The 71,487-nt window shown below is 40.2% G+C and overlaps 4 protein-coding genes across 4 annotated transcripts; 1 reads left to right on the plus strand and 3 right to left on the minus strand.

Annotated features, from left to right (window-relative positions):
• Positions 1-637: 637 nt before the first annotated feature.
• On the minus strand, positions 638-15,807 carry plb1 (phospholipase B1). Its single transcript, XM_023277359.3, has 43 exons — positions 15,495-15,807; positions 14,218-14,273; positions 14,017-14,080; positions 13,811-13,874; positions 13,623-13,657; positions 12,744-12,810; positions 12,558-12,606; positions 11,889-11,954; positions 11,722-11,787; positions 11,564-11,616; positions 11,336-11,405; positions 11,130-11,237; positions 10,931-10,984; positions 10,330-10,398; positions 10,116-10,184; positions 9,952-10,012; positions 9,810-9,868; positions 9,374-9,447; positions 9,219-9,262; positions 8,525-8,633; positions 8,361-8,412; positions 8,167-8,247; positions 7,564-7,629; positions 7,353-7,453; positions 7,185-7,266; positions 6,128-6,232; positions 5,942-6,037; positions 5,769-5,840; positions 5,593-5,670; positions 5,404-5,464; positions 5,267-5,325; positions 4,524-4,591; positions 4,391-4,434; positions 4,168-4,267; positions 4,027-4,078; positions 3,822-3,902; positions 2,915-2,980; positions 2,710-2,804; positions 2,344-2,425; positions 2,133-2,237; positions 1,931-2,026; positions 1,712-1,786; positions 638-1,613 (listed from the first exon to the last, which is right to left on the minus strand). Exons 1-43 carry the CDS (start codon positions 15,553-15,555, stop codon positions 1,317-1,319), a joined length of 3,312 nt encoding a protein of 1,103 aa, XP_023133127.2. The 5' UTR covers positions 15,556-15,807; the 3' UTR covers positions 638-1,316.
• A 3,815-nt stretch (positions 15,808-19,622) lies between these two features.
• LOC111573300 (protein yippee-like 5) lies at positions 19,623-23,683 on the plus strand. The gene is made up of 3 exons (XM_023277395.3): positions 19,623-19,783; positions 21,161-21,332; positions 21,460-23,683. The coding sequence occupies exons 2-3, from the start codon at positions 21,192-21,194 to the stop codon at positions 21,682-21,684; spliced, it is 366 nt and encodes a 121-aa protein (XP_023133163.1). The 5' UTR covers positions 19,623-19,783; positions 21,161-21,191; the 3' UTR covers positions 21,685-23,683.
• Positions 23,684-26,031: 2,348 nt separating this feature from the next.
• lclat1 (lysocardiolipin acyltransferase 1) lies at positions 26,032-38,270 on the minus strand. Its single transcript, XM_023277393.3, has 6 exons — positions 37,948-38,270; positions 32,239-32,406; positions 31,593-31,791; positions 31,022-31,168; positions 29,508-29,624; positions 26,032-28,449 (listed from the first exon to the last, which is right to left on the minus strand). The coding sequence occupies exons 2-6, from the start codon at positions 32,404-32,406 to the stop codon at positions 27,926-27,928; spliced, it is 1,155 nt and encodes a 384-aa protein (XP_023133161.1). The 5' UTR covers positions 37,948-38,270; the 3' UTR covers positions 26,032-27,925.
• A 6,162-nt stretch (positions 38,271-44,432) lies between these two features.
• lbh (LBH regulator of WNT signaling pathway) lies at positions 44,433-54,870 on the minus strand. Its single transcript, XM_023277392.3, has 3 exons — positions 54,653-54,870; positions 49,746-49,848; positions 44,433-46,428 (listed from the first exon to the last, which is right to left on the minus strand). Exons 1-3 carry the CDS (start codon positions 54,679-54,681, stop codon positions 46,201-46,203), a joined length of 360 nt encoding a protein of 119 aa, XP_023133160.1. The 5' UTR covers positions 54,682-54,870; the 3' UTR covers positions 44,433-46,200.
• Positions 54,871-71,487: the final 16,617 nt, after the last annotated feature.

The following is a 71,487-nucleotide window of genomic DNA, read 5'->3' on the forward strand; positions in this document are numbered from 1 at the left end:
CAGAATATACTAGAATTTTGAAAACGTCATACTTGCATTGCTGGGAGAATAATAATAACTATTGATAGCCATATAATAATGTAAAAATACTCATTTACATTTAAACTTCATGTATTATTAGTCTTAAATAAGTAAAAGTATTAAGGGATTATCTGAATATGTATTTAAAGTGTGACAAATACAGTAACTGAGTTACTATGTGAGCCTGTTTATTTACTGGATAGTAATTACTGATGCATATACATTTAAAGAATGAGTGCATCATGTGTGTAAAATAAATCCATTACATATGCTGCCAAAAAAAATATTAGGAGTTAGGTGTGATATTTTAACCTGAAACCTGTGGTGAAGTAAAATGATAAAATAGCAGGAAAAGAAAATACAAATAGGTCAGAATTGCATTTCAGCACTTCAGTAACTGTACTTTTCACCACTATAAGTTTGTGACATAATTAACAGAAGTCGTGGATGCTTTCATCACTATAAGCAGGTCATAAATATGCATACTTTGTCAGACGGCCATACTACGTCAGGTCTGGACTGAGCAGTCACACTAGATAACTTTCTGATGTATGAATTATTGCAAATGATTTATTTCAAATGAACCCTCTCCTCCTCCCAAACAATTTCATTACAGTCAAAGGCAATTGTATTTTATTTCAACAGACCAAAACAAAAGCAAAGATACATAATTACATTGTCTTTCCCAGTACCACACGTACAATTTTTAGATACAGAAAGAGTAACTTCATTCAGTTATGAGGCAAGTACACTGCATTTGCATCACATTTATTTCACAATGTTGGCTAAAAGCATCTCAGTGCATTTAAACATATTTTCACTTTAATCAAAGTAAATATACAAAGCAGCAATAACATAATACATAGTCAGTGAGTGTATTCTATATTTTTGCACAAGAAATCCACTCATTTGTAGTGGTTAATGATTTTATTGTTTCATTAAATTAGTTGTTAGACCAGCTACAACATTTAAATACACACCTCACTATAAACATTTTCATTTTTAATGCAGGACTTACAGCAGACTCTCATTCAAATGTCTGAATTATTGCTTTCTTTAAGTACAGGCTGGTGTATATTTTCTAACGTTGCACCCAGTAATATTTTTGAAAGTTAAAGGACAAAAAAAAATTAATTGTAGTAGTCATAGAAGACCAAGCCATCATATATTCATCAGGATGTTTTATGAAAAACTGCCTCACCAGCAACATTCATTTTAAATGTTGTGAATGCTGTTTTGTCTTTCTTCATTTTTTTCCTTCAATAGTCCCATACAAAAACACAATAAATAGCACTTTAAAACTCTGTGGCCTTCATCTCCACTGTAGCCAACTTCATCTTCTTACTCTTTCTCTTGGCTATGCAGGAGAGGAGGAGCCAGGTGGCAGCGCAGCCTATCAGGAGGCCGACAACAGCCAGCACAGCAGCGAGCCACGCTGGCACTGTGTTCGAGCAATCTGGGGGGAGAAGTTTGGCGGTGGTGGCCACTGAGGGCCTTGTAGTGGAGGTGAGAGGCGGCACTGTTTTGCCGGGTTTGGGTGTTGTGGTCGATTCGGGCAAGCTGTTCACCCTTGTGAAGATGTAAGGATGCTCCTGGAACGCACAAATAAGAAAACCGAGTCAAATTCACATCCACATACTAAGATATACACAACTAGGTCAGCTGTAGCATGTGAGAAATGCTTTCTCACCTCAGTTGGACACTTGATGCGATCTCTGGCATTTGTGAAAATGTTGTATGACTGTTTTTCACCCACTGGTTCCAGCTAGAAATTGAAAACAGAGATATATCTTTGTTTATTTCATGACCAAATTGCAGTGAGATGTGGTCGTTTTAAAAAGGCTTCATCTAAAACCCTGCTCCTGTCAAACATGGTTAGCCCTATTACATTTTGGGTTGCCAAACTCACCATGTTATTCCACAGATGTATGGCCATTTCAGCATGTCCTCGTTCGCTGAAGTGGAAACAGTCCTGGGAGAAGTAGCTGTCGTCAGGCTTGCCATCCTTTGGGAACAAAACATCACTGTTAGTAGCTATAATGTGCTCCAAAGAGAAGGATTTCATGCTGTCCTCAAGGTAAATGTTTATATATGTAGAAGTGGAGACTTACAGCGGTCAAAGGGACGATGGTGTTTCTAAAATAAGGCTGGACCACTGCAGCAAAATCCTCTCTGCCATCATAGCGGCCTGAGTACACCAGTCTTTCAGTCTTGACCTGACAGAAATAAATGCTGATGTTGTCACACCTAATGCAATGACCCAGTTTCACCCACACGTTTTAGAAAGCACACATTTCAGTGCCACTGTTCCTGTCTGCTAACCTGTAGATCCCGATTAACCCGTTTTATTTCAGCCAGTTCTGGTGAATCCTCTCCTGGTGACAGGAAGCATGTGCAGACAAACCTGTGGATGAAAAGCAACATCAAAAATGGATTCTGGAAAATAAAATGCTTTTATAAATGTTAAGTCATCCCTGCTTACAACATGACATATTATAAATTGGAGAAAAATGTATCTTTATTATTGAGCCAATCATTAGATAGTCCTTTATAAAATACCAAATCATGTTTTTCTTTGCTGGTTTGAGTAGATGTTAAATTAGAATAAAGAGAAGTGATTTGAACTTGCATTCAGCGGTCCTGATTTAATGAAGAATTGATTTAGCATAAGTGGAAGGGTGAGCTTACGGTTGCACCACATTGCACCCGAGACTGTCTCTTTTAATCCTGCGAAGGCCTTCAATTTCCAGGATCTCCAACACATTGACAATCACTCTGGGAACCTACAGTCAGAAAACAGGTTTAAAATCAGAATTGATCTTTTCAGGGATGGTAATTTAACATATAAATAGAACGTCAGGTAAAGGATCTTATGATATTATTGTATAATCACCTCTTGGTACAGGAGATCCAAGCTTGCCATCATATGATTGCTGTAGTTCTGAGCTGACAAGGTGGCCTGTGGTTTTGAGAGACAATTTAAAAAGATATTCATTCATTCATTGTGAACATGTGTACACAAGCTTACTGCCGTGGCCGGAGAAAAGCAGCATAATTAAGTCACGTTTGAGAGAGACTGGCCAAGTTTGGATCCAAGCGCGAATCAACCAAAAAGAGCCATGCAACATGTAACAGCACAGTAGCAACAACTAACCCTAAGCTGTCACTACCACAGTCTCAGAGCTCATCTTAAATTGATGCTGCGCTTTCATATTCTGCTTCAAAGCACAAACATTAAAAGAGAGACTACCCTGGCGGTGGAGCATGAGGAGAGTAATGGAGAGAGAAGAAAAAAAAATGAGAAAGGAAAAACAGAAAGAGAGAAGGAGGGAGCGAGATGGAGACAGGATGAAGAGAGTCTGGGTTGACTTCTGTGTTGTTTATGCCTCTTAGAGAACAAGGCCTGTCACTGTGCCTCGTGAGCTTGTTTAATGCAGACAGAGGCTGAGATCGAGGAGGGAGGTTGAAGGGGGGGAGGTCGATCTGTGTTGGAGGGGCAAAGTGACAGAATGTGCTCATTGAAAAGAAACCACGTCTGCTCTCATCTCACTCTGACACAATAAAACAATTAGGGGAGGGCCGCTCACAAAGCTTGATTATTCTGCTCCAGTGCTTAGTTCCATTTGGGGAGTGATATCATGAGACAGCTCAACACGGGGTATCGCACAACAGCACAGGGGATGTTTAGCCACTCTACTACAGCAGGAGATTCTCTTTCTTCGGGGGGGAATGCTTTGAAAATGTCGTTCATCCATTGGATCAACCTGCGCTTCCTGTGACGACTTCTTAAAGCAACTCACCCGGTCGTTGCAGTACTGACACAGGTCATTGCCTCCGATGAAGATGGTCACAAGCTTCCAGTCATTCTGAAAATCCACCGTCTATTTCCATTGCATACATGGTGAAAGATTCAGAGAGACACACAGTGCGAAGATTAAATTACCTTCTTTTTCTTGGATATGACTATAAAATATTGAATCAGTCGTTAATGAATATCAAACTCACAGCGTCATTTTTCATGGTATCAATCATGTGTCGAATTTGCCCTGGGATTCCCCTGTATGTAATGATACAATGAGTGTCCATGAGTGTACAAGATGCTTACAAAATAACACAAAACCTGACAGCTAAAACGTTAGAACTTACGATATTTTAGCACCCGATACAGCCATGTTGAAGCCAGTCTCTGCTTTCCCTGTTCCCTTTGACGTTCCTTTGATGCCAGGGTTGAACTTCTTAAGGATATCTGATGTAAAAGAACAAAACAAGTGAAGGATTTTACTGCATAAAAAGACAAAATTCTAGCTTTGAGTCAAATCTGCCATCATGTGGTGCGAATGTGCATTACACCTCAACAGACAAGACTTACTGGGTAACGTTGTGACAATTTCAAGACTGTCATCCCCACCGATGCTAGTTAATAGAAAATAGACAACCAGTGAATGAAATGCTCACAGTGCAATATACATGAACGTTTATAAAGTTTTTGTTCAGTCTCTCACCTCCATGACACTCCTCTGTACTCAGTTAGTAGCTGCAGCAGATTTGTAGCTCTGGCACCAAAGGCGGCCTACATGCAGAAAAAGCCGGTTACAGCATCGAATCACTTCCAGACACATTTTTCTCTTTCACCCTCAAGCTCATTAAATTGACATTGCTCTCTCGGCTTATACAGTAGCTGACTTATAGCTTCCTATTGGGAAATAGAATTGGGTAACTGTATTGATCTACTGGTGGTACCATTATTACTAACACCTGATGCATTAACTGGCATTATTCAAAATGACAGACTGTTACTAGCTCTAGTGTACATCCCAAAGATATGAAATATGACAGGAAGAATTTTGCATAAAGATAGAAAACAATCCATAAGACAAGAAAATGTAGTAGTGCTGTCATTTGTCAATATTATTATATCAGTGGTGATAATATTTATGAAATACTGAAGATTAGGTCATGAATTAATGGGATGTTATTACGTTCTATGGCATCTAATTTAGTAGACTGGCAAGCGAGCAGTTTTGATTTATTTTTCATAGGACAAAGAAGAAAAGAGAAAGAAATTAAAATATATGAATGAAGGATATATAACTTCACAAAAATATCAAATTAAGAGAAATGTGAGAGCAGCCAAAAGCTCAGGGGCAAAGTTAGTATGTGGGTAATAATCTTTATTTAGCAAAACATTTACAGGATTTATTCCATTAAATCAAATCTTTGGTCATATTCTTGTGCACAAACTTACCGTCAAAGAGTCTCCTACAGCACCCACTACCTTGATGTCTGCTGGTCGAACCCTATGAGCTAATGAAAGGTCAACATGAGTATATTTCACATTCAACCCTTACATTTCATTTAACTGAGTATCGTCTGCTTGTTTACCTGAAGTGGGCACAGAGTTGGACGGAGCTGTGTTAACGCAGAAGAAGTCACTGCCCCAGTTCTACAGAATAGCAGAGACACATCGCAGGCATTTCTAATTATAATCTGTTTCTTGGCATCATGCATAAATAATAAACACTTGAATGTCTAAAGTGATGCAGCGTGTGAAAGACAGAAACTATAACTTACTGCAAATGGAGGAGGAGTGGGTGGAGGACCAGGAAAAGTGTAGTTACTATTGACAGAAGTCCTGAGGAATGGGTTGGCCTAGTAACGAAATAATGTTAAAAAAAGAAAAAAAACATTGATATACAAAAGTAATAAAAACAGCAATGTGTAATTTACAGTGCCTCATAAAGTGCTACCTCGGAAGGACATTTCAGATCAACGCCAGCTGTGAAGTCTTGTTGAAAAGTTTTGTTGCCGACTGGCTCCAGCTAAGAGATAGTAAAAATCAGAGATTTATTATGGGACCATTTTAAGAGAAATTGCCAAAAAAACAAATACGGGAAATGTCTTTTAATAAAGCAAATCCCACCATGTTATTCCAAAGAGCACGAGCCATGAGAGTGTGAGCTTTCTGGCTGAGATGGAAACAGTCAGGTGTGAAATACGAACGATCAGGCCGTCCGTCCTTTAAAAACAGAGGAGGAAGAATTAAAAAAAAAAAAAAAAAAAAACGCTAAATGAAAACCCTAATGTTTCAGATCTGCTAGTTTTTTACCTCTGCCATGGGGAGGAAAACTTCTCTGAAGAAGGGCTGCAATACTACAGTGAAGTTGTCATGTGTGTCATATATCCCAGAATCAATTAGCTGTCTCATGGCAAGCTGGGAGGAAAGACAGACACAACATGAGGATCAAAATAGAAGCAGAAAGAAGTCTTTATACTTTACAGTGACAGTTATTTTGATATGACAATGGAGTGACAGAAGATCTACTTTCTTTACCCTTTAAAATGTGAATGATCCTTTGATTTTAGTTGATCTTAGCCAGTTGTTTGTATGGTATAGTTTTTGCAGCACAAACTCAACTTTTTCCAATTTAATTTTTGTGTATAAAGCAAGAAAAATGACAAGGGTGCTTTTAAAAATGTACAAATCTTAAGTGGTAGTCATTTAAATTTACAACATGGTTGGTTAATGGTTGTAAAACGTTCTTTCACCTCATAAAAATACTGATAAAGGAAAGAATAAAAATACAGTTAACAGTAGTACATTCTTTTGAATATAAAATGATGTTTATCTTATTTAATTTGCTTGTTTTTTTAATGCCTGTGACTAACCAAAAATAAACAAATAAATAAATATTTCTTTCCACAAGTTTTTAAGATTTACAGACCGAATGTGAGGCTATGCAAAAACCCCAGATTAGCTTTTTCAGCTTGTTTTCTCAGTTTTTTCTCTGTATGATAGATAAATGTATATATATATATATGTATGTATGTATGTATGTATGTATGTATGTATGTGTATGTATGTATGTGTATATATATATACATATATATATATATATATATATATATATATATATATATATAAATAAATAAATAAATATATATATATATATATATATATATATATATATATATATATATATATATATATATATATATATATATATATATATATATATATATGTATATAAAAAAAATTAAATATCTGCTTACGGAATTGACAGAACAGACAGGTTCCACTTACTTTAAAGCCCTTATATAACGCAACTGCGGGAATTTGCAATGCACAAAAGAAAACAGTCAAAAAAGGTTTTAAAATTTTGTACCTGATACGCTCTGTTGAAGCGACTAGCCTGCTGGAGTTCAAATGATCCCTCTTTAGGCTTCAGAATGCAGGGGCAGATTAAACTGAAATATAAACATCAAAACTATCAAATTATGACAACATTTTTGGGTCAAACTGTTTGTTTTAAATGACCAAAGAAATCACTGACCTTACAAACCAGGTGGGACAGCCGAGAGTTTTATCACTGTGCAAGTCACGAAGTGGTAAAATGTTCAACATGTCGACCAGATTCACAATAGCACGAGGCACCTGGAAGATACAGACAGTTTATCTGCACCCTGTAATCTGGATTATTATTTTGACATTGCAACGTATAGTGAGGTTGCATGTTTATGTCGTGTAAGAAGATGAAAACATACCTCCTTATGGAGTATGTCAAGAGCTTCTTGGATACGAATGGCCACATTCCTGGCTGAGAAAAACACCTGTGGAGAAAAATATGTCCCACTCATAAAAAAGATGGAAGCATAAAATGCAACCTTTGTATACATCCATATGTAAAAACTGAAAATTATTCAGCTACTATTTTGAGAATTACTGAATCATTTGTGTTGGTGAGTCTTTTTTTTTTTTTTTTTTTTTTTTTTAAACAAAACTGCCAAATATTTGATAAATTCTGGAATTTATTGGGTTTCCTAGTTTTTTTTTTTAATTCTGATCTTTGGTTGAAATAAACAAGCAGTTTTGTCCTGTTTTTTAAAAGTGTGATGATCATGTTGGCCATTATTAGTTGCCATAAAACAAAGAGATCATCACATTTTGGATTATCATGGCATTAAGGTATTCAACATGAAAATGAAACTATAAAGCAGGTTTGATCTTGAAAAAATATAGACTTAAAGCTAACAGATTGAAATTCGGACACATACAACTGTTGTGTAAAAATAATCGAAACGTAAATCCAAAGTAAGTACAAAATAGGACACTACTGTAAAAATCTGTGGAAAAAAACTAGTACTCACACTGTCTGTGCAGTAGTCACATATGTCATTACCACCAATAAACATGGTGATCACTTTCCAGTCGTTGTGGAAATCAATGCGCTTAAGGAGACAAGGGGTAAACGTTCTGTTGTTAATTTGCTAAGTGTGGACGTAAAATGGAAACACTTTTCACATGAGATCATGTCTAAATGTGTCTGCATTCGCTGTCTTACCGAATCTGTTTTCATTTTGTCCACCAGGACGCGCACCTGTTGGACCATATTACTGAAAAATAGCAAATTCTTTGTTATTCTGTGTCATAAGTTTGTTTAACTTCCAAAGGTAAGGTAGTTTACAAAGTAAGTAAAGCTAAAACAAAGCAAAAAATGCGACTGACCCACTCTTTGCTCCTGGCACAGCCTGATTGAGAAAAGCTGCAGGATTGTCTTCGCCACAGACTCCCGTTGAGAATCCAGTCACGGAGGGATTAAACTCCCTCAGGATGTCTGCAAAGAATCATTGGAAAGCTCAGAAATTTATAACAGAGGTTTGATTGGTACAGTTTGTAGCAGATCTGCTCCTTTAAATAATAGCATTTTTATTTCTAAGTATAAGAAAGCAAGCGATTAAGTCCATTCATTTGCTTTTTGTGTGGTTGGAAGCTTTGGAAAGAGCTAGTAAGTGAATCTAGAGTTCACTTCAGTTCAGTTTAACTAGTAGTACTCAGTCTAGGTTGGAAAAAATGGCCCATCGTGCCATGTCCTATGATTGATTTCATATCTGCAGCACAATTTAAGAAATAAACCCAGATTATGAATCATTTGTGCATTTTATCTTATATTTGTAATATGTTTTGACAGTTTAGCATTAGGAACCAACAACATTTATCTGATTCACGTCAATAGATGGCATCAAAGGCAGGACTTATACGGGGTCTGGTGGTGATAAGACGCTGTAATTTAGACATTATCAGTGATTCAATTGGCAAATGATGAGCATCTGTTATCTAATATAACACACTAGAACAAAGCCTTTGCATGTTATGGAATTTTTAAAAATGAAAAAAAAAAAAACAAAGGTGGCAAACATACTTGGCAATGTGGTCACAGTGGTTATGTTTTTATCACCACCAATGCTGAAAATAGTAGAAATACACTTTAGTTAGTTTTAAATTACAGTTCACAAGCTTACAAAATGAACTCTCAAAGCATTTTTTGCTAAATGTGTTCTTTAACTTATTACGTACCTCCATGACAGCCCTCTGTACTCATTCATCACCAGCAGAAGGTTGTCAACCTTTGCACCTACACCATTGGCTGCCTGCATAACATCAGATGTGAGATGGTAAGACCAGAAGCAGCTTTACTGCATAATAGATTATTAATTAAAGATTTACTGCAAGGTCATATACAAATAGCCACAAACAATAGCAGGTTATATCTAACCTGATAAAGGCTTTTAAATCCTAAAATCTACCTTAACTCCAACCTCACTAGTAAATCATGGCTTCACATGTTTCCATGTTCACACAAAAACAGTGCAAACACAATAGGTCCATGTTTCTACATCTTTATACATACTGAAAATCTTATGCTCATTGTGACAAGTGGATATTTTCAGAAGCATTTTTAAATATGAATCCAACAGCTAGCAAACACAGTAGTGGGAATTTAAACACTCACTGTCAGAGAATCCCCTACTGCTGCCACAACCTTGATATCTCCAGGTCTGAGTTCATGGACTACACAGGAGAAAGAACAATGTGTTTAAGCTTGATTAAAATGAACAACATTTCGCAGAGTATAAAAATATATGTATTTTCACCTGAAGTGGGTATAGTAGGAGATGGACTGCGGTCTGCGCAAGGTATCTCAGTACCCATAATCTAAAAAAAAAAAAAAAAAAAAAACAGTATACATATCACTACATTGAACTTCATAGTCTGTCATATTACAATCTAGCTGAAATTGCTAAAATATGAATCTTACAGGATCAGTTGGCGCAGAGACCTCTTTCTCAGCGGGGGAATTTATCTGTGTCCGCAGGAAAGGTCGCTCCTGGGATGAGAATTGACAGTTTTGACAATTAAAGAATTAGATAAATCTTAAATTGACTGAAAGTTTGCTCTGTCAGTTGGAGAGCAGCAACACATAAGATCAGTTTGTGGGAAACTTTTGAACAGACAGAGTCGGCCTGTCTCACCTGAGTAGGGCAAGGAATAAGGAAGACACTGCCCTCCATGACCTCGACTTGGTCTTGCGATGGCTGAAGCTGTAGCCGGAAGAGAGCAGAAAAGGTTGTTACTGGTTCAGCTATTAGGGTCAGGTGGAGCCATTCTGCACAGCCAATAACCATACAGTGTCGACCAGTATTGATTACACAGTTGTTCTCCTCATATGTGCTTGCAATGTGAACGGTGCTGGAAAAAATGATCTCGTAGATAATCTCATGTAGTCCATCTTTTATCTAATCTCTCGTCGGACATGGAACGTTCACTGTGATCATTGTTCCATGTTCTTACTTTTGCTGTTTTCCTGGCACATTTTACAACACATGGGCATTATCAGAACAACATATATGACAGGGCATAATGTGATATGCTTTATAGTCTCCTTGCAAAAAAAATTTTTCAAGCTAGTGTTGCTGCATTTAATGACATTTTGTAGTTTAAGCAACATATTGCACAACTTAATATTGGACAAATATTAAGTTGTGAATACTACTGCTTTGTAAAATACACTATTGTATACATGCAAACTGTCCCTTTAACTGTAATGTGTGATTCTGATTTTAAAATACTCACCAGGTTTGTCCATAGCTGATTAGCTAATTGGTCAAGGTCAGACAACGGGTTTTCCTTCAAAGAAACAAATGATAGATCCAAGTTACACATTAGCCAGATTCCTTTGTGTACTATTACTGGAAGCCAGGTTGTATAACTAACAGTTCATAGTAATATTACAGGTCATTATGAAATTTAGGAAGAGCTTTTCTTCACTTACAGAGTCTGACTTAGGTTCAAGGATAACTGGCTCAGGCTGCAGGACAACAGTGAAGTCTACACCTTCGCTGTGCCACTTTGGATTGTGCAAGACCTGACTTAGAGAGTCCTGAAAATGAAGATGGATAATTGTCAGGTGAGCAGTAAATTATGGCTCATACGCAAGAAAAGAAAGACACAAATATCATGTATTTAGAAGTACTTTACCTGCAGTGCTTTCAGAAGAGTTGCTTTATATAGACCGGGGTTTATGTTTTTGTTTTTCATACACTCGCACCTGTTGCATAATACAAAGCAGGCACAGAACTGTAATGCAGCTTTAGAGTTAACTGACTAACACTACAGGCAGCATACTGTACTTGTTCAAGGTTTATTCCAGTTTATTAGCTTAAAACAACAAGCCATTACTCTACAATTTTTACTTAAAACACTCACTTGTCTTGATGATACCCGCTCCACGTCACCACATGAACTAAAGTGCGTTGCAACTGCAAACATACACCAAACGTATTATCGTTATTGTTTGTTTGTTTGTGGGGTTTTTTCTACTATTTTATCTGTTCATGGCAAACTTGTATTAAAAAATACCATACACTTTTCTGCAGTATTTGCAGAGCTGCTTCCACTTCCTGTACAACAGCTTGTACGTCTGCAGCAACCTGAAGCACAAAGAAACGGTAGCAATACTTTAGAAACCCGAACACAGGAACAAATGCAACAGGAGGTTTTTATTAGGTGCAAAACAAACAAAGAGTCTTACATTTGGCGAACAGGCACACAGTAAATCTGTCGGGACGAACAGCAGCACTAACTTCCAGTCCGTCACCTGCAGGAACATACAATAGAAACCAAATTACATTCTTCATACTTCATGGCAGATTTGTGTTTGTTCTTTGACATGTAGTGCGCTTCAGTTGGGTAAATGAGCCTCACATTCATTTAACATGGCAGTGAAAACCCACAATACTAGGAGCAACAATCTTGCTGTGAGCTGACAGAAATAAACAGAGATTGAGACTGAAATAAAGACTGCAGTGATGCCACATCTTCTTGTTCAGATGTTTCTACCTTTTTTTTGTCACTGCCATCAAATGTGGTTTAAGGAATAATCTCCCAAGCGGTAGATGAGAAGATCACTATTATTTCATATCTGTCAATTAAATATTAAGCTACACTCAGGAGACAGTTAGCTCAGCTTAGCTGAAGCTGACTGTGACAGAGTCTTGTTAACTGTGATTTCTAGTTTTGGTGAAAGTTGCTTGATTTTCCCCTGAGCTGTCCTCGAGGAAGGGAATAGCGCACAATCCTTGATCTGGTATTCTGCTTCTAGTGAAAGTTCTTATTTATTTATTGCTATTTTTTAAGTTGAAAAACTCACTCAGAGTGATAATGAAATGCATAATAGTGGTTATGCAATGGTTTATTGTACCTCATGTGAAAGAGAGAGAGAGAGTTCCTCAGCTTCCTCCAATAGAGTCCTGAAACACATAAACATGTATCTGTTAAGAATCCTGCAGCAGTATTCTTACGCAGCATTTACATGTGTGTGTGTGTGTGTGTGTGTGTGTGTGTGTGTGTGTGTGTGTGTGTGTGTGTGTGTGTGTGTGTGTGCTACCTGGGCTGCAGTGAGGTCTGATCCACATGTTGAGTGATCACCTCAGGACTAAACATGGACAGCAACTCTGTTCAAACCACACAGACACAATAGTAGATACTTTAGTAAGCGTGTCTGTATAATCCATTAAAACACTATCAGTCAATGGATTATGCACATTATGAGATAAATGCTGTCATGAAAAGGACAGCTGGGCAAAGCTTTAATTCATGTTGCCAGTTTTACTTGCTGTTATGTGAAATGAAGATCAGCGACCTGTGTTTATGGCCAATTATCTTATCCTACCAGATAACCTCGACAGAACTATGGGTTTATTGTTCTCACGGTTTTTCTACAAAGTGTGGTCTACGCCTGCCGTTTCCTGTGACACGGTCTTGACTCTGACCTTGAACTGAACTCTCCGCAAATACTTTCAAATACATAATCACCAGAGCCTCTAACGGTGTGAAAAGCATCGGTTTTGGGATTAATGCACTTAAAGTTAATAAGTGACAGAGCGAGATAAAAGCAAACTACAAAGAAATCAATGACCAAGGCCCGGCCTGAAAATCTAATTACAGAACTAAATACAAAACATAAAAGATCTGGCATTCTGAAAGTGCTTATATTTAGCTTGGACATTTAAATTCAAGATTCAGCTGTAACAACATGGGACTTTTCTTTTTGTTGATGAAAATGATTGTCTCCTGGGCAATATCTTGTAATGCAACAGTGTAATAACATGGAAGGAAACAACACTGTCATTACGAATAATGTATGCAAAAGTGTGAAAAAAATAAAAGCAATATCAAGGATAGAAGAACAGTTACTAAGCAACAACACCATTCTAGGTAATTCACCATGTGATGAGACTGACTGTAAGTGGGGGTTTCGACTTACCAGTTAGTCTGCTGACAATTCTGGGCGCTTCATTCCTAATGAAGAAGACAGACACATTGTAGGAAATAATATACTCAGTGTTTATTATATTAGACTTAGCTTTAAATGCAATATGTAATGTACGCATATGTGTCCAGTCCTCGGTATCCCCAGTGTATGTTTTGTACATTGTATTTTTTGCTGTCTACCTCTGTGAAAGTGGCATTCCCAAGGTGTAAACAGCTGCAACGTCATCAGGCCTGAGAGCATGGACTGAGAAAACAAGAAAATTAAATGTCAGCAATGACGTGATGCTGCACCAGGGTGCATTATTTAAGTAATAAAACCTAAAAACAAAGCCTTCAAGTCAGTAAAAGACAAAATTCTTATTGATTATGATTGGAGAGTACATTACCTGAGGATGATGGGGACACAGAGGCAGGTAGTGGTGAGCAGAATATGGACATGTAAGCATCTGTCTGTAGGACCAAAAGAAAACAGATTATCAGTGATACGGCAGCACAACAATATGCAGAGTATAGTATTAAAATATATATGTATAGTCATATATGTATTATTTATTAAACATCAGCAAATTACAAGTGACATACAGTACCTCCTCTGATTTTTGTGTTGAAAATTCATTTTGTCGCACAGCTACTCCAACAGCATCTACATGTGACAAAAGGCAAAAAAAAGATCCATCCATCCATTATCTATACACCGCTTAATCCTCACTAGGGTCACGGGGGGTGCTGGAGCCTATCCCAGCTGACTCGGGCGAAGGCAGGGGACACCCTAGACAGGTCGCCAGTCTGTCGCAGGGCTACATACAAAGACAAACAATCACTCACACATTCACACCTACAGGCAATTTAGAATAATCAATTAACCTCAGCATATTTTTGGACTGTGGGAGGAAGCCGGAGTACCCGGAGAAAACCCACGCATGCACAGGGAGAACATGCAAACTCCATGCAGAAAGATCCCGGGAAAGCCGGGACGCGAACCAGGGATCTTCTCGTTGCAAGGCGAAAGTGCTAACCACTACACCACTGTGCAGCCCGCAAAAAAAAAAAAAGATGACTTAATATATTTCTAAAATAGTGAACTGAAAGTAATTTGTGAAACTGCCTCTTAGGGGGAAACTGCAGTTTAAATGTTGTATTTCAAAAATTTGTTTAAGTATAAAAAGTTAACAGGTGAGAATAACAATACTTTCATCCTCTATGTGCTTCATTTTCCACCTAAATACAGTAGCTTTTAAACATTTAACATTGAAAAGGTTCTGTTTTTGTTGCCAGGACCGAGATTTTGGTCCTGACATAGATCTAAGAATAAAAGTTTTTGCAGTTAGGTTATTTACAATTGATTCATGGAATATTCAGTGAATATACTTTTGCTGTTTGCTTGTGTCAGCAGACATTTCTCAGTCTGTGCAATAGACTGCGGTAAAACAAACTTTCTTTGTGATTCACTCTTTATTTGCAACCTAAAATCCTTGAACATACACTGTCAGCTTTCAATATAGTGCGCACATCAGCAAAAGCAAGACACCATATAATGCTGGTGAAAGTTTAAACTCTGTAATAAAGCAAAGTACAGTAATGCAATAAGTAAAAGGTACTGTGCAGATTAAAGTATAATTTACTTTCACCTTCATTTGGGAAAATGGCCTGTAAGTGCTAAATTAGGTACAACATGCATCAGCCAGCAGTGTGAACATGACCACAACAAATCTTTGAAAAAGCCGACTGGCCATTCAGTCACTATCACTCTGCTCTCATCACATGGCTGTGCTGCCGTGCATTTAAAGTGCTTGACCGCATCGAGTAATATCAGTGCACTGAAACTGTCCAACAAGTTATGAATTTAAGCATGTCCTGTATGTACCTGTAAATGTAGCGCAGGATCCAACCAGGACTGCCAGAATCAGGACAGCAGATGTAGCCATGATGAAGTGAGACACTGAGTGGTTTCCACACCGAGGGGTTTGTGTAATTCCCTCCTCTTTTTCCTCCCTTCAGCCTCAGAGAAAGAATGACTGGAAGCTTTCACCGACTGGAGAAGCACACTGTACCTGTAAAGGGTGTGGAGAATGCAGAGTTTCAAAGGGGCAAAGTTTTAAAAGGAAAAGAAGAGGACAAGGAAAGTGACTACATCTCATGTGAACAGAAAAATAAGCATTCCTGCTAATTTTCTGAGTCACTCTCTTTTAGTCTCTTTTATATTCTCCTCTTATCTGTTTATCTGATCAACCAAGTCATATCAGGTCCTCTCTATCTCAACAGCGATTTGTCAGTGTGTAGCCATCTCACCTCAATTTTAATCTGTAAATCAGAAGAATATCCTCATGTCTTACAAAACAGCAAACAAATATTTTATGATAGTAAGTAAGATATTAAGTTCTGTTTATGACTGTCACCGTTATATTCAATAAATCATTTATAAATTTTGACGTATTTTCAAATGGCGAAGGGTCACACTCCCTCATAAACAACACCAGTGCCATGTTTTCATCTGTATTTTGAAAATACTAAGCCAGACAGCTAAATTTTAAAAATGTAATCAAATGCAACTGTATATCAAGAACTAACTTAATAGTGCAGCTGAAAATAAATCTTTAAATATCATAACTCATAACTTGCTGGCTCTATGGGTCTCCTGTTTTCAGTTGCTATATTGTATTGTATCAGGAACAAACTGTCTTTTCGGAGCAGACACAGAATTACCATTTTTTTCACCTATATAATCATCATCTTCTAAAAATGTAGGCCAGAACTGTTATATATCACAAACTCCACCATCATATCAGTGTGTAGGAAGGGGTTTGTGGACACAGTGATAGCAACTAGAGTCATTTTCCAGTTAAACGGCTACATTTCTGATTCATAATAAAACTCATTTGGGCGTAAAAGCTCAAACAACCATAACAACAGCTTAAAAGCTTTTCTCTTCTTTGAGAATTTTCCAGACAGGAGCACTATATTAACGAAATCATGTGAACAATAAGGATTACTTAATATTGTACAATTCCATTTTAAAGACATTTTATATGCAGTCCGTTAATTTAGAGCTGTGTCAGTGCCAGCAATGACAGGAGAAGAGGTGTAACTTCCTCGTGTTTGATGTCCTTGTGTTGTAAAATTATATGTTAACAACCAGCAATTTTGGAAAACACAACAGGTTCACTTTTGGAGATGTTTAGAGACATGATTAGATTGCGATATACTTTACAAGTTTGCCCTTAGATTAACTATGCAGATAGCCCGACCCTTGGAATTAGTGTGGAGGGAAGCAACGACATATCTTGATGTGGTGAAGTCATCAGATTTATATCAAGCAACAAAGATAAAATGATGGGTGGCAAATCAAAAAAGTTGAATAACGTAATGAAAAAATACAATAAATTAGACCACATTCCTGATCATCATCAATGCATCAAATAAGGAAATGTTTTTAGAGGAATGGTGTTTATTGCTGAATGACTGTTCCAGAGTAGGAGCACTGAAGGTTTCTCAGTGGACCACCAACTTACTAAGACACTCGACAGTATGTTGTTTGTCACTCAACCGTACAATCCTACCAGAAGACTAGGAGTTTGATGGTTCCGCACTTGGAGATCTTGGAAGTGTACTGGGAATTTCTTGGAGTTGAAAGTGTTCCAGTCACCCCTTGGAAACACAACTCCATCCTCTCTTTCCACATCTTTGCACAGTTCCTTCTTCAGTCCCTGGCGCTGAAACTTCTCACCGTCCTTGTTCTTTTGGTTGCCGTCACTTGGGATGGCTACATCCATGATCGCTACTGGAAAACCATTAACACGGTGCCTGGTTTGTTTGGTCAGTCGATACACGTCTGTGTGTACCTTGTAATTTTGGCAGACATTTTCACCTGTTGTAGATGCAAAAGCAAAGGTGTTACTCATAAAATCAACAACTGTACTTACACAATAGCAGAACATCCCCAGATTGTAATGCAGTCATCATTCATTTTATAGGTATTTATTTTATTGTTTATCTTTATAGGAATAGTGCACAATTTAAAGTTATTGCACCAGAGTTAGCAAGCAGCTGATTTGTATCTGTTGTCCGTGCACAAGTAGATGAAAAACAACCACAGGGCAATGATTAAACGTCATACAGTATACAAGCGAGTTGGGTACAACACGTGTGCAATGTCACTTAATGTCAAATGATTCCAATTCGCAACACCTCTCAATAAATGCATTATTTTTAAGTTGACAAATCGAGCATTTTTCTATTATGAATAATAAAAACAAACACTTCAGAAAAACTCTACTGAAAATACAGGCCTCATAGTGGAAAATCAATTCAACAAAGTGAATACACATGTGATAACTGCCACACAATTTAGGAAACCCCTTCCTGCTATCCCCCACCACCTCATCCCCACTCTCAACCCAACATGGTTGAGGCAGATGGCCGCTTTACCTGAGCCTGGTTCCGTTGAAAGTTTTTCTTTTTCCTCTCCGTTGAAGAGAGGTTTTTTTTGTTTCCTTTCCATTGTCACAGACTGCTTGCTCATAGGAAATTAAACTATTAGATGTTCTGTTGTCTGTTTAAAATTTATGAAGTCTTCACCTTACTATGTTAAAAGGAATGAGATATATGCTGTGAATTGGCGTTATATAAACAAAAATGAATTGAAAACCTGTGATCACTGAAAACAAATTAAGTACAACTGTGGTTTCCAATAAGCCTGAGTGCATTGGCATGGTTTTAACATAACTTGCCAACACCAGAACTTTCTCACCTTTGGCCCTATGGGCTGTGTCTATCTGTATGTCTACATCATGACTCCTCATTGAAAAGTAATGAAAAAATTTGACTATGAGACTTCACAAAGACAGATAACAATACAGGAAGATCCACAATCAACTCGAAGATAAAACCTAGTTATAGTAGTGATCAGGAGATACAGAATGAGACTAAGACCACTAATCAGAAACACAGTCGTCGTCCAGTTATAGTGTGCCGTTTGCACAATCCAGCTCTAAACAATAAACAGCGAAGGGCTTTATACATTGCACAGGGGTTATCAGTGGGAATCAGAGTTTGTGTAATAGCTCAGATGGTGTAAAGCACAGATCATAATTTTAACCTCTATGAACAGCTTGCAAGAAAAACACCTTTGCTTGCTGTCTGGAGCAAAACTGCAAGACTAAATCTTGCTAAGGGCCATCAAAAAAGCCTGATGAATATTAGGAGCACATTCTTTGGTAAGATGGCACCAAGAAATTCAATAAGCTTGGATAGGCTCTGGCGTTCACTGTGGTAGTCTTGTGGCCAATACTACCACGGTGAATGCTTTGATATCATGCTGGAAGATTCCTCTTCTGCCAAGCTCCAAACTTGGACAGCATCCATAGAGATTACACACTCTTGTTCTTACTATCTGAACTGTCACACAAACTCCACTGACAACCCCTGTGCAATGTTTGAAGCACTTGCCTGGTTGTTGCTCAGAGCTAGACTGTGTAAGTAGTACCCTGTCTGTTGTCTCTTCAGGTGGCTTCACTGCAGCTCTGATGGCCCATTCGCTGCCATCTGATTACTGCTGTATTTCCACAGATTTGTAGTTGATCGCTGATCTTCTTGTATCCTTTTCCACCTTTCTGAAGCCACACTATGTAGATCCAAAGCTGAGAAAGCTCTGGTGCTCCCATGTTATGTTATACCCATGCTTATGCAATGTGGCTAATTGCAAATCCCAAATGCATGCAATTGGGTTCCTCAGGTTTTCGAACCTTGGTGTCAGTGATTACAGGTGTATTCACTTTTGTTGCATTGATTTTCTACTTTTGGGCCTGGTCATGAGAAGGAATACTCTACTTTTTTAGCTTAGACATGATGCAGTTACTAATCCTTTGCACAGAAGTGTACTCACTGGAGTTGTGCACCATGTTTGCAGCTGTGTTGGACGTGCTGCTCCGCTCTGCTGACCCCTGGTGGAGGCACCCAGGGGCCGCTGCAGCGCCTCACTGCCGGATGTTGATACTAGCTTGGTGAACACAGCGCAGACAGGAACAGCTGAAAGAGAACAACAAAGCCACGACGACGACGGTACAAACAGCAGATGTGCGCCTAAAATACACTGAAAAGATCGGTGACACCGTCGCTGGCCGAGGCGCTGATCTCCCCTGAAACGAGTTTAAAAAGGTACGAAGCCGTCATTTGTAGTTAAGCCGAAATATGCGTTTTGTTGTTGTTCTCTTCTTCCTAGCTTGTTGTCGTTGTTGCTGTTAGCCGAGCTGCTAGCCTGCCGTTAGCATGGCTAAATGTGGACGAAACCAAGCAGCGAAACTGTCCAAAACCACATTAAAGGGAGCTGAAGTTTTTCCATTTGTCAGGAATTGTAACGTCTTTATCGTTTAAAGCGGGGTTATTGAAATATTCTTCACAATGGCGTTGATATTCAGCACCATTTAAAGCAAAGCTGCCATCTACAGTCAACATTACTCACGACAAGCCAGTCAGGAACATGAAGTACTTGTTGAAAAGACCAGGAAGCCTCTGAGTCAATAGTAACTGAACAAGAAAACCTCAAAATAAAGTTCCGTCAGTAAAAAATTGAACACACAATGTTTAGATTTTTCTTGAGTTTGTCACTTGCTAGTTTTCTCTTGTTCATTAAAGTTGGATTGGAAACATTCTTTGTAAGATAAAGGCGGTAAATTTAGTTCTGCAGTATTAAAAAATAATAAAGCATTATGTATTCCTACAGGTGACTTTGGTTAAAATATAATCAAAATGGTGATGAGGATTTACCGAGGACAAACAGCAGAATTTTACACAACCACTATCACCAGCATCGCTACATTAAATCTATGAAGTCTCAGAAGTGATTTCACATTTATACGTTCTTCCTAATATTATGGTATTCTTCATTTTGGTATGTTAGGTCTGAGCAATACGAATAAAATCATGTTATTGTAATGTAATATAGTGCAGAATTTGGAAGATCAGTTGGAAAAAACTATACAAGTGGATTTGTTTTGATTAATTCATTGACTGAAATACCTGAGAAATAAAGGTACTTTTTCATATTATCACATACTGCATAAATATCTAAATATCTAATCTAAAAATATCTAAGTTCTGACTTGTTGGTGGGATGTCCCAGGCATTTAAACACTGTGAGGTCATATGGGTGCATTATATGTTGATGGCACACCCACTGAAAAACTACCATACAGAACTATGGAAAAACAGTTCATGTGCTTGTCTACAAATCGTGTATGTTTTAGTTCAGAAGTTAGCATTCTATATGTACCCATAAGATTGAGAAGCTTGACAAAATTGCCCACAATAGCCAGAAACATCCAGCTTGGTTATAAGAATAGCTACATTATAAATAATACGGCGAAGTCTTTTCGAGTTCACAAATTTATTCTGCCCTATGATACACTTTTCATGCTAGCCAGTCCTTGGTTCTTTTATTGGAAGGTGTTACTGTCTATTTAATGTTTATAGTCAAGTCCTGTTATTTAACTATCCCATCATAAATCATGTGCCCTTTATTCTTTCATTTGTTAGCCTTAGTTCAGTCACTCCCAGAGATTAGACGATGGGCCGTATCTTCTTGGACCACATTGGTGGAACACGCCTCTTCTCCTGTGCCAACTGTGACACCATCCTGACTAATCGGTCTGAGCTCATCTCCACACGATTCACAGGAGCCACAGGAAGAGCGTTCCTCTTCAACAAGGTACAGTGAAATGAGCCATGCAGAGACCAGCTGTGACATGCACTCCTAAATGAAAACACACTACGTATAAACAGTATTCTGTTACGTGCTTCAAAACTTGTGTCAAGCTGATATCTGGACCCCACAGGTGGTGAACCTGCAGTACAGCGAGGTGCAGGACAGAGTGATGCTCACCGGCAGGCACATGGTAAGGGACGTCAGCTGCAAGAACTGCAACAGCAAGCTGGGTTGGATCTATGAGTTTGCCACTGAGGACAGTCAGCGGTACAAGGAGGGACGCGTCATCCTGGAGAGGGCTCTGGTTAGAGAGAGCGAGGGCTTTGAAGAGCATGTTCCCTCAGACAATTCATGAGCTCCCGGCGTTGGATTATGGGAAGCTCACTCCCGTGCCCTCCTTTTCCTCTCCTTTACCCCCTGGCCTCTGCGCTGCACAGCACCACCTGCAGACTTAGTGGTCAGTGAAGTTTTGGCTTCACCCCTCCCACACCCCTTCCCTGTCTGTGGTCTATGAACTTAGACCTCTGCTGATTAGAAGATTGGTGTCCTGGATCTATTCTTGCTGAACAGGCTTCCCCAAAAATACTCCTTGATTTGTGTGTCACAGGGCAGTCCCCCAAAATAGCTGGGAACACTGTTAGCGACTTCACTTAAGCGTTCAAGCACGGTCACACAGAATTATCATCATCGCTGCACAAGGCATGCACCACACTTTCGTGGTAATTAAATACATGCATGATTATACATGGGTCACTCGCATTACAAAACATCACCTAGTTGTTTTATTTATCTAAATAACTGGAGGCAGTAGAGCTGAGTATGATCATCATCCCAGTATGGGCAAAGCAACCAGCTCACTCTACATGACACTGTTTAATGAGCCAACTGAGATGTCACTCTACATACTGCTTTTGTGGAATTTGTGCTTCTGTGTTGTGAACTTTGTCTCAGTGTATTTGTCACTGTTTAGCAATGAATGCAATTTAAGACCGTGATAGTTGTTAATCCTGTATAAGTTACCTTTTTCTGAGCTTGTAGTAAAATGGATGTAATAGTGTTTAAAATCTCTGTTCTCATCCAAATGATACCGCACAGACTGATGTCATATTTAAGTATTCATTGTTGTGTTTGACAATGATAGCAGTTTTATTTGAATTTGGCTTAAATGATGTGTATTTATTTTGAGTGAAATGTACACATAGTGGCTTAAGTCAGCCATTTGATAGTGTAGAAGCGATATCCCATGCAGCAAACAGTCCTTCTATTTAATTCAGTTCTACCAATCTACATCTGTTACCATAGATTCTGTGCCTGTGTGTGCTGTGCGAAGAACAACATGTCACTTCGGTGACTTGTCAGGAGCATGTAGCTGTCAGCCATCAATGTGGCCGAAGCAGAAAGTGTCTGAGACGCGATGGAGACATTCTCTGGCTGCCTGCTGGCTTAAACACAGGATGATGAGATAATGGGTCATATATTTGAAAGTATGTGATCATCAAGGACAAGCCAAAAGAGCTTCTGAACAACTAAAAACAAAACACAATTGACCTTCAATAAACAGTTTTTTTTCTCTCAAATCTGAAAATATGTTCAAATTAAACCTGTGTTGGCCATGTTGCATTCGTTTCTACAGAGTTCTCTGCAGATGCTGTCTCCTAGTGTTAAAGTACAATTGGGATAGTGACCCTCTCTCTTTTTTATAATCCTGGGCTTAGGGGCATATTTGGTCATAAGATGACAGGTCTCTTACAACACGAACTCAGGCAAGCTTTAATGGAGTATTTATCTTTAAAGTCAAGCTCTCTTCCTCCGACCAGGCCAGAGCCTCCATTTTATATCATCAAACTGTTATAAAAAGACATAATTTTCATGACATTTGAGGTGAATTTTGGACTGCGTTATAGCGCAGCTTCGTGGCCCTGGTGTGTCATTGTGCCATGTCAGATTATGCATGCCTGTAGGCATTACCAAAATGGTTCACACTTGACTAGTTTGACACTGTTAATGTTTTGCTTGCCTTTGCAAGGTCATACAAGACAGTGTGAGTTGTCATTTCTATAAACAAGTTAAATATATACGGGGCATTGACATCATTCATGTCCCAAAGTCAGTGCAGTGTGCAGTCAGTGGCCACAATAGAATATTATCATTTTGTTGTTCACTTTTAGCATTTTATTGATATGCTATTTGTTTTTATTTGCTTTACATTATATGATTATTTTATTGACTGATACATTTATCCTTTTGAATATTTCCTTGATCAGAGAAGTGGAAAATAATTGTTTTCTTCTGTGGCTATGGCAACATTTTCTCTGACGTGATTTCTAAATAAAGATGTATTCTTGCTGGTTTCAGTTGTGTCCGTGTATAATCCATATGAAATCTATAGACCTTCCTATCAGAGAGGACAGGTGTTTGAGCATATGGCTAAAATCATTGCCAGCTATTTTCTTCCTCTTCATTAGAACACATTTTAATGTTTCTAAGCTTGGTGCTCTGGACAAATTTGGACATAAGCACATATGGATGTACAAATTTGGTGTTATGTCTGTGTGCATAAGGGATGGTGATGAGAAGGAAATGCTATAAATAAACATGAGTAAAAACCAAATCCTTGGACCTCTAGATGGCAGCAGAATACTGAGTGATGCTAAATCCCCTGCCTGCCTCTGACGTTAACCTGCTTGGCAAAGATCTGTGGAGCTTCACTGCAGTCTGGAAACAGACGCCAGTGATGTTACTCACTGGTGCAGCGAAAATGAAAGAACCTTAATGAATCATTAGCTTTCAAATAAATGCACAAAACTGACCAATATATGATTGAATGAACAGAACAGAATATGTGATTTAAGAGTAAAAGCAAAAATTGCACCAGAAGTATCAGAACTGTCGTATTTTAATCTCTAGTATGTCAGCACTCACTATGAATCACCCACGATGAAAGGGTTTGACTGCATTTGATTTATAAATAGGAAGTGACGAATCACTCCTAATCCACCCGCTAATATTGCAGTGCTGCCATGGAGTTATTTATAGCTCTGATCCTGTTGGAAGGCTTCTTTGTTGGTGTGTCTGTGTCACCGCGGTGCAATCAACAACAGGTCTGCTTCTCTGCAATCACTCCTGGAGGCGCCCTACACTAAGCACTCAGTTCTAAACTTAGCTCACACAAATAGTAATTAAGGTTGTTGAACATTACAACCTGTTCTTGTTAAAGCTATTTCTGCTCCCACTACAGTTGACAGTTTTCTTGGGGTTTTTTTGATATTTTTTGAGGGATCTAGGACATTTAGGGATTGAGAAGATACATGTTTTTATGACCCCATCTAGTGCCATTTAAATGCTGGACATGACTAGAGGCAAAAAGGAGGCTGTATCTCCGGGGAACTCAGTGTGCTATTTTATAATTCAGTAGTCTTTGACTTTGTCCCCGTGTAACCTCAGGATTGTCTGCTGTCTTTATTGAAAAAGCCATCTGGCCAGATAAGGATAATTACACCGCCTTGTTGATCCTATTTGTCTGCATGCAATTGGATAGACACTGAGCACATTTAGATGTGAGATAGTCTTTATGTGAATGCGTGTGTTCATGAATATTTCCAGTAACATTCAGATACTTACACAGTGATTTTGGTCAGGAATTGGAACAATGAGATTTCCCGAATGCTTTGACCTTAATCTCTTATACACTCAACCAAGAATCCCTCTTTCAGGAACAAATGTAACTGGGGAAAAAAAGATGCATTAGTGAAGTGATGCTCCCATGAGTCTCATACAGCACGATGAAGTCTGTGTGCATCATCCTTTTTCCTAACACCCACTGTCAAACCCACCAGAGCAAATTTGAAGTTATATTCAGATGCAGAGAATGAACTAGAGGAGAGGGTGAGCAGGTGGGTGGAGCAAAAAAAATAAGCTGGAGCGTAATTGCACCCTTAATTGGCCCATGATTCATCACCCTCGGACAGCTATTTTAGTTTATCCTCGCCTTTTGTCTTTCTCTGATTCGACGGGATGTCAGCATCACTCCTCCGTCTTTATCCCCCGAGGAGAACAGAGATATAGAATATAGAAATAAACTTCTCTTTCCACCACTCTCTTCACCAACACAAGGGAGTGACATCATTCTGTCACCAGGAGAAAATAGCATGCTTTCCATTGACATCACTCTACATCCCGTTGCCAGGAGACAGGGGAGTCAACATTGGTTACTATGGCAACTGCACTTCACCTTCAAAGCTCTTGACCTTTTTGGTTGTCTATGGTAGACTAGAATGTGTGTGTGACGCGTGTGTGCGAAACAGACAAGGCAAACCGTGGCCTGTGTTGTGTAATATGAGCATTCAAGGTCTTGTTGACTCATTCGCTGCAATGTAGTGAATGTTACAGTACATTCTAGATTAAAGGACTGCTGAGACAATACACAAGGTGGCCTGCAGCAAATAAAAATGTCAGTGTAAAAGCATTGACATAGTGTAATGGAAAACAGTGTTCTACACAAGGGGAGTGATAAATAAAGGAAATAAAACCTTAGTCAAAATTCGTACAAAATGTAATAAAGATATTATAGCCCCAGCCATGTTTCTATGATAGGTGTAACATTTTAAACTGATAATCTTTTACCACAAAACAGTACATTTACAAGCACTATCAGGATTCAATATTTACTAGACCACACCACAACAATAACAAGAGACATCAATGAGTTGATATAGCATATTTATTTAGATATATATTTTTTCTTTAAGAGACTGACTCATTACAGTGTCCACTGTGTTTACCTGAGGACAGTGACTTTAAAGAGGTCCAGCATCAGCAAGTAATTGTATAATGAGCAACACAAGACAACACAAGTGAAAGAGTAACACATGGAGATTGTAGCTGGTTCAGGAGTTTTAAATAGTCTGAAGAAACACATATAGTACCATGTTTGGTAAACTACTACATGCTGATGATAAAATCATTAACACAGCTGTATCACAGTGATTGGAGTCAGCCCCTTTACGCTTAAAATACAGGAGCTTTAGATTCGCATAAACAAAGGAAAAAAAGACACTTCCTGTTGTGTGACGGACTGTGAGAGAGAGATTTGTTTCACAAAACTGGGTTGAAGTGGTCAGCTAGATCACACATTGCAGTGTTACAGAAACTCCTAGAGACTAAGACACAATTGTTCCATCACTGCAAGAACTAATGTGTTTTTAAGTGGTATTGAGAACAATGGCAAAGAGAGTCAGTGGCTGAAAGTGCGGTTGAAGCACTGCTCAAATCTTGTTTCAATTTCTGTCCTTTTTTGGCACAATTGGAGTAGCTTTCTCAGCTGTCATTTGCTAATTGAGTTTAGCAGGCGCATCAATGCCAGTCCTCTAGTGAGGGACACAGGCAGAGGTGGGCATTACAGGGCTTTTTTGGATTAGGTTGAGTTCAGGGCCAGTTTTCCACTCCAAGTCTGGTTCTCTGTGCCACCCTTAACGTTGAGGGGTAATGTTGTCCCAACAGCACATTCTTCCACCCCAGTACCACCCACATCCTGCCTCTACAAGGCATCTCTTCATTCCCAGAATGGGCACAAAGCTCATCTGCTTCTACAGATATCCAGACATGAGATAAGATCTTTGATTTTGATTTGATGTTACTGCAAGTGTTGCCTCGGCATAGCTACAGGCAACCTTGCCAGTAGTGTGTGAACCTACTGCTTCCTGACGAGAGAGACGACATTCTGTTTGGTTACTTATTTTTTCTTTTAAACATCGTGTCTGCTTTTCTCACCTTTGGCTTTTTTGTGCAAAAGCTACTTTAGCAAACGAGAGACTTGTACAGTAATAAACATCACATACTCTGTCTCTAAGGAGTAACTGGAAAAAAATGATTCCACGACTTGTATAAAAATGGGTAATTATACCCAATAAAGGTAAACAATGGTACACATACATACCTGTATAATCCTTAATAATTCTCTGGGAATTATATCGGTCCTTTTCTTTCCTTGCTAGTAACTGCTAACTGATCAGGAATCAGTGCTGATTTCAATATTGGTTAGAGTCAAGTCATCATATGTACAGACGCTCTGTACTATGGCTCTGCTCCATTAATGACATAAAACTGAGAGCAACATAGCATACAATAAAACTAGTTTCAAAGACATGGCAACAGGATAACAAATACTAACAGCATTGTTTCATGACACATGTTCACACTGAGGTTCTGAACAACCAACCACAATAAACACCAACAACATAAAATTGAGAAAATGCACTGACAGCAAGCTAAAGAACAGTGATTATACAAGGAGAGACATACAAAGGGCAAGTGACACATCATATGTGATGAATTCCTTGAACCCAACACAGATAAATGTACTTAACATTCCTCTTTTACTTCATCAACAGAAAGGTAAGCTCTCTCCACTGAAGCCATGCATACCATCAGGAGGTGCACTTATTACTCTCTGTCTAAGGCATGGAGCATTGGGTTCCTAAAAGGGACCTTCTAGCCCTCTGGACTGAACAGGTCAAGACAAGACAGAGTTTTCAGTTTCCTTGCTAAATATAGGTGAAAACACGTCATTGTCCAGTTAAAATAGCTTCTTTTTATCCTCACTGCAACTTCCTATCTAGCACCTTTTTCTTCCCACCTACATCTGCAGCCACTGACTTCCAGTATCGATGGCAAGCCAACTCCAGCAGCTCTAGCCCTCCAACTAGCTTCTGCTGGGCCATAAACACTCCAACCAGGACAAGGAAGTAGAGCCTGAAAGGAGCCCAGAGCCACAGGCCAGTGAAACACAGAGCAATGAAGCTGCTCCAGTACAGCAGTGAGGCGGCTTTGATCAGAGCCACTCGCAGCTCTGACTTACAGGGTGGCACACGCGCAACGCCATCCCGGTCAAAAGCCCGGGGCTGGCTCGAGTAAAAGTCCCGAAGACGGATCTCCTTTTCAGCCCAACGCTCTCGACACCAAGACTCCAGCTCAGAGGACGAAGGAAGTGAGGACACTGGATAGCGGCGGACGTGAAAGTGGATCTCGCGTGGGAAATGGCCCAGTATGAGGTGGCGTTCTGTCTGAGGGATGTTCTTGGGGTATGCCACTGTAACGTCGTGGACGGCATCCAGGTTGTCTCCTGGGAAAAGGAACAAAATGTTAAACAATCAAAAGAAGAATGCTGGCTGATAAAATTATCCAAAAAACCAGAGGAAGATAGTGAATTAGTTTTTATGAGGATAAACTGTAAACAATGTAAAATACTCAAATTTCATTAATCAGTGACCTAAACAGGCACACAGACAACTCTTTCTGTAAACCCTGCAGATCCAGACATGAAGTCATGCCACTATGGGATTATTATCATTAGTTACAGGCACTGTGTTATGCACCCTTCATGGTTCTTTAGCACCATTAAACAGATACCTCTAATTACTCTGGAACTTGGTGCTTTAAAACTGCAGTGAGCTCTATGCCATCCTCCCTGATCTGCAGTGCCCTTACAACACGCAGGGCGAGCTAAGTGAAATATCAAAAGTACAGGACGACACCTGCCAGCGCCTGCTCCTGTGCAGCTTAGCGCTAGCATGGTAAAAATAGAGCTGAGAGGGGCACAGTGGACTTGGACAAAGACAACATGCACAGTCTGCCAGTCAGTGGTGCAGAGAGAGGGAGGGGAGAATTAGCCAAGTCTGATGATATCACACTGATTCACAACACCTGCTTGGAGAGTTAGTGCCATGCTCAGCATCCAGGGTGGATCTGAGACAGCAGGGCCAGAGGTGGTATTTAAGACCTCTGGAGGACTGCCAGAATTAGCTCATAGAGAAACATGAGAATCTCAGAGGAGTTGTAATAGCTGAGTGTAGGATGAAGCATAGGTCTGAGACTGAAGATGAACAGGTATGATCCCACTTCTACAAACAGCGCCAGTGGAATAAAGTCTGTCATCATAGTAGCACATCATTTTTTCCCCTTTGGTGTTGCTGATAAAATGTTTCCATCTTGGTAACAGGCTTCGAGTCCTGCTTATTTTCATGTGAACATATAATGCGTATCATCAAAAATGAATAAACACATGGCATGTGTTTATTCGCTGTCTAACTCTCAACTAACATTTATTACAAGCAGATTGTTATCATGTTTAATGTAGACATTACATAATTTCCAAAGCTGTTTAAGTGGATCAAATCTGACCTTTTCGAAGTTGGTCCACAATAAAGGTGAATCCGGTGGTGCGGGGGTGAAGCACATACTCCAACTTGGGCAGGCTGTTCTGTGCGGCAAACGCATCGCTCTTCGCTCTTGTATTTTCTGCGAGAGACAGACATGATAAAGCTTTGGTAACTGTAATCAACAACATGAATGTAATATGTATGTATCACTGTTGGTAAGTAAATAAACCTATGTATAATATACATATGTAGAATTTTATGTAAAGGAATAACTTAAATTGTACTGTATTTTTATCTCTAACATTATATGTTAAATAACAGAACAATTAAAACATACAATATATTAAATTCTTTTGTAACATATTTCAATTCCTTTTTAAACGAGCAGCACTGGTTATCATTATTTTGACTTGGTATCAGCTGCTTTCAACTCTGAAAACAAAATAGCAGAAAATGCACATAAATTGAGCAAGACTGAGCATTGTAGAACTTGGTTGATAGGGGCTGCATAATAATAAAACTGCAGTGCACTATGATAAAAATACTAGTGACAATAATAGCAACATTGGTTACTGGATATGACTACTTTCATAAATATATCCACCAATGATTTACACATTTCTAAAATCCACAGGGGGACATAAACACAGGAAAGATGACTGTTTATTAACCAGACATTCCACAGGAACTTTTTGCAGGAACACGTAAACTATATCATGACTCGTTACTCATGTTATGTAACAAGCAGCTAATTCAGACGGACCACTAGGACAAAAGGACTATGGACAGACCTCTGCTGATCAGGCCTCTGCCCTCAAATAAAGCAGTGACTTGTGATTCTTACACAATCTTTCACTCAATTCATGAGTTCTACTTCAAAGAAGGTCATAGAATTTTTTTAAGCTTAAGTGCACCATGAATTTGATCCTCTAGATGGAGGTCTGTACGCATGCCTCTAGAATATGTTTTAGGGGACTAAAGAACAGAACAACTTCCGCATAAGATGTCCGAACATGCCGTATGCATCCGCTTGTTTCTTGCGTCAAAATAAGCCTCGAGGTTTAAGAGGCTTAAACTCCCGCTGTGTCAAAATGCAAACGCACACATGCACCGGTGCGTACGTAACACCAAAAGTAAAACAATATTTAAAGCCCTAAATCTGCTGGCCAATTATGATGTAACTACACTGGACCCCTCATGACATCATGGCATGCAAAGAGAAGTTAAGCTTCCCTCAGTAAAGCTACTCAGGACTTTTGATTGGCTTAATTGTGATCAGAAGGGGCTTTAGGCTCTGGTGTCACTATTGCCCGGACTGAAAGATCAGAGCATTCTTGCAGACATGACTGTGTGGCGTTTGTGTCAGGGGATTTAGGTGTGCCTTATCACTTCGAAATTGTGTTTGCATAACAGTGTCAGTGCAAAGGCGTAAGACAGGTGTAGGGCCACACCGAGCTCTGGAAACACACTCTGAGAAATGAAATATAGGTAAATTGTCCCACGAATGGATGGATTGTTGCATTCTGTGCATCTCACCAGTGAGGTCCGTGCCCTCGGGGAACAGCAGCAGCTGCAGGGGCTCTCTGATGTCACAAAAGTAGTCCAGCATGTTCTCCAAGTGCTTCTTGTCCTCCTCCCAACGCCGCTGAATAAAGACAAAGCAGGCCACCTGCATTGCCCATCCTGCAAAGTACATATAAAGTCTTTACATGAATAACTGATTACTTGCCAAGTTCACCTTGCTCTTTAAGATTTTTCAAAGCAGACAGGGCATGTGTTGTGCAGAAAAACCACCTGACATCTGCCCTTTCCATCATACTTACCATATGCACTGTTAACGTAACGCCTCTAGAAATTAGGCGACATCGTGCATTTTCATACCACTCCACAGCTCTGAATATGCATTATACTGTTCCTATTTTTCTTTAGATTTAGCTGATTTTGACTCTGTTTATTAAAAGTAAACTGCTTTGCAATCCTTTTTTTTTTTTTTTTTTTTTTTTTTTTAGGAAATGCCTTGCAGAGCATATATTACATTATGGTCTGCGTAAGTGTGCAGGACTGTGTTTGTGTGCAGGACAGGACAGGGCACTCGCTGTATACCCACCAAAGCCAGGTACAGCCTTGAGCGCAGCCTTGAGGCAGATCTTTTCCAGACGAAGGTAGCTGTACCTGAGCAGACAACACCAAAGAAACATCCAGTCCAGACGGGTGCGGTGATTCATGATGATCACACTTCGCTCCCCCGGGATGAAGCCATCACCTGTTATCACCACCTTCACCCCAAACACCAGCTCCAGCAAAGACTACAGAGGAGAGAGGAGCCAGGACAGAGGGAGGATCAAAAAGAAAGTGCAAGGGGAAGAAGAATGGAGTGGGCAGAGAGGATGACAGGATTGACAGAATTGGAGAGGTGGATGTGACAAGAATGATGAAATGAAAGAGAGAGAGGTGGGACTGGGAAGAGGAAAGATGATAGATAAATTGAAGTGAGAGATAAAAGTGAGACGAAAATTAATTAGGCCAACAATTCTTGTGATCACTACAAGATCTGTCTTTGAATTGTTCGGAAGTATCTAATTTGGTCTTATCTAAATAAATCAAGTGTACCTATTAGAGGTTAAAATCTCATTAAACAGGGAGGCATAAACAAGGCTCAGATGACGCAAATTATCATCACCTCAAACAGATAACTTAAGGCCATCTGGTACATACAGAAATAGGCTAAGTGAAGGCTAAGCTGGTGTACGCACCACAGGCAGGGTGAGCCAGGTAGCAACGATTCGATCAGTTATCCAGCGGTACCAGGCAGGAGACAACAGCATGAGGGGCAAAACTGGACCCAGCATAAAGACGCTTCCAAAGAAACTACCCAAAAACAGGGTCACCACAAAATAGAGGCCCCGCACCGACACAGCCATCTGTAAGGAATGAAGAAGACCAGATTAGCTTCAGTGCAAGTCAAATAAATAAAATGCTCTTGAGCAGTCAAAGTGTGACCAAAGGCTGCTGTAGCAGGTCGAGGGACGAAAAAAACATTATGACATATATGGAATTTATCCCTGACTTGGATCTCCACTATGGAAAGAAGCTGAAAAGGATTTAGATCTGTAATATGAAACAAATGTGATTATCAACAATCTCATCAATAGCAAAGACTGCTGTTCTGTTCCTCTTCTGACATATTTTCCCACAAACAGTGGAAAATCCAGGGCAGACATTCCTAGCATGGAATGTAAATAGGGGAACCTTTCTGACTGTGGGTGACAAACTGTGGGCGCATGGTCACTAAATCAAGCGTGTTTCACTGAATGTACAGCAGGACGAGCTTTGTGTTACTTACTGACATTGCTAGCATACAAAATGAAAACATCACAGCTATATTCAGCGAATCTTGTCCATAACATTAAAGTGTAATCAGATATAGAACAAACGCTGCCTTGCCATTTTCAAAATTAAAATACTCAAAAAGGACTTGAGTAAAGGCAATATGACAATTTATGTGTTTATCAGAGATTTTGCTAGACAGTGATTGCTGTCATTTTAATATCTGAGGCTACTGAAGGCAATATTGTTGATAAAAAGTAGGACGATTGGATATGTTTTCCATTAAAAGTCTAAACTGATTTTCCAAGAAATCTACTATATCATATAAATACTGGGATAAAATTACATATACTGGAAGACAGAATTTCATCCACTTTACTCAATCCTGTGTGGAGAATGTGGTAACCCTTTTATTAGGAGTGGCACTAAAATTAATTACACAATAACAAACTAATAAAAATTCAATTAAACCGACTTTCAACTTTATATTCTTTGATGACAACTCTGGTTCCAATAATTATCCCTATGATTAATTACAAACCTATAAATCATGTATCGTTCACGTGAGTGTAAGCATGACTAGGCGACTTTGACAATAGAAGTAGTAAGTGGTGTGAAAGAAAAATATAGATTCTAAAAGAAACCAGAACGCAAATGGAAATCATTTAAATAAGCTGAATACTTAATATGTATATTCATAACAGTAGCTGCAAGATTGCAGAAATACCCAATGTCACTTGACCCCAGAGTTAACTGAGCCTGTAATCCTTCTGAAATTCAAAACCAAGTAATGGGACCTTCATTTGTCCATGACATGTCTGATGAATTAAAAGTTGGCATCGCTTGTCATGTCACTGACATCAGAGATGACAACTCTCAATGATTGAGTTACACTTAAGCCCCTTTCAGATATGCACTCCGTTTCATTAACATGACAGCAACTGAACATGTTGACTTCATGTCTGAATGCACACTGCGGTAACTTTTACGTTGAAGTCCCAATGTCAATATTTCATTGACCTTGTAACATTTCTGAACCATTTTCAACATGGCACAAGTCTGAACTGAACCCAATTACAGGAACAGATAGACGTGCGCAAGCAATTGTACTTCAAGATGTGTGAAGTGACTTAGGAGAGGCCATTTCAACATTTCACCACCAGTGTTCATCCAAAAACACTACAATAAGAGTATTTCCTCTGAGTTTATTATACCTGCAGCAGCAGAAACCCCATGAGCTTCTACAAAGCCAGAGAGCTGTGTGCATTTGCACAGATGGACAAACTGCCATGGTAATTTCATTAAGTACTTGTAATTAAAAATTATCCCTGACATGGAGACAGGATCAGTGCAGGTCAAGATCTTATGGCGAGTCACATTGTGTACTTGTCTTCACATCAAAATGGTGAGCTGTTACACACAGAGTCACAGTTTAGTTTGTTGCTTTCAGTGTTTTTTAGAAGTGTTTACTCTGAGTTATATAAATACTAGCAGCATCAGCAGCACCCATATGAATGTCACCGAAGTGAGGCAGTTACATGCATTTTACACACAGACCAACAGTAGTAACTTAAGTTATAATTTAAAATTATCCCCAACATTGAGCCTGGATTGATCAGGTTCAAGTCACACTGTGCTTTTACTGTTAGTGAAGTCGTAGTTAGATGATCATCATATGTGGACAAAGTTTTTCAGTTTTTGGAAATCATAAATAAATTAGATTGTTGGTTATTTGATAGTTCAATAAACTGGTATTAGTTTCGAGTTAGTCTTTTGTTTGTTATTGCTATATAATACATCATATATCACTAACATTAAGGGAAAAGAGACAACAAGGGCTGGAAAAGTGTCGGAATGGCAGAGAGCCATTACTATAACAAACAGATGAAGCCAGTAATGTTACATATAGCAGGCTTGAAAAGCGCTGCATGAAACACAACTCTTTATAAATTCTCTTGATACATTGGTCATCAATCACCTTCGAGATCAGGTGAAAGGCAAGTAATTCCCTTCATGCTGTTTGGGAAGAGCAGCATTAACTGCCACCTTGATCTTATGAGGTTATATTTGCCAAAGTTTGCATGATGTCAGAGCACGACTCCTGATCTGTTCTGCACAAGCCTGCGCTTGTCCAGCAAGCCTATTAGAGTCCTGGGCAAGTGGATAAGTAAAACACGATCCTCTACCTAGCAACTACGTGAAATTGCCCTTGCTGCAAGACAAATATCTCAATGGGCTGCACTGCATGGTGTAACACAAATTTGATTTGATGCTCACTGACAAAGTGTCAGGATTGATGTAAGTTGCATGTGACTGCAGAAAAAAAACAGAAAGGCATGCAAACATAAAAAAACTTCCTTAACAAATGTTCCAGTCTTAAACTTAATAGTACAACAAGTTAATTACAAGCAAATTCCCCTTGAAATTAAGGTTTAAAGAGGAAATACAGTGAGTCTTGATTTGATTAGGTCCAGGTCTTGCTGGCGTAGGCAGTCTGAGCTAATTCTACAGGAAGCCATTTCCTCCAGCAGGTGTTTTCTTCTCTTACATGAACTTTAGGTCACACCTTTCTACCTCAATTACTGTTATGGTTGTACAAGCCTTTGGTTGAGGCTACTTAAGCCCAACACTCTCACCATCTAGTCCTTGTTAACACTCTTGGTGGCACCATGACGCAACAAGTCTCACAGCAACAACGTGGCAAAGTGGCGGAAGGTGCATTAAAACAGCGCAAGCGTGTTTGTGTGCATGATTATGCTGGCAATGAGGGTTTAAGGGTTACTGGTTTTAACAACGGAAAATGTGAGCCATGAGAGAGGTGAGAAAAACAAGCTTGCTCAGCACAACTGCCACAATTAGACTGTGTCCCCACACACAGAAAAACACCCCCTTGGGTTGCTGCTGGAGCAACCAGACAAGTCTCTTCATAAATACGGCATAAAGGTATGACACCTGGAGCAGGGGATGTGAGAAGTGAACAGAGTAATGAAAATTAAAGTGTTAAATAAACATGTTTTTCTTCCGCTTGGAGTGGACACTAGGGACGGAACACTATTTATATTAGGCATCCACGGAAACTTTTGTTTTTATTCTCCAGGGCCTAGTACCACTTGTGAGTTTGATTTATTTCCATCCATTTGGTTGGGTTAACATTTATTTAATCACCATAGTAATGATCCTGAAAGCACTTCCCCAAACACAGCTCCACACGCAACACACAGCATACTCCTCATAGTCCAAGTCTGAATTCTCTGGCAATCATTTTGCATTCCTAACTTTAAGCTAAGACCAGACATCCCAACAGAGCAAAGAAGAGTGAAGAGGTCAAGCATGTCTAGGTTAAACAATGAGCTTAAGTGGTGTGTGTGTGTGTGTTTGTGTAAAAGATGGAAAAGGAAAGAGAGGAGGAATTAAACAGGTAATGCTAACAATTTAAGTGCTATTTTACAACACTCAGGTAACTTAACAGATCAAACATCCACCAGACGTAAACAAGTCTCCAAGTTGCTGAGATATACAAGACATCATTTCTGTTACCAATTCTTAATATTGATACATTTTTGACCTGGAATCAAGTCTCTCCACATTTACAAAGTCACACAAAACTCTCATGGAGATTGTCCTTTCCATAAAACGCGCAAAGTGCTCAAAATGACGTGAAACACCCAGAGAACACAAAATGTCATGCCCATCAACATGCTGCTGATTACATCATCGCCCGAGTTCTCAGTACTCATGGGTCAGATTACACCCATCTTCTCACACTGCCTTCATTTTGATCTCAACTGCACACCTGTGAACGTTCATGGCTGCATCGTGCATGGTTGCGACGCCATCACGTTGACAGAATCTGTTGCCAGACATGCCGACAGACATCTAAACACCTGCCTGCCAAAGTACTCAGAACCGCCTCTGTGGTAGTCCCGCTACAGTAGGTGTCTCCAGGACTATTTAGCCATGATGACACAAGCAGACAGATGAAATCATAAGCTGAAAACAATACCAAACATGCTGTCATGACTGTAAACCACACATTTTCACTGTATGGGCAGAAAAAAAACAGTACTGAGAGAAGAAATTAAGCATAGAGGGACACATTAGTGTGTATGGATCTGTGGATAACTCAATTAAACAAAGAGGTCTTCACAGATTTGTCATAAAGTGGGTTATAGTGGTAGTAGTATCTGGTTTTCTAGAGTTCATTAACAACGTGGTTGTGTCTTCCACAGGTGGATGATGGGTAATACTCTCTGTAGGCATTACCTGCACACAGGTGAGGAAGCCAATGTATCATAGTTTACTACAACCAGCAACTATAACAATAATTCCAGCGTAAACAATCCTTTTTTTGGACAAAATCACAGACTTATTATGATAGTACTTGAACGTAGAAGTGAAATTAAAAGTGAAAGTTGTCCAAATAACTGACTGATAAGTAATAACTTTTGAAGCAGATGCATACTGCTATCCAATCTACCAAATTGTTTAATTCATTATCCGTTGGTATTATCAGTGGTTAAATCTGCCGCATTTGGAAACACAAACAAACCACGCCACGTTGATGCATTGATACAAATCCATGTAAGTCGTTAATATGCTTTTTTATCGTGGCATACATTTCCATACATTATCCCTGGGTGGGGCAAAGAGGGAGAAAGGACTTTAGCCAGAGAGTCAACACAAGTTGGGAAACGTTTAACTTCAAAACTAAGAGTTGTGCCATGTTAACACTGTAAATAATCATCCGTTCGTAAATTATTACTTGTCTTTTGTGCAAAGAAAACATTGCTGAGACAGACCCGAGTGAAATGGACAGGCAAAATGAAAAGTTGATGTGAAATTTTGCGGACTGGCTATTTATCAGCCGCAATTACACCTTGCCATCTGACCGCTAGCATACATAACCTTAATTTATCATTAAAATTAAGGAACGTTGTAGTGCAGATGATCTCAGGCTAACATAAACGGCAACATTAATGCTAAACGCTACTGCTAACGCAGTGAGATAAATGGAACATAAATAAGAAGCTAGCTCAAGTTAGCCGACGTTATCCTGCTCATTCTAACAGGGTTGACTAACGCACCAATTACTGTTAAAGAGTGACTACATACTGCCAGGTAACACACATACCCACCTTGCGTCTTGTTCCCTCCTAAATCAAAGTTTGTTTCACGTGTACTAGTAATGTTAGCCGCAGTAAGTCCAAACTCTTGGTTGCGACATCGTAACTTAGCAAGCCAGCTAGCAGCTTGCTAACATCGGCTAACTAGCAAAACTAACGAACAGCAGCGTAAGCAAAGAGCGGTCGTCTGTTGAGGGAGTTTCGTTGTTTTTCGTGATCCAACCGCGGAGCCAAGACGTTTTTTTCCGCATTAATTTACTTCCTAAGAATGTGGCAAATGTACAGCCACCTATCCGTGATGCTAGCTGAGACGACCTCTCAACTTGTTACCTCTCACCTGTCCTTACAGACACACATCAACAGGGGGTGCTGTTCGTACAAGCTGCATTGCACGAAGTAAGTGACCGCAAACTGCACACACAGCAACATTTGCCAAGGTGTGCCCTCAGTCTGAATGCTATGTAGATTTCACAGCATGACACTATGTACCAGGGATGGAAGAAGTATTCAGAGCTTTTATTTGTTCAAATGTGCTCACATGATTGTGCAAAGTACTCCATGATAAGTGATAGCCATCCATGTACTGAAGTAAAAGTACAAAAAGTATCAATGTGCTTAAAACATCAACAGCAAATGATTATACAGAAAAAAAAAGACCATTAGTGTGTATATTGTATTATTTAATTAGTGTTCTGGTTGCATTTTGCATGAAAGACAATATATTAAACTTTAAAAATGGGCACACATGTTTTTGGGCTTAATTTTGATGTCATATACTGTATATGCAATGAAGTAAAACATGTAATATTTCCCTTTAAGATGTAGTACAGCAGCATAACATGGCATGTAAAGAATAAGTACCTCAACACTTTACTGTACTTTATCAGTCTGTCAAGCTAAGTGCATTATAAATAAAACATCTCCTTAAAGGAAACGTGTCAGTCCCCACATTGTTGAGAATAAAAAGTTCATCAGACCACCGAACCTATCAGTGCAGCAGCATATAAGTTAACCCTCATTGCCATCTGAAAGTGGAGAAAAAAAACCCTCATTATTCCAATTAACTTAATTAAAACAGCAGTGTTTTAATCATTAATGCAGGTTAACAATGAACAGAGCAAGTCTACAACACTCACTAAGTTCATCATTCCTGCCTCTTGGTTGGAGTGTTTAAAGAGTAAATAAGCAGTAGGCTTCACATTGTTCCACATAGACTCTGCCTACTTCGTCTCAGGAAGCTGAACCTTTGCAGAGGCCGAAATACCTTTAAATCATGTTTGAAATCACTGGAATAACTGGATCTCCGTTTCTGTTTTGTGCTCACTAAGCCTCTTTTAAGTGCTTGAGAGGTTTTCCTTATGTTCTAGTGTTCTACCCCAAGGTGCCCTTGATTGTAATATGTCAGGGCTCATTCTGTATAGTATTGATGATATACCTCTTGACCGATTCCTCCAACATAGCCTTTTAAAGTAGTGTAAATCCCAGCATGTGTCATTTGTTTCTTTTACCCACAGTTATGAGCTGCTCTACTGTTACAAATTACCTCAGCATTCAGTGATGTGTGTGTGCGCAGACTGGTCAATGTGTCTGAGTGTATCCGAGCATGCAAACGGACTCTCTGGTGTGTATGTATGCGGCTGTGTGTGTGTGTTTGTGTGTGCGCGTGCATTGAAGTGAGTGAGGTAGAGACGGACTGACAGACAGGGTAAAAGAGAGAGTGCACTTAGTCAGACTCAAGACTTTTCCATGACCTGCTCCCTTTGGCATGCACTCTATCTGAGAGACAGAGTGAACTGTATAGCTTTATCAGTATAAACTTCTCAAGGGTCAGCGCATCACTTCAAAAGGGAACGGAAAAACTTTGCTCCGAAACAAACCCTCATTTTTTCACTTTGGTGCCAACTCACCTTCAAAGAAGCAGCACATCTGCAAGATTAATGACGATTGTCCAAGATAATTTAGCTAAAGCATAAAGATCAGGTACTCCTAATGATATTTCCTTTAGAGAATTCCAAATATTAAAGCCCTCTGGTAAAAAAAAGAAAAAATCTACCATTTGAATCCATCAAAGACATAAAACACGTACACATGTTTTCTGATAAAAGTCGACTTGGGAGGTAGGCCAAGCTAACCTTTTCACAATACAATCAAACGGTCTGATTAATGTTGACACCAGAAACAACATAAATTCAAGTTCAACATGCCATTCCTCTTACATAAGCTCATGTGACTTTTTTCGGGCATTGTAGGCTGCGTTTTGGTTTATTTTTAATGGAGTCTATTGATAGCAATTTAATGAGGTTTAACTTAAAAAAAAAATTGATTTGGTTTATTTTTTTATTTAACATTCTTGCCTCGAATGACCTCATGTGATTATTTGGTAGTTCAAGGAGGGGACATGTATGGATAAGATTTTTTTGTTTTCACTTCACGTCCTCTTAAACCACATGTAGAGAGCACATGGCTGTAACTCCAGTTTTGCATCGTAATTTCTGTGTATGTCTCCATCATGCCTGGTCTGTAGGCAGTAAGGATTAAAGTGGCGTAGCCATAAGCTCTCCGTTTATATGAACAACAGCCTGTGGAAGAGTTGCTGCCTGTGGGTTAGCATATTAACACACAAAACTACAGCACAAAGCAGATGCCATCATGCCAGTAGTGTTGTATTGATCACAACTTTAAAACCTCGAGATGCACTTTACATCACCCGGGTGAACAGAAAATGGGCCCCACGGTGTTTGAACTCATCACTCCATTTGTCCTGTGGGTGTAAATCCAGCAGTTGCATTGTGTCTTCAGTTGCTGGTCTGCTGATGTACGTTTTAAAAGAGCAGTCTGGCGGAATTGACCATGCTTGCCTTTGATTTACTGTGTGGGAAATTAGCTTCAAATAGCCACTACTACTTTGTGGTCTTTTGTTCTCGATTGCTGGATCACATGTTGCTGTGGGGTTTTCAAATGTCAAACGCATTCAGTGAAAGGCCAGCTTACACAATTAGTTACCTCACTCACTTTTCAGCAGTCGCATGCCATTTCTTTCTCTCTCTCTCTCTTTTCCATTTTTTCCTTCTGTGTAGCTTGCAGTGTCATTCGGAAAGTACATTAGTTAAAGTTTATTAGGGCATGATGACACCGAGCGAGTTTCCGAGTGTCATTTTTGCTGTGGTTGCATTTTACCTTATCTAACTTTTATCTAAATTGGCCACAAAGAGAGACAACTGGGCTTTAATCTATGATATAGCAAAGCCACAACGCAGTGTTATTTATGCTCTACCTCTTCTACATCCTCTCTTGACTCCCTCACCTTTTAATCCCCCTCCTCTTGTTGTATGCCTCTTAGCGTATCTTATTCAAGCTCTTCTCTTGTTGACGGTGCCAGATATGTGTCTACGCTTGGTGGGCCGTCTCCAGACAGGTTATAAATAACTATCAGAGTTTTTTTGCTTCATGTCCTGAGAGCTCTACTTTCTTCTCACACTTGAGGAACCATGGGAAAAGAATCTTTCCCTTACGCACATGGCATTCATAGTAACAGACACGGTTATACATAAAACCTCGGAGCACATGCGCCTGTTTGCAAGCTTAGCACAAACACACAGTTGTGCATGAACACACAGAATTAAAGTGGCCGGTTTATACAGTAAGGTTGCAGTACTGAAATAGCAAGGTTATAAGAGCAGGGGCACTGTTTATAATGAAACATAACCTGCACTGTGGGAATGCAGAGTACATTTTGTCTGTCAGTATGGGAACCTTGCTGAAACAACAGAATGGGATAAAAGTCTCGGAGGGCAGAAAATAGCACAAGAAAACAACTGCATTGGATCAAAAAGTAAAATGTGAAGCCGGAATGGAAAAAACATTACTTTTCTCCTGATGACATACGGAGAAGGGGGGGGCTTATGTTATAGGAAATGAAGGGGGCTGGTGTGAGTTTATGTGCCGAGGAGTGACAGTGAAACAGTGTTAATGTGGACTATAGTTGGGAGTCGGGGAGAATTCAGGGGTTGGCAGGTCAGACTTTGCTGACACACTGGGATCAGCGATGGGATTGTTTCCACTGGAAAGAATTCCAAGAATGAGCTAGAAGAGCTATCAGTGACTTCACTCAGAGGACTCTGACAACAGTTTTAATACATCGCCAGGCACACACACTCCTACACACTTTTAAAGATACTGCGTCTCATGCCAACAATGGTGTGCCAGACACTCTCCGTTCTCCTGTGTCACTGCGTTCTCACCGAGCGCTCATCTTACCATTTGCAAAATGAATGCTGTCACCTCTGACCACCGGCAGTGTAGTTAAGGCAGAGATTTATCACGTAAAGAAATTACTTTTTACTCGAGACAAGTAAGAGATAAAGGCTGTGAAGGTATTCAGTGAACCCAGCTAAAATATGAGGGCACGTTGAGGGGGCGAGCTAAGAATAAACCTCCTAAAAACATAGTTTCACATCATAAGGTGGCAGTTTAATGTCATAAAGTCGTGACTAAATAAATCACAATCTTATTTTAAATTAAGATGAAAAAGCAGTTTAATACAATACTGGGAAATATTTTTAGCTTAGGGTTATTGGTCATTTCCTTGTGTCTGTATGGTAAACATGAAGTTGGTGTTTTTTGTACAGATAACAGGAACAAAAATAATGTGTTGGTGAGCTTCAGAGATGCTGATTGGTGAGTTTAGGTAAAGTCTCTGTGTGTATAGTTTGATTAGATTAGATTTTCAGTGGCTTGACAACATAAGCAAACAACCAAACAGCTGTCTTTCAGATTCAAATGATGTAAAATCCTGCTCTTTTCTAACTTTTTCCCACACGAACAATTTGTGTTTCTATGGGACCTGATTATTTATGGTAAAAAGATTGTTGAGAAACTAGCCCTTGAGCACCTTTAATTTGAAATGTTACAGCTAAAAATTCCTGCAGTTAAACTTTGACCTTTTGAGGAGCTGGTAGATAGTACCGTGAATGCAGTCAAGAGAAAAAAAAATCTTACATAATAAAAAAAACAAAAATTCCAAGCCTTATTAATATTTCTTTCACTTCCCAATCTCAGTTTTGTTTTTGCAGTCATGTCTGAAGAAGCAAAAGGAACTCTGTTCACAGGATTGCATTACGTAAACTGCAAAGGTTCTTTACAGGGCTAATCAGCTGAGAAGTGGCTGAAGGAAAGCAGCTAAAGATAAGAGCACCTTAAAATGTCAAAATGCTACGGAAAGATGCTGCAAGGCCCCCTTTCATATCTCCTTTAGCCTCAGAGACAGAAGATCTTCTTTATTAAACTGAACTATATAGCTTTCCCCAGCAATATTTGAAATACGACGTAAAGTTCAGAGGTCTCTGGCTGACGTCACACGGCTGTGTAGCTGGATGCAAGTTCACTCAGCCTCCCTAAGGACTGTCCTTTTCTAACGTCTTGTGATTTCTTCTTTCCATGATCTCATGACTTTTTCCACTGAGATCAAGGAGCAGTCATTAAGAAAGGACATTCGTTTTGTAGTCTGCTCACAACGAGACACCGGCTGCCTGGGCCAGACGCACACTGTGCTGCCGACCACCATTATCTGCTGGGAGGGTATTAATAACTCTTTATGCTCCATTTTTTCCAGGAAGAAGGAAGCAGGACATAATGGAAGTTCATTGTTCCCCTTCCAGGAAGTGACTGTAAGGTCCTAAGAGTACCACCTTGGCAAATCTATCAGGCCCTTGGCCTCCAAAGGCCCTACTGCAGCAACTCTGATGCACTATTCCCAGTTCTCAGCAATCAAACTTGACCGAGCGGGTCACTAATATAGTAACATAGCAGCAAATCACCTGAGAAGTTTCCAATGATCAGAAAGCTTTCTGTTCATTCCCCGTAAATCCCCCAGTTCCCCATTAGAGCTTTTCCACTGAACCACATTTTATTGTATCATTGTGGAGTGTTTATGGGGAGAGCGTGAGGAGTTGCTTCCACAGGCTGTTACTCTGTTCAGTCCATCTGTAACTGTAAAAGCCTCTAAAGATTGGCAGGTCAAACCATTGTTCCCCATACTTGTACTTTTAACATTGTGTTTAAGAACTTAGAAATGAAAGCTATTCAGAGTTCAAGAATGAGACTTTGCAGCAACCAGGAGGTAGATTTGTGTGCAAATTGAAGACAGGAAGTAACATGTGGCCTGCTCTCGCGTCTATATATACATGGATGTATTCGATACACGCATCTGTTTTCGTAGAGAGAGAGAGAGAGAGAAATATGTGAAGGATGCCGAGCAGGAAATAATGCTGCTTTTCTGTAACCACTGCAGGTGAAGTACGTGGGGAAAAGGCAGTGAGAAGGGGGGATGGGTTAGCATAAAGGAAAATGAAAGTAAACACAGAAGTAAAGTCTCTTTGGAAACCATTTCAGTAGTGTTGGAGGATTACCCCTGTAAAACACCCATTTACTTCATCTTGTATCATAAAATGGAAATAGCCCTTTAAAGTTAATTATTCTTACAGCAGAGGCACACAGTGGGATAGCAAATTTAAATGTTTATTTACAGCTTTTGTAATTGTCACCGAAAAAAGGGATCCAAATACAAAAAAAAAAAAAAAAAAAGAGAGAAAGACGGCGGCTAATCTCCCTGAGCTTTACAAAAACAACGTGGGACCTGCAGGTGACAGACAGGAGAAAGAGAGAGATGTTCTGTACACAGCCCTAATGCCACTCAAATGAGAATTTACATTAAAAAAAAAAGACATCTCAGTCATGCTTCTATAACAGTAACATCAGACTGTACACAAAAAAAATGACATCTTTTCCACAGACTTGTTGCACAAACAGTAAGTTGAAGTGAGAGCCACTTTTGAAATTACATGAAAGGAAAATTTTAAAAAAAGATATTGCTACCAGAGAACAAATACAATTTCCCATTAACAGCTATGTTGGCAAACATCTGAAGTCATTTTAAATGTGAATGAAGAGTACTGGTTCAGGAATTTCCTGTATTCTCATCTGTGAAGTCTGTCCAAAGGCGTAAATTCTCAACAACCGGCACTTCAAAAGTATGGCCGTTTTCAAAAAGAACAGGAAGACTAGGAAACACGGGCAACTCTCAGTTCAGACATGTACAGCTCAGTGTTTCTAAAGAGTAAAACAAACCCAAAGAAACAAGATCAGCACACTACAAGGCCTCAGGGGTTGGCTCACTGGGAACAAGTATTTACACATCCTTCATTGGACCTGTACATTGCTTTATCAAGTGCTTTTTCAAAAGTTACATTTTTTTCATCCTCATTCAACTTTCTCTTTTAAACAATAACCTGTTTGCGTCACATTTTATCCTCAATCACTGCATTTTGCTTCGTCATCCGACTACTGTTCATCATAAGGCTTCAAGGAGGCCAACGTGATGGGAGGATCATAGCACAACACTGCCTTTGGTGCATAACAAGCCTGTAAATTAATTTATCACACCGGTACTTTGCACAGCATGCCATTTTTTTCACCCCTCTTGTTTTTTGCTCACTTCTGTAAAATAATCCAGGCTGCCTTTTTTTAATATTTTTTTTTTAAAACTGTGAATGCCTGACACAAGGTTACTAAAGAATCATTTAGACAAATCCTGTGAGGGGAAAAACAGACAAATAAAAAATAGCAACATTTTTGCACAAAAACACACATTTTTTCCAAAAAACAAAAATAACAAAAACCCCAGACAAGTCACAAAACATTCACTTCCCAGAAACGGACAAATCTACAGACAGCAGTGGCAATCACAATAATTAACAGAGCAATCCAGAAACTGAACACAAACATGGACAGTGCACTGTACAATAATTCCCACGGGTACCACAATAGTTCTGAATGCAACGTATTAAGTCTCTGGGGTCATGATGCCAGCCATTTTTGGAGTAAAGCACAGAGCAGCAGTAGCTCCCCTGCAGAGTAAGACCTGTCCATGGAGCTCTGCGCTGCCACCGTCCAACAGGACATCCGGTTCGGGCCGAGACACAAGCGGTGGTAAACAGGTGCAGGTTAGGTTCTGATCTTTTACATGGATTTGCAGTCCAGAGGGATAAATTATTGTGTGAGAAAGAGTGCATGTGTGTATTGCTTCTCTGGTGGGAGTAATTTTTTTCTTTTTTTTTTTGGTGTCATGGGGAACGAAACGGCATCCCAGGACGCTGAATGTGTCAGTATGCTGAAGTGCTGAGGTGAAGTTTAACCAGTGTGTGAAAAGGAGAAAAGTCAATCAGATAGAAACAAAAAATAAATTTGGAGGGGGATCCAACACAGCCTCTAGTGCTGAGAATTCTGTGTCGCCTGTCCATTTTGGATGCTGCCATTACTCTGTTCCTCTTCTTCGTCTTCCTCCTCTTCTTCCTCCTCTTCACTGACCAGGAACTCCTCTGGAGGCCAGCGGAGCTCCCCGCTCTCGACTTCCCCTTCTGTCGGCTCGACCACGATGGATGGTAGACGATCTTTGAGCTTACAGCAGCGGTCAAAGTCCGACGGGTCTGGGAATATCTAAAGGAGAAACACATGGGGAACATATTGTTATTAAGATTTAATCATTTATACAAAATTAGTCGTAAAAAAGCAGGATTGGCTCTTTCAAGATACTAGAGTCAGCTGTCCCACCTCTGAGGCAAAAAAATGTTTGTGAGCACATTTCTGATCAGTGCAAATGGCTGTTGGTTACCAGAACTTGGGTCTTGAATCTCGCAGAAGTGTTGCAGGCACCATTACAATACTAAACAACTATGAAGGAAGTGATGTGAAGACTAAACATCTGTGATGGGAAATGGTTGCCCAGCATCCCAGTGGGATACCTGCTCTTGCCCGTTCCGTCTTTCCGCATATTTAGGCACCGTAAAATTACTGCACAAGCAAGCGTTGCATTAATAGGTATGTGAGGCATCTCTAGTGAGGCATTGTGCCACACAGCTGCTTTTGAACTCATCCTCCACTCAGAAGATTATACTAAAGCATAATCATAGCATTTTGATTCAAAGCAAGAAAATACAAAAAGGTGAAAGATCAGCTTTGATGTGATTTAGACTATCAAGCCAGCCTTTCAATACTGTACATGATGCATTCAGGAAAAAAGGCTTAGGAAAGAACATGAAATCGGTCGAGTTACCTGCAAATCCAGCCCGATATGTCTGCTTATAAACGCAGCGTGCCATGCTCAAATGTTTGGATCTGAACTGAAGGGCATGAGAGACATTCTGACAACAGAGATTACATGCATTCCCTGTCCTGGCAAGACTGGACATCAGCCTCTGACTTTCTCTGTTCTCAGGAACAGGAGAAATGGCCCAGAGGGAAAAAAGCCTGCCACTCCTGGTCCAAGAACAGCATTCTTTTTTGCTGTTGTTTGGATAAAGTGGATGAATATTTTTAGACCTGCATATTTCACTCCAAGACATTGAGGGGTGGGGTGGTGGGGGCGATGTCGCTGTCTGGGCAAAGAGCCGAGTGGAAAGAAAGCATTAGATGAGGCAGGAGAGCGAGAGACAAGAAGAGATAGAGGGGATCCAGCTGTGTCCAAGTCTCCATGAATTCCATAGGAGACAGATGAGAAGGGAGGAAAAGGACAAAAAGCTATAAATATGCTTCGTGAATGTGAGACTTTCTTGTGTTATGAAGGCATGTATGTGTCTATTAGTGGCTTTTACATTCTTCTAAAGCCAGCTGCATACAGAACCATGCCAAGAGGTATAATTTTGTGTGTGAGCTGATCTGTGTTTATGCGTAATGCCTGAGTGTATCTGTATTTCTGGCCTGCATCACGAATCCTAACTGTGCGTCAGCACCAAGGGGAGTTGGGCTTTGGGTGACCTTGCCTTTGGACCCATAGCTAACACATGTAATAACTTGTTTCACTTCCAGTGACGGGAAGTGACGACACATCACCCAGGCATAGTGCTGGCTATTTTAGGTTCTTCTTGCATGTGTAGTCGGGTGGAAGGGCCTGAATCATGACACTGCCTTTTGATACGGTAATTTGGTAAGTCAACATCCATTCTCTCATTTTCTCTTCTAGCTCCATAGGTCACATTCATCTCAATACCTTTTTATTAGTGCATCTGGAACTTCATGGTCACATAATTTGAGTCATCAGAACTTGTAATGGAGGATGTGACTAGAGCAGCATCACTGCTTCATACAGTGATTCTCTAAGGAGAGTCAGGGACATTGGACAGATTGGGAATAGAGGGAAAAAAATAGTCGAATGCCTGCCCTCCTTTCATTTCTCTCATCCTCTCAGACAGACTAACAGCTGGGGTGTGAACTGAGGAGGGAGGAAGCCAGCCTTTCCTCTGGGTCAGTCTACATCCTCTCAGACTCGTTGTTTGCATACAACATACGCATTGTGTTGTGTAAAAGTTCTAAATGTATTGAATATGCATTTCTGTATGGATAATGAATTTATAATAACTCATCTTGGATGAGATGGCATGTTGTCTTTACACAAAGTGCCAAAATTAAACCATTTGTCAGTCAGAAACCGTAAAAACAAAGAATCCTAACATTCTCAGCTTTCTCAGGGATCTTGAACTACTCATTTGTGACTCAAGATTTGATGGGAAAATATCCTGAAATATCCTGATATTTCATCAAAATCACTTTATTATACCCGTTTAAATTTTTAAAAATTGCTAAAAATAAACATGTCGCAATAATAACATTCTGCAACTCTCAGGGGATTTTTGGTTGAACTGCAGGCTGTGCTTACAAAGAGCAGATAGGAAACAAATATGTAAACAAAAAGCTTTAGTATGTTGAGTCACCATTTTTTTCCCCACAGTTTTGGAAACATCTGTGGTAACTTGGAAAAATGTTTTACATGTTGATTCCATTGTTTTGTTTTTTCCGTTTTTGTAAAATAAATAATCAAAGAAATTAAACTGATGTTTCTTTGGATGTATGGCATTATAACTGACATACAGCATAGAAGACATTTTTGAGTTCTCTTTATTCTAGCTATGAGTAACAAGGATCAGAAAATGGCCAAGAACTGTTTTTTTAAAGGGTTAATAAATAATTTTAAAGGGTTAATAAATGTTTTTCAAACAGTTAGATGGTTTAAGTTTTAACAGAGAGTTCTTTAATTTTTTCCCCACTTTGGTACAACTGTGACACTAAAACAAGCACGCAGCTGTGAGTTTAGTTTCCAAGACGGAACCGTTGAGCTGACAGTAAAACAAAGCCCCTGGCAACAACTTGTCAAATCCACCTGATGGCTGCTTCTCTGTGAATCTGCAGGGTTTCATTTTGTGACAGTCCGCATTAAATGATAATTTTCACTGCATGCGTTTCCTCAGTATGTTTAAAGCTATCACAGCTATAATCTGCTTTTTTTCCAACATAGACAAACAAGGCATGTGGAATTTTGTTGTAATGTTTTCTTAGCATTTTAATTTCATTGTTTAATCATTAAAACTGCAAGTTGGCACTTAACTTAGATCTGTAAATCATTTTCATGCTCCTAGTGAAAAACAAGACCAGTGTTCAGAAATTATTGTCTTTTTATACCAAAATTTAGCTTGGGGCACAGGGGTTTTCTGCATTGAAAATACAATGATTATATTGACATTTTCCCCACTACATATAAACTAGACCAGTTGTTCAGAAATCTCAGCCTGCAGTGGCGTATTTCTAGGATGCTACGTCATCCAGTGTTTAGGATTCTTCGGCAAGGATCTAGTTTTTAGTTTGAAGAGCTTTCAAGGACTCTTGTATCCAAATGCGAGGAAGAAGTCTTGCCTAATCTCTGAAGCACTGAGGAAGCTTCTTTGACTATGAGGAACACCTACTGTCATGCATGCGTGTCTTACCTGGAAGGAGAGTCTGTCCTTGCTGGGGCTGAGCCTCATGTCCTCCATGGGGGTGCTGCTGATCATCACCTCAGTCATATCTCGGCTGGGCACAAACACTGGGCTGTAGGGTTGCAAGAGACAAAGAGGCAATGTGATCAGATGCAGTGATGCCCATAGCAGATTGAAGACAAGAAGCAAATACGTTTAGCAGCAAAAATTCCGCCTCACATCCCGAGAGAAAATGTACAAAACACTAAAAGGAGTTAATATAAATAGGATTCCAGTTTGTTTTGTACCAAATATACTAGGTGACAGGTTGTTTACAGCAAGGACAAACAGATAAAGGTCAGGATAAGTAAAAACTGTCTATAATGGCATGTAACAAAAGAAGGAAACCAAAAATGACCACAGCTAGCAATTCATTTGCAAGTTGCCGAAGTCTGAAAGCCGTGGTTGATTTATTTCCCTGCACATGACAGTTTTGTTTATACTACTCTTGGTTACAACGCAACTGCGTTAATGCACTGCAAAGCTGCACAGCTCATGATGTGGCTTGCATAAGGTGGCCGTTTCTAAATACAGGATGATGTGCTCTTGCACTAGCAACCAGAGAACAGTCATTGTGAGAGCGTGCTGGGGGCGTGTTGTGGTATTTGACTGAGGAGGAACTTGATGCACTCAGTTCCATCAAAGCTTGGCCAAACTTTCCATTTTAGATGAAAGTAACAAGAGGTTGTTTATCCGTCCTCAGTGCATTCACTATCCAGCATTGTTGTAGTAAAGCTTTAAAAAAATAAAAAAATGACTTGAAGCACGTCCCGGGACTGACATAGACGCTGTCTTGAGACAAGAAGCTGAGCGGCCTTCTCACGCTCTCTATTTAAAGCCCGGTGCCTAGTGGTCAGTGGCCACAGGCTTGTGGTTTGTGTGGTCACTGACTATATAGGACAAAGAAAACAGAACACGACAAGCTCACTCACATCCTCACATTATCTGATTCAATGGACTTGTTTTGTTTTTCGGGAAGAGATGTGTAGGCTTTGCTTGACCTACTTTGGATTTTAAATGTTTATTTTTAGATACAGTAGAATGTTAAAAAAAAGAGAAAAATTTTAAATTAAAATACAAATTATATCACAGTAGTGATAAAAAACATGGGTTTAAAATACAAGACTGTTATGTAAAGCATGCTTTCAATTCTATCATGTGCTACAGTTTTTTCTAACAAAACTCCATGTCTGTTGGATAACATTAAAAGATACTAAATCATTTTAATGTTTGATAAGTTACACAAACAGTAGTATCTTTCAAAATAAACTGCGGCAAAACTACATCACTCCCACTTCATCTGCAGTTACGACATGAAACATATTCTGTGGGATTTCTGAGCAAAGCACCTTGTATGAGTCATCCAAGAGAATAATCTTTGCAAAGCTCCAGCTCCAGGTTTAAATTGAAAAATGGCTTCACTGTTGACAAACGTTTTTTGTTGGGCATACTGTCAAAATGAAACAAGAGGATAAAAAAAACAATACTTTCATAAACTGGGGATTAATTCCTAAAGTGGACAATGATAAAGTTTTCAAAGAAGCAGCAGCACATACAGGATCACTCATTCCAGTGAATTCAATGATTCCTCCCCCAGGATTTCTGGCCTCCACATTGTGCACCAGCACTCTGAGTCGTGAAGTTTTGACTTGTATAGTTCTGGTTAGAGCAAACATGTCCATATATTGCAGCCTTCATGTAGTCTAAACTAAGAAGCAGAATTTACATAAAATCATCCTGAGAAGGACTGAATCATGTGACGTGAGTCACTCAATTCCAGGAGATCATTAGCCCCTGGAGCAATTTATCAGTTTTTCCGTCCCTAAATTTATACACACAAGCACACACACACACCTCTTGTTGCTTTCATAAGGCAACAGTGACCTCACAGCAGGGTGCACGGGGACTCTGAAAATGTTAAAATTCAAAAGCTTTTGACTGAATTACTGTGAGTAACCTTTCCTGCACTAGTCAGACAGCACGCCATACTTGGCCGAAACAATAGCCGGATATCCAGAAATAAAACACACACACAAAAAGGAGGCTTGAAGGATATGCAAGGTTTAACATGGAAAAATGTCAACCGGGGCTGTTCTAGAACTTCTATCATCCTTGAGTGGGGTGCAGAGGAGGGTGAGGCAGGCATGCAGAAAGCAGCAGAGGAGGAGACAGAGGGATGAACGGTGACAGTGAAGACCTGAGCAGAGGAGGAGAGAAGGGGAAGGGAGGGAGTGAGGGGAAAGAAAGATAAACACTCGGGCCTTGCCAGTCATATTTCTGTTCTTGGACCGTATAAACATCCTGCTCGGCTAAGAATAACAGAACATCGGCCTAATAAAACATAAAGGGGGCACAATGAGGAGGAAGTGGGGGTGCAGGAGTAAAAAGTCGACCTGGGAGGAAACAAACATGCAGCGACCACAGTCACGGCTATTAGCGTTTCAAGTGTCAGGGAGGGATGAACAACATGTCCCTCTCTGAGTGGAACACTAGAATACCTTGAGGACACGTTAATAGTCCCCTCATTAACCACTCTGTAAATCTGACAGAAGTTCAGCATGAACCACAGCTAGCCAAGTACAACTTATAGTGCAAAGAGAATCTGAATGTGACGATCCTGCAGCTGCATCATACTGGACCAAACACTGAAAATGACCAGAATGCCTGATTCTGTAGGCAAAACTCACATTTTAATACGAATGGGTGAGGGTGGTGAGGCAGATGGCAGTAAATCTCTTCACCCAGTAAATATAATTCATACCTGCTAGCTTCTTAATGCTACAGCCAGCTACAGCATGGATGGATAGGAGGTACCATCCAGAGTCCATATTTATCTGCTATGTGTCCAGAACTAAAGTTTAAATAAAATTATTGTTGTTGATTCATATAAATATCTGCTGTTTGGCAACACCATCTCAGACTATTAATTAGCATCTGCATTGATCTTTCCAGCTACGGTTGTGTAACCAAATGAATCAGTGACGCCTTTTTATTGTTGTTTTGCAATCATCCCAGCATCACCACAGAGCAACATGTGACACTTTCTGCTTCAGACATAAAAAGTAGACACATGCAGAAACACATGCAGTGGAGAAGCAGTCTCTTTTTTTTAAAAACACTGACTGCACCTGATCATACAACTCTGACCTCTCATATACAGCGGTCACATATTAACACAAGCTACTTGTTTGGGTCTCTATAGCCATTTGCACCACCAACCTTACTTAAGGCAGATAAAATCTTTCTTTTAAATATACCCAAAGGCTGATACTGTTTTCATACTCCTGTCTCAGGACTATAAAAACACCCTTCTAGCTCCTTTCTCATCTGTACTGTTCTTTGCTGACAGGAGCCTAAGTGTTCTCTGCAACAATCCCACTGCACAAGAGGGGAATTTGAATCTCACGTTATCAACATTGTTTCCTCTGTGCCACCCCCCTAAGTTCTTACTACTACCATCATAAATCTCAGCCTGTGCGGCGACAGGGTAAAGCTGCTGACGTTCCATGCCAGCGCTGCGCTTTCCACCAGCTCTGCAGGTATGTGGGTGGTGGGAGGACTGAGTAAGACCCCCAGGAGCGAGCAGGAATGAATGGGTTGTATCCAGATTCCTGTGGGTTGACTCTGCTACTGAAAACACATAATAGATCAGTTACCTCAGTAGTGTGTGGAAGTGAAACCTGTGCGTCTAGAAACTAAATTTTTCTACATATACTGTTGCATCCAGTAACTGTCATGAGAAAAATGTCTCCCTGTTCACATAGAGACAGAAAAAGCATGTAAATCCTAATTAGATCATGCTCAGAAACTTTCCAATCCTGCTACTAAACTGTTTATCTTTTAAATTCTGCTGAGTTTAGGACCTTTTTTGCTTATTTTGCTGCCTTGTGAAGCATTTTGTAACCATTTGAGAAGCTCTCTATAAATAAAGACTATTATAAAAGAGAAATGTTGCTCTCAGATTTCTCACATAGCCATCACTAGAGAAGACTGAAACAAAAGCCAACTGTAAGCAAGCACAGGCAAGAACGCAGTGTGGTTACAGTAAAGAGGTCGACTCTGAACTTCCTGGTAGAGACGCACCGACAGAAGCTTGCTGAGGTTTTAACAGAGCTCGCAAAACAACATTTCAAAGCAGCTCGCATATCCTCTCTACAGAAAGGAAGGCATTCGACAGATAAGAGAGCAGAAATGCTCAAACAAACAAAGATGCACTCCTGTATCAAAGACTGAATGAAGCAGTCAACTGTGAAAAAAACAACACGGATACCAGATATTAGTAGCAGATAATGTGCAAACATCCTTCTCTACTTGCGTTGCACCTGCAGCACTAAACACCAAAAGATAAAAGCAGTTTCTTTCCCGATTCAAACACAACAGAATGTTTTAAGAATCAAAGTATTTAAAAGGGGATTAGAGCTCATTTATCCTTGAATAGAATTGAACTGAATAGAAGGACACCGTGTGACCACCGTGACCTTTCCAAATTTGCACATGCAGCAGCTTTCTTGCCAAAAAGAATCTATAAGGATTTTATAAAAGGAGGGGTGAGACCTAGATCTTTCTTTTTTCCAATCTGCCTGCCTTGACATTTCCAAATTTCAGGGGCAACACCCCACAGAAAATCTCAAAGGAAACAAGAGTGGGTGTAGCAAACACAAAAAAGGTGGCAGATTCTGAGGGAAATCACCAAGCAAAATAAACCACAACGAGGCCTCGAGTCTGTCACTGTTCTTCTTTTGCCTGTCAAACCAACAAATAGAACGTTTGATATTTAATTTAGGTAGTTCTGTTCATCAATTCATAAAAACAGGAGCCAAACAAAGAGCTCACTCCTACTCACACATGTGAACAGGTGAAAAGACGCGAGTACTCACCAGTAGATGTGCGGGGAAAATACAGACATGAATTCACACCTGCTGTCAATTCTGCTGAGGGGTTTTGAGAGGGTCTGATCACTGCCACTGACTTCTCGCTACTTTTTCTGTCTTGTTTTCACCGGAGGAGGGACGGGAGAAAAAAAACCCGAAAGTGTCTTTTGCAAAGTAATCGGTGCGCACAGCTCAGCTCACCAAATTGGTGCGTCTGATCAGCACCACAGCTGCGTGGAGCATTTATGCAAGAGGCGTGTACTGCTGCAGCCAGGGACACACCTCCCCTCCACACGAGCCAAAAAATCCTCAATGGGAGCTCATTAACGGCTTCAGCCAATCAGAGCGCGCTTACCCAGCCCCGATGACGACAGCAGCCACCGAGTCTACTCATTGGGAAATGGACAAAATGACACTGCACGGTGCTATTGATTTGTAGTCTCCAAGGCAACAAAATGACAGTCCTACCTCCTCTTGAATGACAAAAACACACTGATTTGCCCGTAAGGTGAGCCGTGACATTTATCCAAATGAGGAGGAGACCAGAGATAGAGCTTCTCTGCTGCCTGGGCTCATTCATAAATATATTCCAAGGGCAAGTGAATGTCTGCATATTTCAGTCACAATGAAGGGCCATGCAGCAGCAGCAGCAGCAGAAACAACATCGGGGGTTTTTGCCTTTTTATTGTAATATCTCAAGCAATGCATGCACCAAAGATGCACACACTGTCCTTCCAAGCTGTTTGATCAATGTCAAAATTGTGTCCTGGAGCCCTAGTAAGCAGGATTTTCCAGGATCGTTTACGGTACGGTCAGGACCTCCAGCACATAGTTGACCTTCACACCTTATAAACTGCTCAGTTGCGTTTTTTCCCTGCACGCAGTGTACTGTACATTTGGCTCAAGGGAGGCAGGTGCACAGGACAATCTCCAGCTTTAGAGGTTGTTGGTGGGATGCATGCAGGTCTCCACCGCCACCTTGTGACCAACTGAGAACAAGTGCTACGTTCGCTTTCATTCATAATAACAGCTATACAACACATTATTTCATTTAAGTCTCTCTGCAAGTGTTGATATAATGCTAAAAAAAGTCACCTCTGTGTATCAGAATTACACATTTAGATGTATTTTCTCAGTTAAAATAATCCCTTTGTGCCTTTAAATGGCTTAGATATAACTCTAGACTGCTGCTCCCATTAGAATGTGCTACCTTCTGCAGCTCAAGCACACCAGCTCACCAACAGCTTTGCTCAAACACTGCAAAAGTATTGTACACCACACAATAGTAAGGTGCAACACTGGAGTAGTCCTGCCAGTAATTCAGCCATACGTGTCCGAACAAGAAACTGATTCTGAGGAAGAGTAGTGATATTTAAGGCCTCACCCTGCAAGCTGACACGTTTGTTTAATTTGGTTTGGTATGTATGAAATCCTAGATGTCTGATTATGTTTTCGTACTCTTCAATTTCAAGGAGGAAATGCTCAGCCATGGCATAGTTCATGCATGATGTGCCTTCTAGCATCAAACAATCACTGTGCCGGCATGTTTTTAAAGATTATTTTTAGCATTTTTGCCCTCAGACACTAACAAAAGAAAGAGGCAGGAATGTGGGTAGAAAGAACAGGAGATGCAATAATTGTCTGGCCGTCTGGGAACCGAACAACTCAGTGCTGAGGGCATTTGCTCCCATGTAGTGTTTACCGTGTGAGAGACCGAGCTGCAAAGCACAAGGACAGGGCTTTAATTTCACCCCAAAAAATGACAAAGTTACAAAAACCAATACTAAATTCAGGCCCATAAACGAGGTCAAAAGAACAGAACTTAACTAAGGCTACAAGCAACAAAATAACAGAGCAAACCAAATGAATGGATCAAACAAACTCTTAACAGACTTCCAAAACACTGAACAAAAGGTGATAGAAACCTGAGAGATGACCACAGTAGCAGAGGACCAGATACTCTAGCACTGGTAAGACAACAAAATAATAAGTACAACTTTAAAAAAAACCAACACTGAACATACAAAAGTTAACTAAATGTGTGTGCTACAAATAAAACTTAAATACTTCATTGAGACGTGTGTTGTTTGAAATGATAGATTATGTGTTATTCATGTGTTTTTGTATCTGCAATATGAGTGTAAAGGGTTTCAATCTATACTGACGTGGTTACTGGGGTTACTGAGACACACCCTAGTTTAAAAAAATGACTTGATTTGTTGTTGAAATGTTTCCCTTTGTGGTGAAATAAGCATCACACTATAGTGCAGTTTAAAAAAGACATGATCAGCTATTTCAACAATTAGTTACATCACTTACATCATAAAGGTCAGAGTTTTGAATTCTGACCAAGATAGTTCATGAAAACATAGTTCAGAAGGTAACTGAAACAAATTAAATGTTCTACAATCATTGTAGCTATCTCCTAATTTTGGAGCTTCTTTTTGTGAAACTAATATGTTTTGTGCTGTGAACCAACATATCTATTACACATTTTAATATGAGACTGGATTGTCATTCCTAACCTACGCATGAGCTATTTTGTGCATGAACTACCACTGAATTTGCACACAGCTCGCCAAGAGGTTTCCAATTATTTCTGAGGCCTTGAAAGGGGTGCACTGTGTGTAAACAGGGCTGTATCGCTATGCTTTTTCTGTATCGATGTAAACCTACTCGAATTAAAGCTGAGGCTTGGAATGCTGGAAAGGGAATTGTTGGACCAACGTAAATTAACAGCTTTACTGGTAAAATGCAAATGAATAAGTTCACAAGTAATAGTAACGCTACTGGTTGAAATTAGATATACTTAAATAATTTGATTTCTCTCAGATGAACACTTGAAGTCAACTTGAAGCATTCAATTTGTCAAACTTACCAGTATTTGCTCTACCCGAATGTAAAATGCAGAGTGTGATTTTATCACTACATTTAATGTTCTTTCCTTTTATCTGCTGTGAAATCCGACTCGAAGAAAGCAGTGGTTGAGTTGCCACAGAAAAATCTGAAGGAACGTGGTTATTGGACGCACAATGCTCAAGAAGTTTTAAGCTAATCTTTGCATTCTTACCAAAATTACAATACCAGTTTAAAAGGACAAAGTGTAATATCAAGTTGATCGAATCCAGAAAAGTAAACTGCCTTCACCAAAGCAGAAAGATAACTGACATTATTTGAAAAAGTACTTTGCTTTAACTACAGCAATATGTGATGTGCAGTGTAGTTTGATGTCAGTATATTATTTCAGATTGAACGAGCTTGAAGAACAAAATTATGTAACTGTATGAGTATTTATGAACCTGACTGTATGTAATTGATATTTGGCATACAGCTGAAAAACACTTGGATGGTGTTAACTAGGTTATTTTTACTGTTACTATGTTTGTTTTACATTGCATGAATTGAAATGGCAATTTCATAAATTTGACTAGAGGTGTTGGCTTGAAGTTTAAGACGGAGAATCTCCAGCTGAAATAAACCGATTTCTGAAGTGATGTCTGTGCAACATATTGTGTTTATAGTTTGACTGCATTGCTACACTGGTATGATTTATTTTCATTCAGTGCCTCTGCAGCTTGTTATCAGCAGCCTTGTGTGTGACTCAGCCAGTGACATCAGCAACTTGTGTCATGAGGATGTCACCAACAGCGGCTGTTTTGGTCAAACATCCTGAAAGCATGATGGACCACTGCTGGGGTTTGGCGCCTCCCGACTACAACTAGAGAAACAACCAAAAATACATTTTGTTTGATGAGTGACGCATTGACACAAACTGGCCACATGATGTCACCAGTGCTTAAGAAGTTGCTAGAAAGAGCCACATGAGAGGCCTGGAGGAGCCTCAGTCATGAGTTAGATTGCATGTAACAGAAAGCACTGTCAACTAAAGGGTTTCACAGAATTATTAGTAAGTGCAGGTAGAATAAAAAAGTGTTGTTTAAGCACATATTGGCAAGAAAAACTGGAATGAGTTCTTGAGAAAAACGGCAACATTTGAAGAGGCAGCTTAAAGTCCTAATCTGAATAGTTTTAGAATTGTTTTTGCGTTTTAAAATAGATTTCTTTAGTATAGATACAGTTGCTTCTTTTTTCCTTGTTGCTACCTTCATTGATTTTTTTTCAATGATAAAAGATACTTTCTTAAGGTGTCTTCAGGTGACATAAACCGTTGCAGTTAAATCAACTGTTTTGCATGTGAATAGTTCTGCAGTGTATCTCCCAACACTCTTTATCAACATTAAGCAGATTTTGAGAATAATGACAGAGTTTTTTAGTGCCATGCATGCCACGTAAACCAACAGATTTGCAGTGCATAAGTGCTACTTGCTTATTTATTGATTCTTGGTTATCATAAATCTTATTTTTTCATTTATCCTGAATCTCACCCTAAAAACAACTAATTGGCTGCAAACTAGTGTTTATAGTGTTGCTTTAATCACAAACCTGAGTACAATACAAATGCACTGAACACAAAATCCCTTACATCTACCCTGAAAACACCATTTGCCACCTTATCATAACTATAACAGTAATTGTCACATTTCTTTCTTTCTCTGCTTTATGTGGTGAAGGATTAAGAAAGTAAACTTTTCTTGAACTTGTTTGAGAGTAAAATCGGATTAACGGAGCAGTCAGTTCACTCCTCAAGAGCACTTTGTGTAGAAAATGGCGACCCCCACTGTTGCTGTTGTGTACGTGCAGGCCATCTGCTTTTTTCCACTGCTCCACACAAACAGCTGCACATCTGGACAGGCAGGGATGTCTTGGTGGAGCAGAAGGGAGGCTGAGGACCGACTGCACAACGTGTAAATGAACGAGGCCCTGAAGGGGACGACAGTCGACAAGCACCCGTTGTCCTCCTGGCTGCTCTTCAAAGTAGGCTTAAGATTCTGTTTGGACTCTGATCATACCAAGTTATGCTGTATCCTTTATAATTTTGATTTGTTTGCACTTCAGAGTTCTCTGCTTTTGCTTTAGAGAAGCCTTGCACACGGAAATTAGCAGGAAAAATATTTCTCATTCTTAAAAATCTGAAGCAATTCCATCTATAAGAGCCACAAAATTTCTACAGGGGAAAAAAAAAGAACCGTTTCCATTGTTTTCTGTTGCTTGTGTTTACGTCCATTAGTGTGAGCATGTGAAGGCTGGGATGTGAGAGAGTGTATTTTTTTTCTCAAGCGTACATGTGCGTGTTTGTGCATGTGTGTTGCTGAGGGACATCTGATCGCTGGACTCGCTGCACGCCACGCTTGCTTGCAGGTGGTCTGTCTGCACTTAGGGGCCGAGCAGATTTAATATTTCATAGGAGCACAGCAAACCCCTGGACGCCATCATTGAGTCCACATGGCCGAGCAGAAAGCCTCTCTGTGAACACTCGGCTGAAATATGCGGCCTGCCAGCCCCCTCTCCACCATGCTGCTCGCTCACTTGCTGGGCCTCACAATTAAAAGCTAACCACAGCTACAGATGTTGGCAACTGTCTTTAACCCATAAGATGCCACTCCGTCACTTCAATCTGCCATTTTTCTTTACTGTGTGAAACGCTAAAGTTTGCTGATAAGGCAAGAATTTAGTACAAGCTTTGTTTTGGCAAAAAGAGAAGGCTGGACAAAAAAAAGTAGAGAGAAGAGAAACAGCGATTTTATTTTTATTTTGAGAGCTTCCAGACTGAGTTAGCTCGCTAAAGCTTCAGCCCCAACAGTTTTCGTGCCCCCTCCACCTCTATACGCCATATAAACAGGAAACTAAAAGTGTTTATGACCACCTTGCAAAATCCAGTGTTGGAAATTCAAGTTCAGGTCACAATTTCTTTCACCATTCATCAGATTCCAACGAGGCCAAACCTTGTTCTGCATTTGCCGTCATGTATGGTGTGGAGTTGGACCTCGGCCAAAGAGAACAGAAGGAACTTCACCGGCACCATTATTCAGCAAGGTCAAACCCGATTTAGATTTGAAACCAAAGCCAAAACAGGGCATCTTGAAACTGTTAGGAAACTATTCCAGATCTTAAACAGACCAGGGGGACTGTGTACATCTCCCTAATTGCACATGTCAATTTATGTACAAGCGCTTGGTTTAGTCAAGCTCTATTACCCCACCCCTCCTCCTCACTTCTCTTTTCCGTCTGCAAACTGGGTTTCTCAGACTTGAAAATGAATTGGAAAATTAATAAACGTGTAATGTGAAATGCTGCAAACAGTGAGCTTCCACAGATGTACAGAAACACACACACTCCGAGGCGAACCGACAACAAGTCGCTGAGACAAACCATGTCAGTTCACAGCTTGACAGCTTGTTAATGTTGTGTGACTTCTCTGGGAACAAAGGATGCATTGCAGAAACTCAAGATTGCATGTAATTAATCCAATCCCAGCAATAACTCTCTCAAATATTTACTGTATTCCGCTATCAGTGGTGCGGGAGACAAATGAAGACCTCACACGTCCATGGGAGTCTGCAGCTTCCAAAAAGACTTCTGGTGAGCAGAGCAGGTGAAAAGAGTTGTTAGTCACTTCTCGACTGTCAGGGACTATATAATGTTTTAACACACTGACCGTAACCCTTCGGGGACCTGACTACCATAATGCTGTCATCACCTGGTTCCAGAGTTGAGACTGGATGGTGTGACACAACCGTCCATGGGAGAGTGACCAAAGAAAACATAAAGCAGAGAGTATGTAGACTTTTCCCCATTTCATGCATTTGTTCTTTAATACATCTTTAATACATCCATTTTTGTTGAATAATGCAGAGATAAATTGTTAACACTGATCCCAATGACAGGACAGAAGCACTTTTATGATTCAAAGATTCAAAAGAAAAAACATTTTGGCAACAGAACACACACACACGGGTAAAAGAAATAATTAAAAAAAAAAACTGGTATAAATTCTCTTGAAAGCATTTACTGAGTATTTTTATCTAGTGTATGAGTGATTTGCACTGACTTTGAAAGCTCATCCGTGAAATTCAGTCTGATGGATGCTCAGTGCATTGAAAAGTGTCTCATAAAGCTGCATTAGAAACACACCATCTATTTGTTAAGATGCTGTGAAATTGTTGTGGTGAGCAGTTTGGCAGACATTTGATTTCTTACGCATTCTGAAGACATGGAGTAGCATTTCTGCGGAGTTGCTTTTCTTCAGTGTTTACTACTCATCTGCATGGTCAGACTTGCTTTGATTAAGTAAGAAATTCATGCAAGTGTCCCCCCCCCCCCTTTTTTAATGCACGTGTCAAAGCAAAATATTGCCTCCACTCAAATTTTTTTTTCCCACTAATAGTTTTATTTTCTTAGATTGTCCCTCATCAGATCAAATCAGTGTGTAAAAGAGAGATGAGAGGCTAAACTAATGATGTTGAGTTTGATGTTTACTCTTTCGTTGTTGACTTTATCATATATATCTCACTTTGTGCTGAGCCTTGGGGAAAGGCGAAAGAGGTGCTCTCAATAAAAAACACACTTTCCACAACAGCTTCTCAGTGTCTGCAGGCCTGCTATTTTGGATATGAGCAAATATTCATGTTTGGGGAGCAATCTTCTGGCAGACACTTTGAAATCTAGGCGGATGATGAAAGCGAGGTAAGGCTTGGGGAAAGGTGACCTCAAAACTAGGAATACAAACAACAAACTATCTATTTCTCTGTATATAAGAGGCACTGACATAACATCATAAACTGAAATTCTATAGTGAATAGCTGTACGCTTGCTGCTGCTGCATGTAGGGAGACTAATTTAGATTCAATAAGTTGCGATTTCCTTCAGACGGCAGCAGGTTGTAATGTTGTGACAGTCATTTCCGAGATGCAGCTTTGATGTGGTGTCGCTTCTGCAGCACTAAATGAGCTATGATTAATCCCAGTTAGTGAGGAAGGTGACTTTCAAAGCCTCGTTGCAGGCCATAATGACTTCAAACACTAGAGGGTAGCCTATTCAAACAGGATTAGCTGTTTTCCCACTTCACACAGATAAAATTACCCTACCCCACCAAATATTTCAATGGTGGGGAGATAGGGCCATTAAAATACCTTTAAAAGGTCACAAAAAGCCAACTTCAAGGTTTGTTGTCTCACCAGTTCTGAGTTACACTGAGAGGCGGTCTGGATGTCTTATGGGCTTTGCGAAGAGGGGGGTCCTGCCATTCTCCACGTTCATAGGAAAGATGGCCAAACATGTTTGCTCATGCCAAGGGACATAGTGTTTTCAGGGGGAACAGCAGGAGCAGCAGAGGGTGAGGCGGAGGAGGAGGAGGAGGGGGGAGAGACTGGAAGAAGGAGTGAGGGAGTCTGGTGGCCACATGTCGCCGTTGCTGCTCAGCGCTTGGATATTGCAGGCTTTTGTGTTAAACATCGACTCAGAGGCTGAAAATAAACCCTGTCCAAATACAGCGGTTGGGTGGTGGACTGGTGAAGACAGGCCCCAGATGAGATTTCCAACAACCTCCTCCTCCTGATCCATGTAGGCTTGGTCCACACAGGGCGAAACATCGACCCTGACCTCCAGCACTGAATCCAAACTTCCAGCCCCAACCAATTAAGTCTGACGGACTTGAATGCTGCAATACTTTCCCCAGATTTCACTTACTTAAAATACCTAAGAATTTAGATCAGATGGCAAGCAGCCTGATGTTTAAGAGATTAGATATATGACTGCCCAACAAATCCATTACATGATGCCTGTGTTCAATGCCAGGGAGTGAAGCTCTTTCAAAGAGCAAAGCATTAAAAATCAGAAAACAAAAGCCATGTTTGTGGAGCAAGTATTAGATTTCTTTTGTAAATTACAATCAGTCTCACAGCTGGGGACTAAATGTGGCTTGAGAAAAGTTAAAAGATCCCTTCTGAGGCTGTGTGAAAAGCTATTTTTCTGTTCTTGTTGTGTATCTGTTTCAAATTCCTTCAAAGCAGTTTGAAGCATCATTATTGATTACTATTATTCATCCTCCAACCCTGCGATGCCATATTAGGAGCAGACATGTCTATATTAGTGTCAGAGACACCCAGAGGTATGTCACAGTACCACACAGTAAAACAGGTTAAAGAGGACCTTAATTGCTCGGTTGCTGTCCTTTGAAAAGCTCAGTTTTGCTCAGAAGAAAACTGTCCAAAAGCAGACAAGCCGAGGTCGAAGCAGAAGGAGAGAGCCACATCAAACGAGGAGAGCGCATGAATCTGTCAGCAATGAAGGGCTATTACTACAGTAGCAGCATAATGCCTTAGGGAACATGCTGTCAGCTTCGTCATTAAGAAGACTGACCTAGGCAGGAGAGAGCCTCGGGTTAAAGTTGCATTTTCAGGCTGACACTAACGCCAGCTTGCTGTTATCTACAAAAAATATGCAGCTGTAATAATGACAAAAGATTTTAATATCTGACTTTTCTGAAGCCCTGCAGAATGTGTGCATGTGGTAAAAGGGAGAGAGGCCAACAGCGAGATAAACAGCATATGTGTGTTTGCATCCTGTCTGAGAAATTAGAAACACAAACACATCAGATCTTAAACAAGCTTACCACATCCAACTTCTGCGAGCAATTAGAAAAGCATCAACACCATTACACACTGACTCTGACACGCTATGCCGAAATCCTTCACCTTTCCCAGTGAGTAAACACACACATTGGTGATGAAGCTAATGGGGCTCCTGCAAACGAGTAAGAGAGAGAGAGGGAGTGATCCATCTCCATTGTGGATACCATCGCCAGAGTCCAGCTCGGCACCGGAGGAACCACCGCAGAGCTTGTGCGGCGGTTAGCGAACCTGTCTGTCTCCTGTCAGACTGCTGTCACACATACGCTGATCCAAGCATCGGTACACACCGGCCTTTTCCCCCGTCTCTTTTCCAGGTCTATATGCGCTGAACGCACATGTTTTGATTGCTGACGGCCATGTCAGGAGTCAAGTAGAGCCTCTTAAAATGTGGCCTGGGGGCAAGGGTCATCCGCTAATGAGTAAAAGCTTTTTTTCCCCTTTGTTGGCAGGGAGGGAGTAAGGAAATGTGCTCACTAGGTGGTAGGGAGGTGAGGAGGGGGAGGCGGGGGAGGAGAGAATGTGTGAAGAGATGGGTAGTGGCAGGGGAGAGAAAGGGTGAAAGGGCCGAACGGGCGGACGGAGGGGGTGTCAGGAAGTAGAGCTAGAGGGGGAGACAAGAGGTGAGGTCTCAGGTGAGAGGGGGTGATAATGATAAACGGTGTTTTTCTGCCGTGTCTGACAGAGACATGGAGAAAATGGGAAAAAGAATGAAAACGATGAAAGTTAGTATTTAGAAAGCAGTCCTTTTTTAGCAACATGATCATATCATGTTTTAGCAAACTCTGTAATGTTTGCAGCAACCTGTCTTAGTTTTTAAATATGTCTTTAAATGCTTTTAAAATACACTTTAAAAACTTTATTTTGATGAAAAAATTGCTGAATCCATTGCCAGACATGCAAAATTGTGTTGTATGGTTGACATATCAAATGTCTTTAATGTAACTTGCCAAAATCATGATGTACATCATAAACAGCAGCTGTATTGTGTGATATGGTATTACTTGTGCTGGTTAAAATACATCTCCTATGTTTGTGGAAAATCTGCAAGAATTATTTAAATTCATTTTGAAAATATCCAATTTTGAAGGCTTTTGAAGCGGCCATTTCATCCATCAGCGTTTTTCCCTATTATTTTGAAATTCTTTCTTCTTTTCCTTCTCTGGGTTGTAGAAGACCAGTGTACTGTATGTGGATGTGTGATAAACAGCTGCTGTTATCACACATCCACATGCAGCATAGCGGTTATCCCTCCCTGCTGTACTCTGGGTGTTGTAGGGGCTTGTCAGAGGCCAGACAGCCTGACCCTGACGTACTCAGATTGTTTCACAAGAAGCTCCCTGTGCCCCTCGGCTCTCTCTGAGTCTTGGTGGGCCTGAGACCCTGACAGGGCAGCATATATATGAGGATGTGTAGACGAGACACTGGCGGAGAAGAAAGCCAGCCCTTGTGCTCGGAGAGTTAACTTTAAGTGCTGCAATACCATAGAGTGCAAAGAGACGCTCTTTGTTCCCCCCGCTCATCTGATCTGGCCTTTACCTCCGTGTGTGTGTGTGTGTGTGTGTGTGTGTGTGTGTGCGTGCGTGTGTGTGTGTGTGTTTGTGTTAGCAGTAGCGGGCTGTTTGAAGCCGCTCTGATGGTTCTTTTGGTGCTCTCCAGGAAACGTTTGTCTGTGCATTGGATGAGCTCCTCCAGATGTTCCCATAATTCCACTGGATGTGTACGTGCACACAGGAGTGTATATGTGAATGTGTGTGCGAGTCTATGTGTTTAGATAGAAAGAAGAGGAAGGGGGGCCATGTTCCAATTAGAGATGGGTAAACTGTTGATGTAAAAGAAACTAAAGCTAACATTTACAGGCCGCGACTCTGTGATGTCTCCCATTGTGACTTCAGTCTGCACTGTGGCATCGAGCCTAAAGTACCGTTGAGATGAGAGACGGGCCTGAAGGATTGTTTTTAAATTCCACATTATAGTTTCCAAAGTGCACTCCAGTGCTCTAAACACATTTTAACATACAATCACTACAGAAAACACTTAAGAGTTCCATTTTTCCTGTCTGAACTTTAAATGCCCTGCTGAAGTGTCAATGAGCAAGACACAAAATCCCATCCAGCTCCAGGCGAGCTGATCTGTGGCTGATCTGGGACTTTGACCTCTCTGTGGACAAGAGAGCAAGTTAATATATGATTTTCCGTTGTGAAAACAGAGCACCGCAAAACAGCCATAAAATCACTCACAACTTAATGGCCAATAAGAGACGAACCTGAATGCACCAAAGGTGCACATATACTGCCCCAGTAGCAGGAGGGACAGTGAGAAAAAGTACAATCTCCATTTCTGTGTAGATGAAGTTTAAAAACAGTCCAGATAAATGTGAAAACATTTCTAGTAAATGTTTGTAGAATACCTAACTATTAACATGAACATCTGCACGGACTTCTGTTTGTGACATTGTCATTTCTTTGTAGACTTTTAAAACAACAAAACAATTTTTACTCAAGACCCATTCATCACATGGTCTTTATTAGCAGATATAGTTAGCTCAGTTCATTTTTGTCTTTGGAATAATTCATTAATGATATAATAATTCATTCTGGAAAGTTCCATAACAAGTGAATACACATCAGCCGCTGATCGAACCCATACAGCTGAAAGTTTTAGAGAAAATCAAGTCAGTGAAACTCAACAGAAGATGATTTTGTCTTGAATGTGTTGTCCATTAATGATTGTAATATTCAGTTCTGAATTTTCTTTCTTCCATTGTATTTGCTTTTATCTAGTGAACAATTGAGCAGGTTCCACTGCTAAATTTGTCATATGCAGCTGCAGCTTATAGACAGTGGACATGAAGAGGAAGCAGTGTGGTCAAAATGCTGGCACACCTGAATTACAAAGCAAAACACAATCTTTCTCTCAGCTGTATCGAACAGCACGGGTAGCTTTAATTCTATTTGTAGCTATATACCCTGGACAAGTTGATTAGGGATCAAACATGGAGCCAAAATCTTCACAGGGTTTATTTTATTGGTCTTTACAAAATTGAAAAAATACTTTTTCCACACCCTGTTCCAAATTCGACACTGCTATTACTCTGTACAATCCCTGGCCTTCCTACATGAAATAAATAAATAAATAGTACTTAGATATATTATCGAGTTTCACAAGCTTTGTTGTGTTTTTTAGGAATTACTACCAACCAGAATTTTTTCTTAATCTTTAAACCAAAACCTAACATGTAGCTAGAAATACCTGTAGTTAAGCGATCAAGGTCTGAAAAGTCAGTGGAGGATGGGCACAAAAGCACAGGAAATATAAGGAAAATACCAGCATGAGACCGTTAAAGACACAAAACAATGACATCGGAAGAAGGGGGTATGTTTTACCTGAGTGTATATACAGTACACGTGCCTTGTATGTGTTCTACAATTGCCAGTGCATAGTTGTGCATCTACATCTGGAGTTGTGTTGAGGAAGAGATTCTTATCACCTGACATCTCTTTTTTCTCCCTCATCTGTAATGAAATTTACCCAGTGGCCATAAAGGGAGTCCAGATTTAAGACCTTAACATCTTTCCTTTTTCCTTATTTTCAACTCCTTGAATTCTGACAGTCGATTAATAATAAACCCGATTTAAACCTTAGTTTGTGGACTCACACTGACTTAATGATAATTTTGCTCATAGAGTGTTATAGTGGTGAACCAGGAAGTGTAGGAAAAGCTCCATATGTGTTGTGAAAGAGTGATATTTTAACCTATGCCATTATATTTTCCTAAACCTAGCCAATAGTGTTTGGTGCTTAAACCTAACCTAAACAACTAGTGAAAGCAAAACTTTAAAAAACATCATAATTAAAACACAAAATAATTATATTGGTCCAATGCAGAACAAACTCCAATCTTTTGTAAAAGCCCAGTGTTGTACTAATGCTGTGGCTACCCCTCCATCCGCCATCGTTATGCGGAATTTGTGGCTTTTTGAAAGTGGAAACAACTACATCACACTGTTTCAAAGCTGGGAGAGAAGAAGTTTTATTTAAAGCTGAACTAAGAATGTAGTTTAGTTGTATAAGAACATAGTTTTTGGTGAATCCGGTTGCACCATGGCTGAAGAAAATTTACAATACATTGCTTTTAAGAAATCAGGTTACAGGATAAGCTTGCACAAGATAAGCTGCTTAGATGAAAAACTTGTCAACTTATATCAGGACACATGTTCATACTAGTCGACAAATGCAATAACTATGTTAAAATACTGTACTTAAAATCTAAAGACATAACTATCTGTAGGAAATGAACTCAGTTTGATTTCCCGATGGACCTCAAAATGGAGCAAGAAGAAAACGTCACATCTTGTATCAGTAAGCAGCCAGGATGAGCTTAACTCCATGCTGAGGATTTCTTGGGATATGGAGTGGATCTGCAGCCACCATCATGAGAACAAACCAAAGTTTTCACAGTGGAAGAGGCTGCAGCTTCCAAAAGCAAACAAGAAGTGTTGGTTCAGAAGAACCAGGAACATGCTTGTTGCTTTCTTCAGCATTCACATGAATTATTAGTTCTACCATGACATCCTGAGCAAATGACCTGAATTGTGGCACAATGGTATGCCGGCACTCCAGTTCCCTTTGCACTCAGTTACAGCACAGATTTTTTTTGGCCACAACAGCACAATCACCTCTCCCCACTCACCCTGCTCACCAGATCTGAGTCCCTGTGACTCCTTCGTTTTCCTCTTAACCTGACGTGTTTACATATTAAGACTTCTGGGGAGATTTACATGCATTTCAGAAGCACTGAGACTGAGATATCAGTGCACGAGGAGACAACTTTGACAGGGATGTCAGCTGAAATCGAATCATAACTTTCTGATCACTCCTCTATGTGACAATGTTTATTTAACCTACCTGAATGCTCCTATTGTTATTTCCTCATCTTCCAGTTCCCAGCTGAGAAAAAAACCCCTCGAACCTTCCTCCACTTCTGAAGAGCCACACTTGAGCTGTGACCTCATTTGGACGGTGAGCACCTGTGGAGTGCAAACAATTATCCCATTAGTGTTAAATGCTGCTCCTGCTCACCTAGAGGAGCCCTTATCCCCGCCCACACCTCCTGCAACACCCCCCTCCCCAAACACACACACACACACACACACACACACACACACACACCAACCCCTCCATGATCCAGACAGTCTCGGTTTCTCCCAGCTCCCACATCTGAAGCCGGGGAGTATCTTGGAGGTGTGGTAGCACTCCGACGGGGAGGGGGTCACGGGGATCAATGGTGTTCTCCTGGTTGACAAAGCTCAGACAAAAAGGGCCTTCTCTGGCTGAGACAGGCGGGCCAGCCCACACACACCTGGATGGCCAGAGGAATCATAAGAGGGCTCACAGCGCTTCAAAGCCACTCTGCCACCTGGGCTCATCGCTGGGAATAAGGAGGTGTGTGTGTGTGAGGATATGACACACACGCACACGCACGCACGCACACACACAGACACACACAGACACACACACACACACACACACACACACCAAAGAGGTTTAAATGTTAAGTCTCAGCGACTGAAGTCCTACTTATCTCAAAGTGATAGATAGACACCAACACAAGCAGCTATACATCTACACATACAGACCAAACAAACACTTAACCACCCATACACACACACACACACACACACACACACACACACACACACACGCACACACAGCTTCACGGTGAGGCTGGGAACCTGGGTGCAGGGCTGCTGTAGGAGCTGTTTGAAGCCAGCTGTCACAACCTGACAGCCTGTTGTTTTAGAGGCCTTTGGTATGGCCGAGGGGCCGAGGGGAGAAAAACAACACCAGGAATGTGTACAAGTCAGGACCCAACAGTAAATCCTTCGTCCGTTTCCTTTCTCCCGATGCAGACAGAGGGGAGCAGGGTCGTCCGAGGGAGAGAGAGCAGAGGGACGTGGGAGCGCCTCGGTCTCCCAGATGAGCCACCACACTGATCTCCATCTCCCTACTTTTTCTCACACCTTTAAGTCCTCCCTTTTCTCACGTCTCGTCGTATTTCACGTCCTCTCCCCACCGTCTCTTTGCTCTCTGCGCCGTACATCACATGTGCGCTTGATTCTAATTGTTTTATCATGTGGCTGTTTATCCTGTGGCTGTATTCATTAAGAGCAGACGCACACAAACAAGTGCTTAAGAGACAGAAAGAGAAAGGAAAGTGTGGGGGAATTCACAGACACACAAATGCATTCGATGCACACACATCCTCCGAGGATGCAAACACACCCACTAATCCAGCTAACATAATGCAAACAAGAACACAAAAACATTCTGTAATATCCAAGTGCCTCTGAGATGAGACACTCACAGATGTGGATACAGAGTTGCCTCTGTCTCTTGTGGGAAAATAGGTCTTTCTGCAACCGTATGCAAATAAGTCAGTAACATGCATGGTCACAAAGCATGAGAGCATGCAGACACAAGACTCTGCACTGGGAGGAGGAGATGACAAAAGTACCACATCTCATGAAAACATCCTGGGAATTAGGCTGACGTTTCCTAAAGTGGGCTGTTTACTTCCTGCAAAATTAAATTCTGGCGTAAAGGCAAAAGACACATTTGGAAAAAACTTGAAATGCTGTAGTGGTTTTGGACTCCACAGTAAAGCGTGTCTGTTCCCCTTCTGGTACATCTTTGCGCAAACATTTCGTGTTAATATTCTCAGTCTTATATACTGGTTTCATTTTCACATCCCAGATCGGATCTTTTCTCACTAAATGCTGTCGTTCCACTCTGAGTTTTGGTCAGCCCTTTTTTCCCCTCCAGAACATTACTGTAAAACCACAGTGAGTATACACAGTTTCACATGATACCAAGAACCACTTCCTAAATGGGGCACGCCACCAATTTTACACATGTAATTCAGCGTACTAGTCATGAGGAGCAGCCTTGTGAAAACAACTGAATAATATCCAATGTGACTCTGAGGGGGATTTTAAGAGTCAGAAAAATGAACACTGATGACATCACTGAGTGTTTTTTTTTTTTTTTTTGGCCTTCAAGTTTAGCTTAAAATCTGTGGTATTAGAGTTTGAAAGAATACAACATTTATGTTGGAGGTTTACTAGAAATCAACTAGTTTGTATGGAAGGTAAAGTGTTTACAACTGTTATGAAGAACTATATTGACAGGCAGTGGAGAAAATCTGGCCACATGCACTTAAATATAGGAAAAACTGTGTGAATCTTTGAGCCATCTGTCCTGGAAGATATTCATAGTGTTGTGCTTGTTTGTACATACAGAAATAAGTGTGTA

Source organism: Amphiprion ocellaris, chromosome 20 (genome assembly GCF_022539595.1).
Source record: "Amphiprion ocellaris isolate individual 3 ecotype Okinawa chromosome 20, ASM2253959v1, whole genome shotgun sequence".
In the NCBI taxonomy this organism is placed as follows: domain Eukaryota; kingdom Metazoa; phylum Chordata; class Actinopteri; family Pomacentridae; genus Amphiprion; species Amphiprion ocellaris.

What these genes read in the sequence shown, in the direction of transcription:
- lbh (XM_023277392.3), bottom strand. Translation starts at nt 54,681, where the DNA reads ATGTCTGTATTTTCCCCGCACATCTACTG. An exon ending in TTTTCCCCGCACATCTACTG is followed by an intron (nt 49,849 to 54,652) that starts GTGAGTACTCGC and finishes GCAACCCTACAG; the next exon opens with CCCAGTGTTTGTGCCCAGCC. An exon ending in AGGACAGACTCTCCTTCCAG is followed by an intron (nt 46,429 to 49,745) that starts GTAAGACACGCA and finishes TTTCTCCTTTAG; the next exon opens with ATATTCCCAGACCCGTCGGA.
- lclat1 (XM_023277393.3), bottom strand. Translation starts at nt 32,406, where the DNA reads ATGGCTGTGTCGGTGCGGGGCCTCTATTTTGTGGTGACCCTGTTTTTG. An exon ending in CCTGGCTCACCCTGCCTGTG is followed by an intron (nt 31,792 to 32,238) that starts GTGCGTACACCA and finishes TCTCCTCTGTAG; the next exon opens with TCTTTGCTGGAGCTGGTGTT. An exon ending in TGTGGACCAACTTCGAAAAG is followed by an intron (nt 28,450 to 29,507) that starts GTCAGATTTGAT and finishes TCCTTTTCCCAG; the next exon opens with GAGACAACCTGGATGCCGTC.
- plb1 (XM_023277359.3), bottom strand. Translation starts at nt 15,555, where the DNA reads ATGGCTACATCTGCTGTCCTGATTCTGGCAGTCCTGGTTGGATCCTGC. An exon ending in TTATTCCTTGCCCTACTCAG is followed by an intron (nt 10,185 to 10,329) that starts GTGAGACAGGCC and finishes TTCTCATCCCAG; the next exon opens with GAGCGACCTTTCCTGCGGAC. An exon ending in ACAAAATGAAAACAGATTCG is followed by an intron (nt 8,248 to 8,360) that starts GTAAGACAGCGA and finishes TGTCTCCTTAAG; the next exon opens with CGCATTGATTTCCACAACGA.
- LOC111573300 (XM_023277395.3), top strand. Translation starts at nt 21,192, where the DNA reads ATGGGCCGTATCTTCTTGGACCACATTGGTGGAACACGCCTCTTCTCC. An exon ending in GAGCGTTCCTCTTCAACAAG is followed by an intron (nt 21,333 to 21,459) that starts GTACAGTGAAAT and finishes TGGACCCCACAG; the next exon opens with GTGGTGAACCTGCAGTACAG.